The sequence below is a fragment of the Coregonus lavaretus genome (assembly GCF_964263955.1).
Source record: "Coregonus lavaretus genome assembly, chromosome: 8".
NCBI lineage: Eukaryota > Metazoa > Chordata > Actinopteri > Salmoniformes > Salmonidae > Coregonus > Coregonus lavaretus.
Window position 1 is genome coordinate 7,918,524 of NC_139995.1, and position 60,948 is coordinate 7,979,471.

Genomic DNA, 60,948 nt, shown 5'->3' on the forward strand with positions numbered 1-60,948 from the left:
TATTTTATTTATTTCACCTTTATTTAACCAGGTAAGCCAGTTGAGAACAAGTTCTCATTTACAACTGGCCAAGATAAAGCAAAGCAGTGCGATAAAAACAACAACACAGAGTTACATATGGGGTAAAAACATAAAGTCCAAAATACCACAGAAAATATATATACAGTGTGTGCAAATGTAGCAAGTTATGGAGGTAAGGCAATAAATAGGCCATAGTGCAAAATAATTACAATTGGTATTAACACTGGAATTATAGATGTGCAGAAGATGATGTGCAAATAGAGATACTGGGGTGCAAATGAGCAAAATAAATAACAATATGGGGATGAGGTAGTTGGGTGGGCTAATTTCAGAAGGGCTGTGTACAGGTGCAGTGATCGGTAAGGTGCTCTGACAACTGATGCTTAAAGTTAGTGAGGGAGATAAGAGTCTCCAGCTTCAGAGATTTTTGCAGTTCGTTCCAGTCATTGGCAGCAGAGAACTGGAAGGAATGGCGGCCAAAGGAGGTGTTGGCTTTGGGGATGACCAGTGATATACCTGCTAGAGCGCATACTACGGGTGGGTGTTGCTATGGTGACCAGTAAGCTAAGATAAGGCAGAGATTTGCCTAGCAGTGATTTATAGATGACCTGGAGCCAGTGGGTTTGGCAACGAATATGTAGTGAGAACCAGCCAACAAGAGCGTACAGGTCACAGTGGTGGGTAGTATATGGGGCTTTGGTGACAAAACGGATGACACTGTGATAGACTACATCCAATTTTCTGAGTAGAGTGTTGGAGGCTATTTTGTAAATGACATCGCCGAAGTCAAGGATCGGTAGGATAGTCAGTTTTACGAGGGCATGTTTGGCAGCATGAGTGAAGGAGGCTTTGTTGTGAAATAGGAAGCCGATTCTAGATTTAACTTTGGATTGGAGATGCTTAATGTGAGTCTGGAAGGAGAGTTTACAGTCTAACCAGACACCTAGGTATTTGTAGTTGTCCACATACTTTAGGTCAGACCCGTCGAGAGTAGTGATTCTAGTCGGGTGGGCGGGTGCCAGCAGCGTTCGATTGAAGAGCATGTATTTAGCTTTACTAGTGTTTAAGAGCAGTTGGAGGCTACGGAAGGAGTGTTGTATGGCATTGAAGCTCGTTTGGAGGTTTGTTAACACAGTGTCCAATGAAGGGCCAGATGTATACAAAATGGTGTCGTCTGCGTAGAGGTGGATCTGAGAGTCACCAGCAGCAAGAGCGACATCATTGATATACACAGAGAAAAGAGTCGGCCCAAGAATTGAACCCTGTGGCACCCCCATAGAGACTGCCATAGGTCCAGACAACAGGCCCTCCGATTTGACACATTGAACTCTATCTGAGAAGTAGTTGGTGAACCAGGCGAGGCAGTCATTTGAGAAACCAAGGCTATTTAGTCTGCCAATAAGAATGCGGTGGTTGACAGAGTCGAAAGCCTTGGCCAAGTCGATGAAGACGGCTGCACAGTACTGTCTAATTATCGATCGCGGTTATAATATCGTTTAGGACCTTGAGCATGGCTGAGGTGCACCCATGACCAGCTCAGAAACCGGATTGCATAGCAGAGAAGGTACGGTGGGATTCGAAATGGTCGGTGATCTGTTTGTTAACTTGGCTTTTTTTTAAAAAGGCAGGGCAGGATGGATATAGGTCTGTAACAGTTTGGATCTAGAGTGTCACCCCCTTTGAAGAGGGGGATGACCGCGGCAGCTTTCCAATCTCTGGGGATCTCAGACGTTACGAAAGAGAGGTTGAACAGGCTAGTAATAGGGGTTGCGACAATTTCGGCGGCTATTTTTAGAAAGAAAGGGTCCAGATTGTCTAGCCCAGATGATTTGTAGGGGTCCAGATTTTGCAGCTCTTTCAGAACATCAGCTGTCTGAATTTGTGTGAAGGAGAAGCGGGGGGAGCATGGGCAAGTTGCAGCGGAGGGTGCAGAGCTGGTGGCTGGGGTAGTGGTAGCCAGGTGGAAAGCATGGCCAGCCGTAGCAAAATGCTTGTTGAAATTCTCGATTATTGTAGATAGTGACAGTGTTTCCTAGCCTCAGTGCAGTGCAGTGGGCAGCTGGGAGGAGGTGCTCTTATTCTCCATGGACTTTACAGTGTCCCAAAACTTTTTGGAGTTAGTGCTACAGGATGCACATTACTGTTTGAAAAAGCTAGCCTTTGCTTTCCTAACTGCTTGTCTACAGTGAGGGGAAAAAAGTATTTGATCCCCTGTTGATTTTGTACACTTGCCCACTGACAAAGACATGATCAGTCTATAATGTTAATGGTAGGTTTATTTAAACAGTGAGAGACAGAATAACAACAACAAAATCCAGAAAAATGCATGTCAGAAATGTTAGAAATTGATTTGCATTTTAATGAGGGAAATAAGTATTTGACCCCTCTGCAAAACATGACTTAGTACTTGGTGTCAAAACCCTTGTTGGCAATCACAGAGGTCAGACGTTTCTTGTAGTTGGCCCACTCCTCTTTGCAGATATTCTCCAAGTCATTAAGGCTTCGTAAATGATATCATCGGTAGGACTGGTGGAGTTATGTCGCACATGCAGCTAACAAAAACATATGGAAATGTCTGCTCTACCCAAAATTACAACCAAATAATTGCAGCCTTACCGCAAAAGTGGAAGAGGAAAGTGGAAGGGGGAGAAAGTAAGGAACTTGTCTGTCGGCTTGCATTAAAGAACATACAGTGGGGAGAACAAGTATTTGATACACTGCCGATTTTGCAGGTTTTCCTACTTACAAAGCATGTAGAGGTCTGTAATTTTTAGCATAGGTACACTTCAACTGTGAGAGACGGAATCTAAAACAAAAATCCAGAAAATCACATTGTATGATTTTTAAGTAATTAATTTGCATTTTATTGCATGACATAAGTATTTGATCACCTACCAACCAGTAAGAATTCCGGCTCTCACAGACCTGTTAGTTTTTCTTTAAGAAGCCTTCCTGTTCTCCACTCATTACCTGTATTAACTGCACCTGTTTGAACTCGTTACCTGTATAAAAGACACCTGTCCACACACTCAATCAAACAGTCTCCAACCTCTCCACAATGGCCAAGACCAGAGAGCTATGTAAGGACATCAGGGATAAAATTGTAGACCTGCACAAGCCTGGGATGGGCTACAGACAATAGGCAAGCAGCTTGGTGAGAAGGCAACAACTGTTGGCGCAATTATTAGAAAATGGAAGAAGTTCAAGATGACGGTCAATCACCCTCGGTCTGGGGCTCCATGCAAGATCTCACCTCGTGGGGCATCAATGATCATGAGGAAGGTGAGGGATCAGCCCAGAACTACACGGCAGGACCTGGTCAATGACCTGAAGAGAGCTGGGACCACAGTCTCAAAGAAAACCATTAGTAACACACTACGCCGTCATGGATTAAAATCCTGCAGCGCACGCAAGGTCCCCCTGCTCAAGCCAGCGCATGTCCAGGCCCGTCTGAAGTTTGCCAATGACCATCTGGATGATCCAGAGGAGGAATTGGAGAAGGTCATGTGGTCTGATGAGACAAAAATAGAGCGTTTTGGTCTAAACTCCACTTGCCTTGTTTGGAGGAAGAAGAAGGATGAGTACAACCCCAAGAACACCATCCTAACCGTGAATCATGGAGGTGGAAACATCATTCTTTGGGGATGCTTTTCTGCAAAGTGGACAGGACGACTGCACCATATTGAGGGGAGGATGGATGGGGCCATGTATCGCGAGATCTTGGCCAACAACCTCCTTCCCTCAGTAAGAGCATTGAAGATGGGTCGTGGCTGGATCTTCCAGCATGACAACGACCCGAAACACACAGCCAGGGCAACTAAGGAGTGGCTCCGTAAGAAGCATCTCAAGGTCCTGGAGTGGCCTAGCCAGTCTCCAAACCTGAACCCAATAGAAAATCTTTGGAGGGAGCTGAAAGTCTGTATTGCCCAGCGACAGCCCCGAAACCTGAAGGATCTGGAGAAGTTCTGTATGGAGGAGTGGACCAAAATCCCTGCTGCAGTGTGTGCAAACCTGGTCAAGACCTACAGGAAACGTATGATTTCTGTAATTGCAAACAAAGGTTTCTGCTTTTCTGATGTATCAAATACTTATGTCATGCAATAAAGTGCAAATGAATTACTTAAAAATCATACAATGTGATTTTCTGGATTTTTGTGGATTTTCTGGATTCCGTCTCTCACAGTTGAAGTGTACCTATGATAAAAATTACAGACCTCTACATGCTTTGTAAGTAGGAAAACCTGCAAAATCGGCAGTGTATCAAATACTTGTTCTCCCCACTGTAATTGGTTAAGGAAAACTGTGATAAATAAAAAAGTATATCAGTTTCACTTAAGGACCAAAGGATTGACAGCCGTCCCATATAGATTGCAAAATAGTTGGGAAGAGATCTTTGACGTACCGATCCCATGGCATAGTGTTTATGAACTGACACGCAAAACGACACCGGATTCAAAAATTAGAATCTTTCAATTTAAATTATTATATAAAATTCTTGCTACCAATAGAATGTTATTTATATGGGGGATACAATCTTCCCAGCTCTGCAGGTTTTGCTGTGAAGAGACAGAATCATTAGATCATTTGTTTTGGTTCTGTCCATTTGTAGCTTGTTTTTGGACACAGGTCCAGGAATGGCTAAAGGATTGCAATATTTACCTGGAACTAACCTTGCAGATAGCATTACTGGGTGATCTGAAAAGTCATAGTCAATCAATCAATAATATAATAATACTTTTAGCAAAAATGTTTATTTTTAATTCACAATCTGTAGAAGCAATGAGAATAGAAAGGTTCAGAATTTTTGTAAAACATCACAGTACGGTTGAAATATATATGGCAAATAGAAATCCTATATGGATGGTGTTAAGAGATAGATGGGAGGTATTGAATAGAGTTGAAGGATGGGACTAATAACAAATAACAACAAATAATAACAAAGATAGCTAATAATGTAAGCATACTGTGTCCATAATAAGTATATAGGTTGTATGTTGGGAGCTTTTGGGAAGGAGCACAGTTAGAAAGATATAGCATATAGAAGCAAACCGGATGGACACAATGAAAATGATCGGAGAGGTTGAGAGTAGAAGAAGTTCAGGAGCAAAAAAAATTATATATATATATATATATATATAATAGAATGATTGTAAAATTAACTCTGTCCATAAGGTGTAGATAGTAAGTATAGACCGGAAGTAGAGGCCTGGGCATTGTTGTTCACTAATTTACTCCAAGTAGGGAAAGGATGGTGGGGTTGAAAAGTAATAAAGGGGAGTATATATATAAAAAATAAAAAAACATGGGGGATTGGAAGTGATGCAGACAATTACATTGATAGAAGATACAATCTATCTGCAATATTAAGCTGATCCATTCCCATAAAAAATAAAAGAATAATAAAAAATAAAAATAAAAAGAAGTCATTAAGGTTTCGAGGCTGACGTTTGGCAACTCGAACCTTCAGCTCTCTCCACAGATTTTCTATGGGATTAAGGTCTGGAGACTGGCTAGGCCACTCCAGGACCTTAATGTGCTTCTTCTTGAGCCACTCCTTTGTTGCCTTGGCCGTGTATTTTGGGTCATTGTCATGCTGGAATACCCATCCACGACCCATTTTCAATGCCCTGGCTGAGGGAAGGAGGTTCTCACATAAGATTTGACGGTACATGGCCCCGTCCATCGTCCCTTTGATGCGGTGAAGTTGTCCTGTCCCCTTAGCAGAAAAACACCCCCAAAGCATAATGTTTCCACCTCCATGTTTGACGGTGGGGATGGTGTTCTTGCGGTCATAGGCAGCATTCCTCCTCTTCAAAACACGGCGAGTTGAGTTGATGGCAAAGAGCTCGATTTTGGTCTCATCTGACCACAACACTTTCACCCAGTTCTCCTCTGAATCATTCAGATGTTCATTGGCAAACTTCAGACGGGCCTGTATATGTGCTTTCTTTAGCAGGGGGACCTTGTGGGCACTGCAGGATTTCAGTCCTTCACGGCGTAGTGTGTTACCAATTGCTTTCTTGGTGACTATGGTCCCAGCTGCCTTGAGATCATTGACAAGATCCTCCCGTGTAGTTCTGGGCTGATTCCTCACCGTTCTCATGATCATTGCAACTCCACGAGGTGAGATCTTGCATGGAGCCCCAGGCAGAGGGAGATTGACAGTTATTTTGTGTTTCTTCCATTTGCGATGATCTTGTAGCCTATTCCAGCCTTGTGTAGGTCTACAATCTTGTCCATGATATCCTTGGAGAGCTCTTTGGTCTTGGCCATGGTGGAGAGTTTGGAATCTGATTGATTGATTGCTTCTGTGGACAGGTGTCTTTTATACAGGTAACAAACTGAGATTAGGAGCACTCCCTTTAAGCGTGTGCTCCTAATCTCAGCTCGTTACCTGTATAAAACAGCTGGGAGCCAGAAATCTTTCTGATTGAGAGGGGGTCAAATACTTATTTCCCTCATTAAAATGCAAATCAATTTATAACATTTTTGACATGCGTTTTCTGGATATTGGTTTGCCAAACGTCAGCCTCGAAACCTTAATGACTTGGAGAAGATCTGCAAAGAGGAGTGGGACAAAATCCCTCCTGAGATGTGTGCAAACCTGGTGGCCAACTACAAGAAACGTCTGACCTCTGTGATTGCCAACAAGGGTTTTGCCACCAAGTACTAAATCATGTTTTGCAGAGGGGTCAAATACTTATTTCCCTCATTAAAATGCAAATCAATTTATAAAAACTTTTATATGCGTTTTTCTGGATTTTTTTGTTGTTATTCTGTCTCTCACTGTTCAAATAAACCTACCATTAACATTATAGACTGATCAGGTTTGTCAGTGGGCAAATGTACAAAATCAACAGGGGATCAAATACTTTTTCCCCTCAATGTATATACCTTGTACTATACAGGCATGCACCTGCCACTCACCAAATTCCTATTGTAAATAGGCATTCTAAAATGCCTCCCTTTGTGTGTGTGTGTTCTCTCTATGTCTGTATAAAGGTGGACCCAGCAGTCAGGCCAGGCTTCACGTACACAGTGAGGGAATAGGTAATCGAGGTCATACAGTGCCGACCCCAGACATCCCTGTAGAGTACAGACCTCCTCCTCCCAACGCCAATGAGGCCAGGCAGGAGGCACGGCTGGCCCAGAGGAATCCTGCTGGACCTGGGGTGGGAAAGAAGAATGTCTTGCTCCTCCAGAGTGCCCCCCAGATCCCTTCAAACACCGCCTTCAAAACCAGTCCTGCGGCTTCCGCCCCCACTACCCAGACCAAGGGGCTGTTCCAGGATGCAGACAGCCCCCCTCCTCCCTCTAACTACATACCCTACCTGAGGAGGTGTACCACATGGACCCCCTCGCCCCCATCTCCAGACCCCCCACACAACCCCAGACACAGCAACATACACACACAGGTCAGTTTCATCTGCTTTCATCATATATACATTTGTCATGTTATTGTCACGCCAAAGGCAAATTTACAATGTATAGTGCTAGTTTCATATTCTATGTATTGTATCAGATGCTGTCCGGTCCCACCAGAGGAACCCTCGATTTCCACCAAGAGCTGCTGAGGAACACAGCAGGCCATACTGAAGAGCTACGACAGCTGCTTTACACATAGTACTGTCGTGAATGAGCCTAGTCAATGTGACCCGATGACTCCTCCAGTCCCCAGACAGGACTCTGGAAACACTGAAGCTGTGGAACCAAAAGAGAAGTGCTACTGGTTTTCATTAACTAGTTAATGTACTTGTTGAATAAAGTGTTAAGAAGTAAAGTAACATAACAACTACAGGCTCAGGGGGTTCACCTTACGTGGCCCGTGGCCACCTTACGTGGCCCGTGGCCAGAGCTCGAGGGTAACTGTGTAAAAAGCACACAAAAGGAGTGCTGAGTATCTATAGTTTGTCCTTACTCAGACGAAGTGCCGAACCCCTGCTTTCAGCTAAGACTTAATTTCAAGAAATTATAGTTTTAGCTGAAACCCTATACCCGGGACTTAGCGAGTGTGACTCACCTGTGAGGGTGTTTTCCGGTCAACTAGAAAGGGACAGAGCAAGAGGGGTGACCCAGGTTGATAAAGTGGAGCTCAGGGCTCCACTGCTAACTAAGTTTAGGGTAGGAAGACATGGAGGCCCCCTCACTGGGAAAGAGGCTCATACCGTATGATAATCCAGGCCTACAACGCGTGGTGGGAGTTGACGCACCCTGTGTGGTCAAGAGAAGATCCACAGGCAAAGACTACCCACGCGTGAGTGGACCTAGTAGGACTGTCTGGGAGGTGGACCGTACTAGTCACCTTGACAACCCTCATACCCATTTTCTTCCCAATCCCCAGGTCCTCCTTCAGTGCCCTCTCACAGTAATTACTATCCGTTATTAGGCGCAAGTGTTTTATCCTATGCTTCTCTGCCTCCAACAGGCCTTCCAGTATCACTCCTACCTCGCCTGCCTGTGCTGAGCCAACGGTGGTACCTCTCCTTTGAGTCACCGTTTTCCCTTGACACTTTAATACGTAAGCCCAGTAGGCCCCTGTATCGGTTCCCTTTCAGGAGCCATCAGTGTACAGTTCCCACTATATTTCAGGCTCCTCTACCTTCTTAGCTTGCTTCTCCAGTCCATCACAAAACACAAACTGTAACTGTGGGTTCAACAGGATATTTTCCCATCGACACCATCGCACATTTGTGGCTCTGGTGCACTCTACTGTTTCCTTTTTCAATTCCCTATGTACCCTGCTTTGAGTGTGCACTATAAACGGCATGCCTTCCGCCAGCTCTACTATCCTCTTCCAGTAATGAGCCAGTACTGCCAATTCCTGTTCAGGTAGGACATATCTGTTCTACTGTCCCTAGGCTCCATGACCAGGGTGCTATTAACCCTCCTTTAGTTATCAATCTAGTTTCTGAACCCATTCCCTCCACATGGATCCATACCTCTAGATATTTTTCCTGGTCCCTAGGTTCGTGCTCTGTGTACGAGCGTATATGTTCAATAATTTCCCTTAACCTTAACTCATCAGCCTCAGTCCATACAAATGTCTTGTTTGACAACTTATTATACAATGGTTTTGCGATTTTCGCAAATCATTTTACGTGATCCCAGAAGTAGTTGCAGAGACCTAGGATGCTTTGTAGATCTGATACTTTTTGGAGCAGTCATTTAAAAAATGGTTTCCATTTACGGTTCCGATAAGACCGTCTGGGTGCTTACTTCTAACCCAAAGTAGTATACCACCGTCTTTGCAAACTGACACTTTTTGAGGTTCAACCTCAACCCAGTGCCTGAGAGAATATCTACAACCTGTTCCAGTGTGGCCAAATGCTCCTCCTCTGTGTCGTGAGCAATAAATACATTGTCTATATAGACTCTAGCATCCTCACCTTTTAGCAACCCTCCTACTATTTGTTGAAATACGTTTGGGGAATTTTTCTACCCCATCGGGCAAAAATTCCAAACCAGCGAACATCCTAGCCATGTGAACACTGTCCAAGATTACAAGGTGGCAGTCAGCAACACTGACCAAAATCTGTTAGCTAGGTCAATACAGCTCTTGTATTTCTTTATCGACAGTGTATTTAAAGTAGCCTGTGGGTTGATCAGGTTGGCCTGGTGTGTCTTCGTCTGTCAGTTCATAGCCTTATAATTAATTACAGCCCTTCATCCCCCATCCCGCTTTCGTACGGCTTGGATCGGACTGTTAGTAATTGGGCAAGATTCCTCTCGCAGCACCCCTTGTTCCAGTAGCTCTTCCACATTGACATTTATTTATTGTACAGCTTTGCTGTTCATGGGATACTGTCTCTCTGGGGGGGTGGATGCTTCCATAAATCTCATGTTCATATTTTTTCCCAAACCTTCCAGTCATTTTTTACTTGGCCTGTTTTTTACCCTTGTTTGGCCTGTCTGGCTCATTATCCATAACTTTTGTGCCCCTTCGGATGCTTCTATCTTCCTTAGTCTCGCTAAGTATTCGGCTGCATTTTCCCCTTTCTCCTTTATGGGCATGCATGTCTTTAAAAAATGTATTTCGCTCATGCTAGTTCCTCGTACCGCCCCGGCCAGCCCCATGTTTCCCTCTTCCCTCAGTCGTTGCTTTCTTCGGGTGAAAGTCCTCGCCTTGGTTCCCTACATAAGGGACTCAGACGGCATTTGCCGTATGATCGATGAGAAATGTCATATGGCAAATGGACGGCCCCTAACTAGACGTCCGCGGGTGCGCTAAAAACAGGCAGATGGCCACGGGTCGAGCGCCAAGGCCCGTTCTTCCGGGAAGTCACAAAAGAACGTTTCCAGGACACTTGGTTTCCGAGATATACTTATTTTCTTTGTTTTGATTATTTCTGCTGTACTGGACAATTCCACAGGGTGGTGACCATCTGTTTATGGCAAATGGACATTTCATCACCAAATGGACATGGCCGTTTCTCGTAAACGGAACAGACTTCAAAGACGAAACTTGGTGAGCAGAGGGGCGGCCAGATGTACTTTTAGCCTGGAAACAAGATGGCGTCGAGGCCACAGCGCTCTTTGACTTAATGCACATTTTCTGGGATTAAACGTTGAAAACGGTAATACAGCGCTAATTTGACCTCTGCACGTCAAAGTACATAAACCTACGGTGTAAGCTAAAATAGAACCAGCCATTTATCTATCGTAGTTTACGAGAAATCGTACAACGTTATTTTCGTGATACTAAAAAATATATGTTTTTGGTAGAAAAAAGTTATAGATCCAGTTGAAGTGTGTTAAGGCGAATCCGTTAAGGAAGGTTTCTGAGCTCTACGTGATTCTATGTGATTTTCTGTATGAAGTTTGTCCATCTTCAATAAGCTAGGTGCATTTTCATAATTCAAATGTACAGTGTCCATTTCCCATATGATATATTGCCAGTGCCAATATTTCATATTGCAATTGGACAGACTCACACAGCCCTGTGTACTTTAACTATTCTTTTGAGACCCACAGAACCACCCCATAAGCCCAGGACAGAGACGGCACCCATAGAGACAAGCTCTAGCCTGACAAGTGCTCACACTGCCCATCAGACCTCAGAGAAAAACTCACACACACAGCCAAGATGGAGTGACACAGTGTGTGGCTTACAGACGCAAGGAGCATGCAATAGATACCGGCATTCGAACCATCAAAGAACCGTCAGACCTAGAGCTCTGAAACATAATAAACCTGTTCTATAGCTTAAGTTGGTACTGTACAGTGAGTTATGTGGCTCTAGGAGGTTCTCCGGCCGAGAAACAGCTTTGTCCATTTGCAATATATTCAATTCATTTTTAACATCACGAAAATGACGACATTTAGAAAAGTCCCAGAATCACAAGACTAGGTGCATTGAAACCGCCTCGGCCCATAGAAACGTACCCTACAAGTTTCTGGCCGATAGCTCACTCAGGGACCCCGTAGCAACCCCCGAAAAAAGTAAATTTTCAGAACTAATGAAGGTCGCTGCACAGGCTCCGAATGACCTATCGAGCCGAAACTCGGGATTCGGGTTCACGTCAGCTAGGCCTACACATAATGTCAGAACTGGACCCGCAGCTTGAATGTAACTACGTGTTTTAAGGTTATTATGGTTTTAACAGAAGGCGCTATGAATTTAGGGCCGGCTCTGACATGTGTGATAGTTGGCTTCTAAACGAGTTGGGCAAAGTGAGTTTGGTGTCAGTATGTATCAGTTTGGTGTCAGTATGATATCTTATTGACTGATGGCTGACTTGATGGCTGACTGTCCAATTGCAGCATAATATATTGGCATTGTCCATATGTTATATTGATAATGGACAGCATCCATTACCAATATGTTTAAACAGGGAGTTACCATCACCAAATGGACAGGCTAAAATCATCACTGAACGGCAAACAAACGGCATCACTATAGTCTCTAGGCCGTACCGAGTTCAACGAGGTTCATGTAGTTTGACCCATCCAAGTTGTTCCCTTAGGATAACATTGGATTACAGGTTATGCTCTAACTCTGCTTCTGTACATGCAATTTGCAAAGTTTCTTTTGCCACGTGGTCAGGGTCACTGGTTCTCTACAGATATAAATATGAATAGAGTACATGGTCCCCTTCATATCCTAAACGGGAAGTATACATTTGCAATATATCATATGGCAAATGCCATTGTAACATATTGCAATTGGACAGCAATCAAGTCAGCCATCTCATTACTTACAATCATCATAAACAGTCAAAGGACAGCACATATGAATTGTATTTCTACAGTAGAATGTCATATTGACACTGGCAATATATCATATGCCAAATGGACACTGTCCATTTCCAATATGTTTAAACAGGGATTTACCATCACCAAATGGACAGGCTGAAATCAACACCAACGAGCAAGGGAGAGGAACCACTATCGTCTCTAGGCCGTTCCGAGTTCAACGAGGTTCCCCACTTGAACGTAGCTCGCTCGGTCTGACCGCAGCGACTGTGCAAATAAGTAGGCCCGGAATGAAGCCTGACTAGTAGTGATTTCAACATGACTTTGACATATTGCGGCCTCTAGGTCACACAGAGACACGCTGTTTTCGACTGGGTCATCGTGGGGAGGTTGGGGTGGACAAGCCACAGAGTTATTCTAGCTGCGTGCAGCGGTTCATTCAGTTTGACCCATCCGAGTTGTTCCCTTAGGATATCATTGGATTACAGATTACGCTCTAACTCTGCTTCTGTGCATGCAATTTGCAAAGTTCCTTTTGCCACGTGTTCAGGGTCACCGGTAGCTCTACAGATATCAGTATGAATAGAGTACATGGTCCCCTTCATATCCTAAATGGGAAGTATGAACTTGTAATATATCATAAGGCAAATGCCATTGTAACATATTGCAATTGGACAGCAAGTCAGCCATCTTATTGATTAAAATCAATGGACACTGTCCATTTCCAATATGTTTAAGCAGTGATTTTCCATCACCAAATGGACAGGCTGAACTCAACACCAACGAGTGAGGGAGAGGAACCACTATGTCTGTTTGACTCATACTGTATATTGCTAATGGACTTTTTGTCCATTGGCAATAAATTACTCTGCTAATTGGACAGTCCATTTCACATAATACATGCCAGTCTAAACATGTTATACTGCAATTGGACAGTGTCCATTGCCAATGTATATCAATAAGGACTTCCCATTACGAAATGGACATGCTGAAATTAACACCAAGAAATTCTGATTTCCCATGACTTCCTATGATCAAACATGACAAATAGACCTTCTCGGTTGATTCAGGATTTAACATACTGATCTATACCATTTGGTCATTATATAGGCCATTTGTACATGGTTCACTGACTTTTGGTTTTGGAACTGACTTCCTATGATCATATATGGCAAATGGACATAACATCCTGATTCAGTACTTTCAATACTTACATATGCCATTTTGACATTATATATGCCATTTGGACATGGTTCACTGACTTTTGGAATCAGAACCCGACTTCCTGTGATCATATATGGCAAATGGACATAACATCCTGATTTAGTACTTTCAATACTTACATATGCCATTTGGACATTTCATATGCCATTTGGACATGGTTCTGTGACTTTTGGGTTCGGAACCCAACTTCCTATGATCATATATGGCAAATGGACACAACATCCTGATTTAGTACTTTCAAAACTTACATATGCCATTTGGACATTTCATATGCCATTTGGACATGGTACTGTGACTTTTGGGTTCGGAACCCGACTTCCTATGATCATATATGGCAAATGGACATAACATCCTGCTTTAGTACTTTCAATACTAACATATGCCATTTGGAAATTATATTTGCCAATTGGACATGGTTCTGTGACTTTCGGATTCGGAACCCGACTTCCTATGAAATGGCGCAGTGGTCTAAGGCACTGCATCTCAGTGCTTGAGGCTTCACTACAGACCCCCTGGTTCGATTCCAGGCTGTATCACAACCGGCCGTGATTGGGAGTCCCATAGGGCGGCACAATTGGCCCAGCGTCATCCGGCTTTGGCCGGTTTAGGCCGTCATTGTAAATAATAATTTGTTCTTAACTGACTTGCTTAGTTAAATAAAGATAAAATAAAATAAAACGTGACAAGTGGACACTTTGCCCATTTGGAGTATAATATGTGACAAGTTGACATGTTGACCATTTGCAGTATAATTTGCCTGATTTGGACATAACATGGGCCTTATGGACAAACTCGCATAAAATAAAACAAATCTATATCCATACGGTTCTTTAGTCATGTATAATTGAGACAAAATCGCACTTTTGACTAAGTTTTTATAATTGGTCATTTCACCCTTGAGATTTGACTTGTGTCCATTTGCAACATACTGTCCAACGGTGGCCACTCTACCATAAAATGCCTGATTTGTGTAGTGCTGCAGATAGGTTGTCCTTCTGAATGGTTCTTCCATCTCCACAGAGGAACTCTGGGCTTTGTCAGAGTGACCATCGGTTCTTGGTCACCTCACTAACCAAGGCCCTTTTCCCCCGATTGCTCAGTTTGGCCAGGCGGCCGGCTTTAGGAAGAGTCTTGGTGGTTCCAAACTTCTTCCATTTAAGAATGATGGAGGCCACTGTTTTCTTGGGGACCTTCAATGCTGCAGACATTTTTTGGTACCCCTGCCCAGATCTGTGCCTCGACACAATCCTGTCTCGGGAGCTCTACGGACAATTCCTACGACCTCATGGCTTGGTTTTTGCTCTAACATGCACTGTCAACTGAGGGACCTTATATAGACAGGTGTGTGCCTTTCCAAATCATGTCCAATCAATTGAATTGACCACAGGTGGACTCCAATCAAGTTGTAGAAACATCTCAAGGATGATCAACGGAAAAAGGATGCACCTGAGCTCAATTTCGAGTCTAATAACAAAGGGTCTGAATACTTATGTAAATAAGGTATGTTTATTTTTGTATAAATTTGCAAAACAAAAACCTGTTTTCTCTATCGTTATGGGTTATTGTGTGTATATTGATGAGGAAAACATTTAATTAAATCAATTTTAGAATAAGGCTGTAACGTAACAAAATGTGGAAAAAGGGAAGGGGTCTGAATACTTTCCGAATGCACTATATGTGGAACTGATAGATGCACACCCACACTTTATGTTAATGTTTTTAAATGTATGCAGATTGTAAAGCATTTTGTCTGTAATGTCTTTTTAGTTACAGTGATTCCTCACCGTTCTCATGATCATTGCAACTCCACGAGGTGAGATCTTGCATGGAGCCCCAGGCCGAGGGAGATTGACAGTTATTTTGTGTTTCTTCCATTTGCGAATAATCGCACCAACTGTTGTCACCTTCTCACCAAGCTGCTTGGCGATGGTCTTGTAGCCCATTCCAGCCTTGTGTAGGTCTACAATCTTGTCCCTGACATCCTTGGAGAGCTCTTTGGTCTTGGCCATGGTGGAGAGTTTGGAATCTGATTGATTGATTGCTTCTGTGGACAGGTGTCTTTTATACAGGTAACAAGCTGAGATTAGGAGCAGTCCCTTTAAGAGTGTGCTCCTAATCTCAGCTCGTTACCTGTATAAAAGACACCTGGGAGCCAGAAATCTTTCTGATTGAGAGGGGGTCAAATACTTATTTCCCTCATTAAAATGCAAATCAATTCATAACATTTTTTAAATGCGTTTTTCTGGATTTTGTTGTTGTTATTCTGTCTCTCACTGTTCAAATAAACCTACCATTAAAATTATAGACTGATCATGTCTTTGTCAGTGGGCAAACGTACAAAATCAGCAGGGGATCAAATACTTTTTTCCCTCACTGTATATGTCGGACTCCAGTAAGACTAGCTGTCGCCATTGGCTCTATTCTTCAGATAGCATTGAGGAGTACACCACATCAGTCACTGGCTTCATCAATAAGTGCATCGATGATGTCGTCCCTACAGTGACCGTACGTACATACCCCAACCAGAAGCCATGGATTACAGGAAACATCCGCACTGAGCTAAAGGGTAGAGCTGCCGCTATCAAGGAGCGGGACTCTAACCCGGACGCTTTTAAGAAATCCCGCTATGCCTTCCGACGAACCATCAAACAGGCAAAGAGTCAATACAGGACTAAGATTGAATCGCACTACACCGGCTCTGACGCTCGTTGGATGTGGCAGGGCTTGAAAACTATTACAGACTACAAAGGGAAGCACAGCCGCGAGCTTCCCAGTGACACAAGCCTACCAGACGAGCTAAACCACTTCTATGCTCGCTTCGAGGCAAGCAACACAGGAGATTGAGGTTGTAACCTCATATAAATATCTTGGAATTCTAATTGTTGACGGCCTCTCTTTTAAATTGCATATTCAACAACTTACAAAAAAATTGAAGCTGAAATTGGGATTTTATTTTAGGAATAAGGCCTGTTTTTCTTTTGAAGCCAGAAGGAGGCTAGTATCAGCTACATTTATGCCTTTACTAGACTATGGGGATATTTTATATATGAATGCTTCCGCTCAGTGTTTGAGATCAATTGACACTCTTTATCATGGTACTCTGAGATTTATTTTAAACTGCAAAACCCTTACGCACCACTGTACTTTGTATACCAGGGTTGGCTGGCCTTCTTTAGTCACTCGTAGGCTCAGTCACTGGTATACTTTTATTTACAAAGCCATTTTGGGTTTACTACCTTTTTATTTGGGCATTTTTATTGTTCAGAAATGTGGTGGGTACTCTCTTCGTTCACTGGACTTTATCCTGCTAACTGTTCCAAATGTCCGAACTGAATTTGGTAAAAGGTCTTTTATGTACTCTGCGCCATCGTCTTGGAACACCTTACAAAATAATTTTAAACTGGAAGAACTTGTCCCGATTGGTGTTTTTAAATCTCTGATGAAGGATTTTGAGGCTGATTCCCTGACCTGTCAATGTTTTTAATTTGCTGTTTTTGATATTGTTATACTCTTGGGAATTCATGAATGGTTTTTACTAGATTACTTGTAGTTTTTCATGTTGTCTGTCTGTAATTTTTTGTAATGACTTGGTGCTGCCTATCTTGGCCAGGACGCTCTTGAAAAAGAGATTTTAAATCTCAATGAGCCCTTCCTGGTTAAATAAAGGTTAAATAAAAAATAAAAAAACACTGAAGCATGCATGAGAGCACCAGCTGTTCCGGATGACTATGTGATCACGCTCTCCGTAGCCGATGTGAGTAAGACTTTTAAGCAGGTCAACATTCACAAGGCCACAGGGCCAGACGGATTACCAGGACGTGTACTCCGAGCATGTGCTGACCAACTGGCAAGTGTCTTCACTGACATTTTCAACATGTCCCTGACTGAGTCTGTAATACCAACATGTTTCAAGCAGACCACCATAGTCCCCATGCCCAAGGACACTAAGATAACCTGCCTAAATGTCTACCGACCCGTAGCACTGACGTCTGTAGCCATGAAGTGCTTTGAAAGGCTGGTCATGGCTCACATCAACAGCATTATCCCAGAAACCCTAGACCCACTCCAATTTGCATACCGCCCCAACAGATCCACAGATGATGCAATCTCTATTGCACTCCACACCGCCCTTTCCCACCTGGACAAAAGGAACACCTACGTGAGAATTCTATTCATTAACTACAGCTCAACATTCAACACCATAGTGCCCTCAAAGCTCATCACTAAGCTAAGGATCCTGGGACTAAACACCTCCCTCTGCAACTGGATCCTGGACTTCCTGACGGGCCGCCCCCAGGTGGTAAGGGTAGGTAACAACACATCTACCACACTGATCCTCAACACGGGGGCCCCTCAGGGGTGCGCGCTCAGTCCCCTCCTGTACTCCCTGTTCACCCATGACTGCATGGCCAGGCACGACTCCAACACCATCATTAAGTTTGCCGACGACACAACAGTGGTAGGCCTGATCACCGACAACGATGAGACAGCCTATAGGGAAGAGGTCAGAGACCTGGCCGTGTGGTGCCAGGATAACAACCTCTCCCTCAACGTGACCAAGACAAAGGAGATGATTGTGGACTACAGGAAAAAAAAGAGGACTGAGCACGCCCCCATTCTCATCGACGGGGCTGTAGTGGAACAGGTTGAGAGCTTCAAGTTCCTTGGTGTCCACATCACCAACGAACTATCATGGTCCAAACACACCAAGACAGTCGTGAAGAGGGCACAACAAAGCCTATTCCCCCTCAGGAGACTGAAAAGATTTGGCATGGGTCCTCAGATCCTCAAAAAATTCTACAGCTGCACCATCGAGAGCATCCTGACTGGTTGCATCACCACCTGGTATGGCAACTGCTTGGCCTCCGACCGCAAGGCACTACAGAGGGTAGTGTGTACGGCCCAGTACATCACTGGGGCCAAGCTTCCTGCCATCCAGGACCTCTATACCAGGCGGTGTCAGAGGAAGGCCCTCAAAATTGTCAAAGACTCCAGCCACCCTAGTCATAGACTGTTCTCTCTGCTACCGCACGGCAAGCGGTACCGGAGTGCCAAGTCTAGGTCCAAAATACTTCTCAACAGCTTCTACCCCCAAGCCATAAAACTCCTGAACAGCTAATCATGGCTACCCGGACTATTTGCACTGCCCCCCCACCCCATCTTTTTACACTGCTGCTACTCTGTTAATTATTTATGCATAGTCACTTTAATTCTACCCACATGTACATATTACTTCAACTACCTCAACTAGCCGGTGCCCCCACACATTGACTATGCACCGTACCCCCCTGTATATATAGCCTCCCTACTGTTATTTTATTTTACTTCTGCTCTTTTTTTCTCAACACTTTTTTGTTGTTTTATTTTACTTTTTTATTAAAAATAAATGCACTGTTGGTTAAGGGCTGTAAGTAAGCATTTCACTGTAATGTCTGCACCTGTTGTATTCGGCGCATGTGGCCAATACAATTTGATTTGATTTAATGGGGATCCTAATAAATCAACAACAAAAAATCATCCAACCCCTCCAACCATTGACCTACCCTTTCGTTAGGGAGCACCTCGGACACCGGTCTCGGGTCATACCCTGACACTTCTGCCTCGGATAGCCCTTCTCCGATCGTCCATCTGCTCCCTGAATGTTTTCTGAGCGCCCCAACTCCTCGGCTTTACCAACCTAGGGGGACCTCCTTCCTTTAGGTCTCCTCTTTTCTTGGGTGCTGTGTAACCACCTGGCCTGGAGCGCCAGTAAAAAGTTTGGACACACCTACTCATTCAAGGGTTTTTCTTTATTTTGACTATTTTCTACATTGCCATAATATGGACTTGGTCTTTTACCAAGTAGGGCTATCTTCTGTATACCTTGTCACAACACAACTGATTGGCTCAAACGCATTAAGACAGAAATAAATTCCACAAATTGACTTTTAAGAAGGCACACCTGTTAATTGAAATGCATTCCAGGTGACTATCTCATGAAGCTGGTTGAGAGAATGCCAAGAGTGTGCAAAGCTGTCATCAAGGCAAAGGGCTGCTATTTGAAGAATCTCAAATATAAAATATATTTTGATTTGTTTAACACTTTTTTGGTTACTACATGATTCCATATGTGTTATTTCATAGTTTTGATGTCTTCACTATTATTCTACATTGTAGAAAATCGTAAAAATAAAGAAAACCCATTGAATGAGTAGGTGTGTCCAAACTTTTGACTGGTACTGTACATAGAAAATCTCAGTTGACCAACAGCCTATTGACCAAACAATCAACCAGTCGACTAAATGGGGTCAGAGCTAATATATATATACCTATTTTCATTTTCATTTTAATTTCTTTGCTTTCAGGCCCACAGAGAAGGGATGGTATGGGGAGGGTTTTCTCTGGTCGACGGGAGGGGTGGAATACATGTGTTGCTATGTGGGGTGGGAAGGGGTGGAATTCATGGTTTCCGGGTTGTGGGGAGTTGGGGGTGTAGGCCCACCTCTCTTTGTTTCTCTTTTCTTTACATACCAATTTTATTATTACAAAATCCTGTGTGATCAATATGAACATTTCTCTGTATGTCTAAAATAAAAAATAATTGTGGCAACCTACGGGTACATGTGGTATAAACTGTGTAAAGCGACATGAATATTGTACCTGTAACTCCCCCAACCCAAAAAATGACAAAGCAAATAAAAAACTGGTCCAAAAACTAAATTAAAGACAATTAACAAATTATTCAGTGGATTATGATAATTTCTGGTAAAAATGTGTAGGTTCAAAAACATAAGTTTGTACCCCCTATTTTAATTTGCTCCATGGCTCAGGCACCCAAAGTGGATGTCCAAAGTCTGTTTGGCTCACCTCAGTCACGACTCGTAAAGAGGAAGAACTTTTGCAGGTGTTTCAGATGAATAAATAATGCCATGCTGGTGGATAGCAACATTCAAATAAAACCCAGCCCAGAAAAGAAACGTTGTCTGAAAAGTATTTGCACATCATCTCATTATTGACTTAAATCATTGTCCAACATCGTGGGTATGCTCTGGACGTCGTCTTTCAGCTGAAAAAAAAAAAAAGATTTTCACTGTTGTGGTACTTTAAAATCTTCTGAGAAGTCACAGAGAGTGACTTCTCAGAAGAGGGCCATGTCAAAATGCTGAATTTGCTGAATGTATTGAATTAAGGGCACTTCTTATAATGTAACAGGCTTTTAAAATCCAATATTGGTGCACAATTTCTACTTAAAATATCAAAGGGACACAAAAGGGACTCATTTTGTGGAATGACTAATATTGTTGTCGTGTACCTTATGAACGTGAGCTGCGATTTCCATGATCTGCATGAGAACCATTCGTTTTTCCATCCGGTTCTCTCTTTCCAAGAAACTCTCAGGACTGTGTTCTACGTTCCCCAACCTCTGGAGGTACTCCTGGTAGCACAATGAGAGAAACGAGGTCTGTTTCATACAGTGACACTGCACATAAACATGCAATGAAAAGAGAGAGGTTGGTGTGTGTGACTGCATATGTGCACCCCATTCAATTACTCAAATGTAGTTATAAAGCCCTTTTTACATTAGTAGTTGTCCTAAAGTGCTTTACAATAACCCCAAATGTTTAGTACCTCGATATGGTGGGAGACCTCCCTCTCCCCCTTCCTGGGTGTGGATGTAGAATTGAGTTGTAGAATGTAGAATTGAGTTCTTCTGGACATCTTTTATAATCTCCACAACGTTACTGAACAGCTCAGGCTTCAGCAGGCTGATCAGACTACTGATGACTGCAGGCGGAGCTGGCCCTGAGCCTGGGACAGGCCCTCCCACCCCAATCATCTGAGTGAGAGGAGGTGGAGCCTCCATGGTGGCTGCTGAAACCGGAGGATCAACAATTATGACATCGTCTTTTGATTGAACCATTGCACTCGTTTGTGGCTTGAACTTTCCTTGTAGCCCTCGAGCATCTAAGTCAGTGTTCTTGGTTGTGGTTGTCCACTTATTTGCTTTTGACATAGGACTTGGCTTACATGTTCCCAGTTGCTCTCGACAGTCTGAGTCAGGGTTCTGTGTTGTTGTTTGTGTTGTTGTTGTTGTTGTCCACTAGTTGTCCAGTGCCAGTGGTTGGATGTGGAGGGGCGCTAGACTGGAGCTCAGCTGAGATATAGGTAGCCCTGTCTGGGGTGGGTTGTTGTAGAGGGGAGTGGTAACATTATTCTTATTATTACTATTAAACTGAGACACAGCTGAGGGAAACTGATAAACTGCTAAAGAGCTGTAAATGTTTGAACTAGCAAAGTTAAGGCCAGGGCCAGAAGGAGGGGCAAGAGAGTGGCGGTTGCGGACCGAATGAGACACAGGTAGAGAACTGTAAGAGTTTAAACTAGCAGGATCAGGGGCAGACAGGGAAGGAAGGAGGGTGAGGGCTTGGGACAGAGTGAGAAACAGGGCCACGAGAAGAAGGGTTCCCGTTGTATGTAGTTATATGAACGTAGTTAGCATGGTGGTGGTTATTGTTAGATAAGACCAGGGGAGGGTCAGTGGCCACCATGCTAGGAATCCATTGCTCCTGTGTGTCTATGACGGTGCCCATGCGGTCTCTCAGGGAGCTGACGTAGGCCTGCATAGGAGGGGACGAGTTGTAGAAGGAGACGTACTCAGAGAAGGGCAGGATGGGGGACTGGCCTGGAAGACTCTGGCTCGGGATCAGGAGGGAGCTGTAGTGGACACTCTCTCTGAGCAGGAGGATCTGCATCTCTGTAGAGAAGTCGCTGAACTGCTGGTCCAGGACACAGTCCACTCTGCTCAGCACGGGCCTCTGGACGGGAGGAGGATTTTGGACAGGAGTCTGCTCAGGAGAACTGAGGTCAGGAGAGGGTGGTGACACCTCTTCTGTCTGCTTTATAATGGTCTCCTTCTCCACCTTTTCTTCCTCCACCTCATCTTCCGTTTCCTCCTCCTCATCTACCACTTCAATCACATCGTCCATCTCCTCCAGCTCTTTTGCTTCCTCCTCTACTTCTCCTTCCTCCCCCTCCTCCTCTTGTCCAACATCCATTGTGCTTGGATCTTCAGCAACCACGCCAGATATAACGTTTCCTGTGCTGCCTTCAGCCTGTTCCTGCCCAGCCTCCACAGGGCTAAGGATAGTAGGGGTTGCTTCTCCAGCTGGCTTTGACTCAGGTAAGGGGCTGTGGCACTTCTCTAGTAGCCTGGCTCTCTCTGGAGCAACAGGGATTTGAAGGAAGCTCTGGTTTGTGCTCGTCTTCTTGTCTGTGCTCGTCTTATGGTTGTCGCATATTTCTGTGGGGTCACAGGGGTTTTCAGCTAATTGCGCATCATCCTCCATGGGACCGGGGCTAGAGCAGGGGCTTGGGTAGGGGCTGTGCTCTTCTGACTCCTCTAGGGGAGGACTGAAGCTATGCTGTGGGAGCTCCTCTAACAAAGGGTTGATGCTTCTTTCCCGTCGTTCCGGGACACAGGGGGGGTGGCTGCTGGTTGCCATGGGGATCTGGGGAACCAAGCGTGGGTCCTGAGGGATGTCCTTCTCTCTCTGGCAGTACTTCTTTGACTTCAGCCCTGCACAGGAGTAAAGGGTATTAGTAAATATCATAATAGTTTCACATATCAGCCAGATTTTCTCACAGAAATGTAAATATATATGCATATATATTTATTTCATAATATTTCACTGAACTAGTGCACACTACTGGGAAAGGGGTCAAACTGCAGCCTATGTGATATGTGATAGTCCATACCTGTGGGGATATACCATTGGGACATATTGCTTTAACTACGTGATACGTGCCTTGACCGGGAAAAACTCTTGCCCGGCCCGAGTTATACTGTATGTGCAGTGATGGTCCATACCTGTGATGGGGATGAGGACCCATGGTATCTGTTCTTCCCCCTGATATTGGGACTGTGATCTTCTGGGCGTTTCACCATTGGAACTGGGGCTGAAGCCCTCCAGACTGCTCATGCTGCCTGCTGTCTGCTCTCTCACACACACACACGCACACAGAGAGAGAGAGAGACAGGACAATACGAAGTTATGTACACATATTGCACTCACACTTTCACAGTCATTGAACTGGTTCTAGAATAGATCAATTAAGTGGAATGGCTTGAGCAGAGGAAATGTTTAGGAAACAAAGGTATCGACTTATTACCTCCAAGTAGTCAGCCTTGTCCTGCAGGCCCCTACAAGGTCGTTTCCTCAGGTCAATGTCCTGATTGGGTGGCAGGCCCAGCTTGATCATCCTATCAAACAGCAGAACTTTAGTCTGCTCCGTCCCCTCTCTTGACCCTCCTCCTCTCCCCTCAGAGCTCCCTTGTTTTGCTGCGTTACTCAGGCTGGTTAACATATTTAATAACTTGACAGCAGCCTCCGAGCGGTCTCTCCTCAGGTCCACGTCTCTCAGACCAACACTCGGCAGCATCACAGAGGACAGACAAGAAGGGCTCTGGCCCTCTTCAGCAGCTGCTGCTGGGAGGAAGAGAGAAAAGAAAAGAGAGATAAAAAATACATTTACTGCATTCATTTCCAAACACTTTGTGGATCTCTTTTGCTAGGTGAGCCAGCATCCATGAAACACATCTGAGGAACTGGATTTAACATCTGAAAGACTGGATTTCAAGTTCATTTAAACTCGTTTCCACTACTTATACCTAAGGCCAAAATTATGCCCCAACCCTCAGCAAGGCCTTCCATACCTGTTCTGCTGTCCCTTCCGCCCCTCTCGTGTGAGGCCTTCTTCAGGTAGTTCAGAGTCCTCTCTGCAGTCTCCCTTTCCAGCTTCCTCTTCAGTCCTCGGGGGTCCAACCCTCCTGCCCCCTGCTTTCGTCCTTCCTGCGCCAATCCCTTCTTCTGGACGTCCCCCTCTGCGTTCCTCCGACACAGTATCAGGTTAATCAGCTCCTTCACCTTCTGAGGGTTGGCGACAGTGGGAGATTGACAGGGAGAGTGGTTGACCTGGACCACCGGGGGCTGGGCAGCAGTGGCACCGTAAGTCTTTACCTCCGACCCTACCACTGGCTTGTCACCGCTGGCTCCACTACCCTCCCAGTCCATTACAGGGCTGTTGTCATCAGGCACAGTGCAGTAACTCTCTACCATCTCCTTGGCTCGGACCACAGGCATGGTGTAGAGGTTGGGGTTGTAGACGTAGGAGCGCAGGTAGCCCTCCATGTTGAGTTTGTGGTGTTTGGGAGCTGGGAACAGCTTCCCCCGGTCATCCAGCTTGGCGTCGTATTCAGTCATGGGGATGTGGCGGAGCTAGAGAGGAGATGATACAGTACTTTACTGTATTCTTGCATGGAAGTAAGCTACATGTCACACAAAAAGGTACACAGTAAAACACCACATAACATACAACACATCACAAAACATCAATAACATACACATATGGCTAGTCAAAATCTAGTGAAAAGTTTGACTAGTCAAAACACATACAATCACACATTTATACCTTTCCATTGTGGAGTCCACTGAGGTAGTCCCTGGCCTGGCGCTCGACCCCGGCCGAGAGGTCAGCGGGCGGGTTGCAGCGCACCTTGACCAGGGCGTGATGCAGGGCCGGGACAAAGCTGTTCAGCTGGGGCATGGCGGGGTCACGGGAGGACGTCTGCAAAGGCTCCTGAGTAGCTGGACACCTTGTACTGTATTTTGCCACATCCCTGGACTCTTGAAAAACGAATAGTGCTTTAAGGCACTTTTTCAACCCATCTCTTCTTTCTAAAAAAAAGAATAAAAAAAAAGGTTAGTAAATAATTAGTGAATGACTATGTTACACGTTAATACTATGTTATTACAGTTACTACACAGGCATAGAACAACTTCATGTAAAGTGTCACCACATTATACACTATGATTTGACTTACCAGTTGGAGTGGCCATCTGAACTGAAGAGAGGAGGAACAGGAACCCTTTGTCAGCCAACATGTGGACAAGAACCTGTACATAGAAGAGGTGTTAGAGCAGGGCTGGAGCAAAAGCCTGCATTCCCAGTAGGAGGAGTGTTGGTCTAATTAAGATGTGCTGGACCTGGACCTACCAGTCTCTGTGTCTCCAGGCCTTGAAGCAGTGCTGCCAGACTGTCTCCCGACTTGCTCTTATCCACCACCTCCAGCAGGCTGCAGTGTGTCCCACTCTTCAACACTACAATACAAACACACACCCACACACATTACGTACTCCTGAGTGGCGCAGTGGTCTAAGGCACTGCATCGCAGTGCTAACTGTGCCACTAGAGATCCTGGTTCGTATCCAGGCTCTGTCGCCGCCGGCCGCGACCGGGAGACTCATGGGCGGCGCACAATTGGCCCAGCGTCGTCCAGGGTAGGGGAGGGAATGGCCGGCAGGGATGTAGCTCAGTTGATAGAGCATGGCGTTTGCAACGCCGGGGTTGTGGGTTCGTTTCCCACGGGGGGCCAGTATAAAAAAAATATGTATTCACTAACTGTAAGTCGCTCAGGATAAGAGCGTCTGCTAAATGACTAAAATGTAAAATGTAAATGTAATTACAGAAGAGATGTTAGAAGCCCTGTGAGTATCAGTGAGTCTTCTTCAAATTGAAGAAAATGGCAGGAACAGCTGAGTATAGACACATGAAATTTAATTGGATTAATTGTTGGAGTAGAGAAACACGAGTTTGTATGACTCCGGGTCAAAATTCCACAAAGAACCAGCTAAAAAGAGGACCATTTGCATGTCAGGTAAAATAACAACCCAATGTTAATCTCCCAGGGCAAACTAGCTAGCAACAGCTAGCTAGCTAAATGTCCATGAATGTTTCATGTGTGTTTCGACCTGCCCAGAAATTAACATAATTTATTTTGATATTTTAACATGCGTGTCATGATTGCGTCTGGTGGAGATAGACAAAAATCAACATGTGCACACACGGCCAGTGTAGTCAGCAACTGAGAATGACAACAGGTACCTACAGTGAGGGAAAAAAAGTATTTGATCCCCTGCTGATTTTGTACGTTTGCTCACTGACAAAGAAATGATCAGTCTATCATTTTAATGGTAGGTTTATTTGAACAGTGAGACAGAATAACAACAAAAAAATCCAGAAAAACGCATGTCAAAAATGTTATCAATTGATTTGCATTTTAATGAGGGAAATAAGTATTTGACCCCTCTGCAAAACATGACTTAGTACTTGGTGGCAAAACCCTTGTTGGCAATCACAGAGGTCAGACGTTTCTTGTAGTTGGCCACCAGGTTTGCACACATCTCACGAGGGATTTTGTCCCACTCCTCTTTGCAGATCTTCTCCAAGTCATTAAGGTTTCGAGCCTGATGTTTGGCAACTCGAACCTTCAGCTCCCTCCACAGATTTTTTATGGGATTAAGGTCTGGAGACTGGCTAGGCCACTCCAGGACCTTAATGTGCTTCTTCTTGAGCCACTCCTTTGTTGCCTTGGGCGTGTGTTTTGGGTCATTGTCATGCTGGAATACCCATCCACGACCCATTTTCAATGCCCTGGCTGAGGGAAGGAGGTTCTCACCCAAGATTTGACGGTACATGGCCCCGTCCATCGTCCCTTTGATGCGGTGAAGTTGTCCTGTCCTCTTAGCAGAAAAACACCCCCAAAGCATAATGTTTCCACCTCCATCCATGTTTGACGGTGGGGATGGTGTTCTTGGGGTCATGGGCAGCATTCCTCCTCCTCCAAACACGGCGAGTTGAGTTGATGCAAAAGAGCTCGATTTTGGTCTCATCTGACCACAACACTTTCACCCAGTTCTCCTCTGAATCATTCAGATGTTCATTGGCAAACATCAGACGGGCCTGTATATGTGCTTTCCTGAGCAGAGGGACCTTGCGGGCTCTGCAGGATTTCAGTCCTTCACGGCGTAGTGTGTTACCAATTGTTTTCTTGGTGACTATGGTCCCAGCTGCCTTGAGATCATTGACAAGATCCTCCCGTGTAGTTCTGGGCTGATTCCTCACCGTTCTCATGATCATTGCAACTCCACGAGGTGAGATCTTGCATGGAGCCCCAGGCCGAGGGAGATTGACAGTTATTTTGTGTTTCTTCCATTTGCGAATAATCGCACCAACTGTTGTCACCTTCTCACCAAGCTGCTTGGCGATGGTCTTGTAGCCCATTCCAGCCTTGTGTAGGTCTACAATCTTGTCCCTGACATCCTTGGAGAGCTCTATGGTCTTGGCCATGGTGGAGAGTTTGGAATCTGATTGATTGATTGCTTCTGTGGACAGGTGTCTTTTATACAGGTAACAAGATGAGATTAGGAGCACTCCCTTTAAGAGTGTGCTCCTAATCTCAGCTTGTTACCTGTATAAAAGACACCTGGGAGCCAGAAATCTTTCTGATTGAGAGGGGGTCAAATACTTACTTCCCTCATTAAAATGCAAATCAATTTATAACATTTCTGACATGCATTTTTCTGGATTTTTTTGTTGTTATTCTGACTATCACTGTTCAAATAAACCTACCATTAAAATTATAGACTGATCATTTCTTTGTCAGTGGGCAAACGTACAAAATCAGCAGGGGATCAAATACGTTTTTCCCCTCACTGTATGTCGTACAACATAGGAGCATAGATCGCAGTGTGACTGCGCAGTCTTTTACTTTTCGCTGAGCATACAGTACTGTGTATATTTTTTATCTCGAGCAGTAGTGTAATGATCACTCTTGTAATGTGTACCTTGGTGGCTGTCTGCATACAGGTTCGAGGAGAACAGAGCTGAGGGGATCATCTGAGTTACCTGGTCCATACTCATCACCAAACCCAGCTCCAGCTTCTCTGGCCTAGAACGGACACACAAAGACAGAGGTTCATTTTCTAACATTGAATCCTCCTCATATGGATATTATTATACTGAACAAAAATATAAACGAAACATGTAAAGTGTTTCATGAGCTGAAATAAAAAAAATCCAAATGTTCCATATGCACAAAAAGCTTATTTCTCTCAAATGTTGTGCTCACTGTTAGTGAGCATTTCTCCTTCGCTAAAATAATCCATTCACCTGACAGGGATGGCATATCAAGAAGCTGATTAAACAGCATGATCATTACACAGTTGCCCCTTGTGCTGGGGACAAAAGGCCACTCTAAAATGTAGCATTTATTTCTGTAATAAAACACTATTGTGGGAAAAACTCATTCTGATTGGCTGGGCCTGGCTCTCCAGTGGGTGGGCCTGGCTGCCAAGTGGGTGGACCTATACCCTCCTAGGCCCACCCATGGCTGCACCCCTGCCCAGTCATGTGAAATCCATAGATTAGGGCCTAATGAATTTCTTTCAATTTACTGATTTCCTTATATGAACTGTAACTGTAAAATCTTTGAAATTGTATATTTTCGTATTTTTCATATCCAGATAGGAACTATTATTTTAACAGGTGACTTAAATTATACATTTCGATAAGATTGACAGACGTAGTAATAAAAAATATAAAACTGTTTTTTTGTATTATTATTATTATTTTAATTTTATTTTTTTAAATAGAAATACCGTATTTACATAAGTATTCAGACCATTTGCGATGAGACTTGAAATTACATTTACATTACATTTACGTCATTTAGCAGACGCTCTTATCCAGAGCGACTTACAAATTGGTGCATTCACCCTATAGCCAGTGGGATAACCACTTTACAATTTTTTTTTTTTTTTTTAGGGGGTGGGGGGGGGGGTAGAAGGATTATTTTATCCTATCCCAGGTATTCCTTAAAGAGGTGGGGTTTCAAATGTCTCCGGAAGGTGGTGAGTGACTCCGCTGTCCTGGCGTCGTGAGGGAGCTTGTTCCACCATTGGGGTGCCAGAGCAGCGAACAGTTTTGACTGGGCTGAGCGGGAACTATGCTTCCGCAGAGGAAGGGGAGCCAGCAGGCCAGAGGTGGATGAACGCAATGCCCTCGTTTGGGTGTAGGGACTGATCAGAGCCTGAAGGTACGGAGGTGCCGTTCCCCTCACAGCTCCATAGGCAAGCACCATGGTCTTGTAACAGATGCGAGCTTCAACTGGAAGCCAGTGGAGTGTGCGGAGGAGCGGGGTGACGTGAGAGAACTTGGGAAGGTTGAACACCAGACGGGCAGCGGCATTCTGGATGAGTTGTAGGGGTTTAATGGCACAGGCAGGGAGCCCAGCCAACAGCGAGTTGCAGTAATCCAGACGGGAGATGACAAGTGCCTGGATTAGGACCTGTGCCGCTTCCTGTGTAAGGCAGGGTCGTACTCTCCGAATGTTGTAGAGCATGAACCTGCAGGATCGGGTCACCGCCTTGATGTTAGCGGAGAACGACAGGGTGTTGTCCAGGGTCACGCCAAGGCTCTTCGCACTCTGGGAGGAGGACACAACGGAGTTGTCAACCGTGATGGCGAGATCATGGAACGGGCAGTCCTTCCCCGGGAGGAAGAGCAGCTCCGTCTTGCCAAGGTTCAGCTTGAGGTGGTGATCCGTCATCCATACTGATATGTCTGCCAGACATGCAGAGATGCGATTCGCCACCTGGTTATCAGAAGGGGGAAAGGAGAAGATTAGTTGTGTATCGTCAGCGTAGCAATGATAGGAGAGGCCATGTGAGGATATGACAGAGCCAAGTGACTTGGTGTATAGCGAGAATAGGAGAGGGCCTAGAACTGCGCCCTGGGGGACACCAGTGGTGAGAGCACGTGGTGCGTAGACAGCTTCTCGCCACGCCACTTGGTAGGAGCGACCGATCAGGTAGGACGCAATCCAAGAGTGAGCCGCGCCGGAGATGCCCAGCTCGGAGAGGGTGGAGAGGAGGATCTGATGGTTCACAGTATCAAAGGCAGCAGACAGGTCTAGAAGGACAAGAGCAGAGGAGAGAGAGTTAGCTTTAGCAGTGCGGAGAGCCTCCGTGACACAGAGAAGAGCAGTCTCAGTTGAATGACCAGTCCTGAAACCTGACTGGTTTGGGTCAAGAAGGTCATTCTGAGAGAGATAGCAAGAGAGTTGGCTAAAGACGGCACGCTCAATAGTTTTGGAAAGAAAAGAAAGAAGGGATACTGGTCTGTAGTTGTTGACATCAGAGGGATCAAGTGTTGTTTTTTTGAGAAGGGGTGCAACTCTCGCTCTCTTGAAGACGGAAGGGACATAGCCAGCGGTCAAGGATGAGTTGATCAGCGAGGTGAGGTAGGGGAGAAGGTCACCGGAGATGGTCTGGAGAAGAGAGGAGGGGATGGGGTCAAGCGGGCAGGTTGTTGGGCGGCCTGCAGTCACAAGTCGCGAGATTTTATCTGAGCTCAGGTGCATCCTTTTCCCATTGATCATTCTTGAAATGTTTCTACAACTTGATTGGAGTCCACCTGTGTTAAATTCAATTGATTGGACATGATTTTGAAAGTCACACACCTGTCTATACAGTGGGGGAAAAAAGTATTTAGTCAGCCACCAATTGTGCAAGTTCTCTCACTTAAAAAGATGAGAGAGGCCTGTAATTTTCATCATAGGTACACGTCAACTATGACAGACAAAATGAGAAAGAAAAATCCAGAAAATCACATTGTAGGATTTTTAATGAATTTATTTGCAAATTATGGTGGAAAATAAGTATTTGGTCAATAACAAAAGTTTCTCAATACTTTGTTATATACCCTTTGTTGGCAATGACACAGGTCAAACGTTTTCTGTAAGTTTTCACAAGGTTTTCACACACTGTTGCTGGTATTTTAGCCCATTCCTCCATGCAGATCTCCTCTAGAGCAGTGATGTTTTGGGGCTGTCGCTGGGCAACACAGACTTTCAACTCCCTCCAAAGATTTTCTATGGTGTTGAGATCTGGAGACTGGCTAGGCCACTCCAGGACCTTGAAATGCTTCTTTACGAAGCCACTCCTTCGTTGCCCGGGCGGTGTGTTTGGGATCATTGTCATGCTGAAAGACCCAGCCACGTTTCATCTTCAATGCCCTTGCTGATGGAAGGAGGTTTTCACTCAAAATCTCACGATACATGGCCCCATTCATTCTTTCCTTTACACGGATCAGTCGTCCTGGTCCCTTTGCAGAAAAACAGCCCCAAAGCATGATGTTTCCACCCCCATGCTTCACAGTAGGTATGGTGTTCTTTGGATGCAACTCAGTATTCTTTGTCCTCCAAACACGACGAGTTGAGTTTTTACCAAAAAGTTATATTTTGGTTTCATCTGAGCATATGACATTCTCCCAATCCTCTTCTGGATCATCCAAATGCACTCTAGCAAACTTCAGACGGGCCTGGACATGTACTGGCTTAAGCAGGGGGACACGTCTTGCACTGCAGGATTTGAGTCCCTGGCGGCGTAGTGTGTTACTGATGGTAGGCTTTGTTACTTTGGTCCCAGCTCTCTGCAGGTCATTCACTAGGTCCCCCTGTGTGGTTCTGGGATTTTTGCTCACCGTTCTTGTGATCATTTTGACCCCACGGGGTGAGATCTTGCGTGGAGCCCCAGATCGAGGGAGATTATCAGTGGTCTTGTATGTCTTCCATTTCCTAATAATTGATCCCACAGTTGATTTCTTCAAACCAAGCTGCTTACCTATTGCAGATTCAGTCTTCCCAGCCTGGTGCAGGTCTACAATTTTGTTTCTGGTGTCCTTTGACAGCTCTTTGGTCTTGGCCATAGTGGAGTTTGGAGTGTGACTGTTTGAGGTTGTGGACAGGTGTATTTTATACTGATAACAAGTTCAAACAGGTGCCATTAATACAGGTAACGAGTGGAGGACAGAGGAGCCTCTTAAAGAAGAAGAAGTTACAGGTCTGTGAGAGCCAGAAATCTTGCTTGTTTGTAGGTGACCAAATACTTATTTTCCACCATAATTTGCAAATAAATTCATTAAAAATCCTACAATGTGATTTTCTGGATTTTTTTCTTCTCAATTTGTCTGTCATAGTTGACGTGTACCTATGATGAAAATTACAGGCCTCTCTCATCTTTTTAAGTGGGAGAACTTGCACAATTGGTGGCTGACTAAATACTTTTTTCCCCCACTGTATATAGGGAGCTGGTCTCTGAATGGGGGTTGCCCACCGTGCCACTGCCATCTCCGCTACACGTCACCTCACTGGACAATAAACCCCTTGGATCAGGCACTATTACGCACGTAATAGTGCCTGATCCGTACACGTGAGTACGCAGATCTCTCCGATGTCTTCTCTTCATTAAAGGCTACGTGTCTCCCTCCTCACAGGCCCTGTGACTACGCCATTGACCTGCTGGAGGGACAACACCCCCCAAAGAGTCGCATTTACCCCCTTTCCATGACGGAGACTGAGGCCATGGAGAAGTATGTTGTGGAGACACTGAAACAGGGGTTCATCAGACGCTCTACCTCTCCTGCCTCCGCCAGCTTCTTTTTCGTGGCCAAAAAAGATGGAGGACTGAGACCATGCATTGACTACAGGGGGCTGAACGCAGTCACCACCAAGTACCGGTACCCCCTCCCTCTGGTTCCGTCGGCCATCGAGCAGCTACGAGGGGCCCGGTACTTTACCAAGTTGGACCCGAAGACTGCCTACAACCTGATCCGAATCCGGGAAGGGGACGAGTGGAAGATGGCATTCAGCAGTACCTCAGGCCACTATGAATACTGCGTCATTCCCTACGGCCTCGCCAACGCACCTTCTGTGTTCCAGTCCTTCGTCAATGACGTGTTCCGGGACATGCTGAGTAGACAGGTGGTGGTGTACATCGATGATATCCTGATCTACTCTGATCTACTCAGCTACGTTCGAGGAGTATGTCAGGGATGTCCGAGCTGTCCTACTCCTCCGGGAACACAGCCTGTTGGTGAAAGGGGAGAAATGCGAATTCCACCAACAGGCCATCTCCTTCCCGGGATACCGGATCAGTCCTCAGGGGGTGTTCATGGAAGGAGTGAAGACGGACGCTGTCAGGTCATGGCCAGTTCCCACCACCATCAAGGGCCTACAGAGCCTCCTGGGCTTCGCTAATTTCTACCAGCGTTTCATCAGGTCCTTCAGCTCCATAGCCGCCCCGCTCACCTCTCTCCTTAAGGGGGGGCCTCAGAAACGGGCCTGGAGCCCTGAGGCTGACGCTGCCTTCAAGAGGCTGAAAGAGAGATGATCCCTCTCGTCCTTTCATCCTGGAGGTGGACGCATCGGAGGAGGGCGTGGGTGCGGTCCTCTCCCAGCGGCACGGTAAGCCAGAGAAAATGTATCCCTGTGCCTTTTTCTCTAAAAAGCTTACCCCCACAGAGAGGAACTATGGAGTTGGAGACAGGGAGCTGTTGGCGGTGGTCCTCGCTCTGGAGGATTGGAGACACTGGCTGGAGGGCGGAGTCCATCCATTCCGGATTATTACTGACTATCGGAATTTGGAGCACATGAAACGGATCAACTCTCGTCAAGCCAGGTGGGCCTAATTTCTCACTCGCATCCAATTCATTCTGTCCTACCGCCCAGGATCCCAGAATGTGAAGGCAGACGCACTCTCCAGAATGCACCATACCAGAGAAAGGAAGGATCTGGGGGGTCCTATCCTGCCCTCGTCTCTCATCGTTGCACCTGTCGTTTGGGATGTGGACGAAGACATCCGCCTGGCGGCTCAGGAGGACCCAGCACCTGCTGTGTATGTTCCCACCAGTCCCGTGACCGCTTGCTGATCTGGGCGCACACTACCCTTACGGCAGGGCACTCTGGTATTACGCGCACCCTGCATTCTCTAGCCCAAAAATACTGGTGGCCCACCTTGGCTTCTGATGTCTCCCGCTATGTCAACTCCTGTTCCGTGTGTGCCCAAACAAAGAGACCTCGGAACGCCCCGGCAGGCAAACTAGTTCCTCTCCAAGTGCCTCAGCGACCTTGGTCACACCTGTCCATAGACTTTGTCACCGACCTTCCACGTTCTGACGGCTTCACCACAGTCATGGTGGTCGTAGATCGGTTCTCCAAATCATGCCGTTTTTTGCCACTAACTGATCTTCCTTCTGCTCTCCAGGTCCTGTTCCAACAGGTCTTCCGGCATTATGGACTTACGGAGGACATCGTCTCAGACCGTGGCCCCCAATTCACCTCCCGAGTGTGGAAGGCTTTCCTGGAGAAGATCGCGGCCACGGCCAGCCTCACTTCTGGGTATAGGCCTCAGTCGAATGGGCAGGTGGAGCGCATGAACCAGGAGCTGGGGAGGTTTCGTCGTTGCCACTGTCAGGACCGGAAGGGTGAGTGGGTGAAGTTTCTTCCCTGGGCAGAATATCCCTCGTTCACACCTCCACAGGGCTCACTCCCTTCCAGTGCGTCCTGGGGTACCAGCCGGCCCTGGCCCCTTGGACACCCAGCCAGAGCGATGCGCCCGCTGTCGACGAGTGGTTCCACAGGGCCGGACAGGTCTGGGACGCTGCCCATGTCCATCTCCAGAGGGCCATTTGTCGGCAGAAGGATCAAGTCAACCGCCACCGCAGTGAGGCCCCTGTATTCCAGCCTGGGGATCGTGTCTGGCTGTCCACAAAAAACCTCCCTCTCCACCTGCCCTGCAAGAAACTGAGCCCCTGGGTTGTGGGGCCGTTTAAGGTCCTCCGGCCGATAAATGAGGCATCATACCGGCTGCTCCTTCCCCCTCACTACCGTGTCTCACCCACTTTTCATGTGTCTCTCCTCAGGCCGGTGGTTCCTGGTCCTCTGGCGGATGCCATCCCCCGGGGTACGCCTCCTCCACCCCTGGACATTGACGGGAGTCTGGCGTATACACGTAGTCCTGTGTAGCTCAGTTGGTAGAGCATGGCGCTTGCAACGGCAGGGTTGTCGGTTCGATTCCCACGAGGGACCAGTATGAAATAATTTATGCACTCATTAACTGTAAGTCGCTCTGGATAAGAGCGTCTGCTAAATTACTAAAATGTAAAATGTATGCAGTGAGGGACCTGCTGGACTCCAGGTTCCGTGGGGGACGGCTCCATTACCTGGTGGACTGGGAGGGGTATGTTCCTGAGGAGAGGAACTGGGTTCCGGCTGGGGACGTTCTGGACCCCAACCTAATTCGGGACTTCCACCGTTGCCGCCATGACCGGCCCGCTCCTCGTCCTCGGGGTCGTCGTCCTGGCCGGTGACGTTCAGCCGCTGGAGCTGCGCGTCCATGGGGGGGGGGGGGGGGGGGATTAGTGGAACTCCGCAAATGTATCCTATATCTCTCACATTACAAATTGATTTGGAGGATATTACTTTTCAACATTCATTTATAGTAAACGCTACAACTACTATGGCGTTCATGAGAAGAGACCTTAAGTAAACTCAATGCAACCATTTTTTGTTCACCAGATGGCATCGAGGTATATGGAACAACATAGGCTATTTTATAAACAAAGGGCAGAAAGTAATTTTTATCTGAAAGGGTGCATAATAAATTACATGAATGTGTATGTTAAGTTGATATACGTTTGGATAATAACCTATGATATAACATTATATTGTGGTTCCATATATAAATGCCCATCATATAATGTCAAGGAGTGGTATGGAGAGCGTGAGGTTATTTTAGAGTGTAATGGAAAAGTAGGATGTTTTAAGGAGAGGCTTGACTTTGACGGGGTTTCCTGAAGGTTAGAGAACCGTTAAGGATCCAATGACAGGAAAGTCAGTGTCCTTGAAACTACGGTCTGTTTTTTAGGTTCCGCTGGGAGTTTATTTGAAGAAGTGGATTTGTGTTGAGTGAGGATAATTTTTTTTTTTAACAAAAGGATTGTTTGATGTGAGTACCTAGGAGTTTCTAAAGTTCTATATGGAGTATGTGAAGATGTGAAAATAGGATGAAGTTTGTGGGTAATCGATTAATAGAAAGGTAATTAGAGTAATATGTATGTATTAACTTGCTCACCCAAACGTAGACGTACGTCAGGGGTGGGAAATAATAAATAAAGGTTTTCTGAGTTTGTTCCGGTGATGGATCATTTGATAGAGATAAGGGTTAAGAAATGAACTGCCCATAAGGACTGGAATTTATAGACGTAACTTATAACATAGTACAAAGCCAATTTGGGGTTTCCATTAAACTAATTATCATTGCGGAGGTAAGGTGATGTAGTGAAGGAATTTCATTTTGTATCGGATGGTGTCAAGATCGTCATAAGAACCGGACCAAGGCGCAGCGTGATAGGCGTACATCTTTTAATGAGTACTTTAACAATAACAACAAAACGATACGTGAAGTCTAAAGGTTAAACACCAAAAACCTATACAGATCAAGATCCCACAACTAACTGTGCCAAACAGGCTGCCTAAGTATGGTTCCCAATCAGAGACAACGAGAATCAGCTGCCTCTGATTGGGAACCACCCTGGCCAACATAGATCCACACGATCTAGAACATAAACTTAGACAACTGAACATAGAAACTAACACCCTGGCTCAACCTTAAAGAGTCCCCAGAGCCAGGGCGTGACAGTACCCCCCCCCCCCCCCCCCCCCCCCCCCCCCCCCCCCCAAAGGCGCGGACTGCGACCGCGCCAACCAAACACCACAGGATCCGGCTCCGGGCGTGACCACCCCTCTCTCTCTCGCCCTCGTGGTCTGGCCCTGCTGACCGGAGCTGGACTGAACACCGGTGGAGCGGATTGCTCTGGCTCCGGCGTGGAGCAATTGACCGGTGCCGGACCAGGCACAGGTGGAACAGGCACGGACCGTGCCGGACTGACGACGCGCACCACTGGCTTGGTGCGGGGAGCGGGAACGGGCCGGACCGGGCTGACGACGCGCACCACTGGCTTGGTGCGGGGAGCGGGAACGGGCCGGACCGGGCTGGCGACGCGCACCATTGGCTTGGTGCGGGGAGCAGGAGGAACGGGCCGGGCCGGGCTGGCGACGCGCACCACAGGCTTGGTGCGGGGAGCAGGAACAGGCCGGACCGGGCTGGCGACGCGCACCACTGGCTTGGGGCGGGGAGCAGGAACAGGTTGGACCGGGCTGGCGACGCGCACCATTGGCTTGGTGCAGGGAGCAGGAACAGGCCGGACCGGGCTGACGACGCGCACCACTGGCTTGGTCCGGGGAGCAGGAACGGGCCGGACCGGGCTGACGACGCGCACCACTGGCTTGGTGCGGGGAGCAGGAACGGGCCGGGCTGGCGACGCGCACCACAGGCTTGGTGCGGGGAGCAGGAACAGGCCGGACCGGGCTGGCAAAGCGCACCACTGGCTTGGTGCGGGGAAGGAACAGGCCGGACCGGGCTGGCGACGCGCACCATTGGCTTGGTGCGGGGAGCAGGAGGAACGGGCCGGACCGGGCTGACGACGCGCACCACTGGCTTGGTGCGGGGAGCGGGAACGGGCCGGACCGGGCTGACGACGCGCACCACTGTCTTGGTGCGGGGAGCAGGAACGGGCCGGACCGGGCTGACGACGCGCACCACTGGCTTGGTGCGGGGAGCAGGAACGGGCCGGACCGGGCTGACGACGCGCACCACTGGCTTGGTGCGGGGAGCAGGAACGGGCCGGACCGGGCTGACGACGCGCACCACTGGCTTGGTCCGGGGAGCAGGAACGGGCCGGACCGGGCTGACGACGCGCACCACTGGCTTGGTGCGGGGAACAGGAACGGGCCGGGCTGGCGACGCGCACCACAGGCTTGGTGCGGGGAGCAGTAACAGGCCGGACCGGGCTGGCAAAGCGCACCACTGGCTTGGTGCGGGGAAGGAACAGGCCGGACCGGGCTGGCGACGCGCACCACTGTCTTGGTGCGGGGAGCAGGAACGGGCCGGACCGGGCTGACGACGCGCACCACTGGCTTGGTGCGGGGAGCAGGAACGGGCCGGGCTGGCGACGCGCACCACAGGCTTGGTGCGGGGAGCAGGAACAGGCCGGACCGGGCTGGCAAAGCGCACCACTGGCTTGGTGCGGGGAAGGAACAGGCCGGACCGGGCTGGCGACGCGCACCATTGGCTTGGTGCGGGGAGCAGGAGGAACGGGCCGGACCGGGCTGACGACGCGCACCACTGGCTTGGTGCGGGGAGCGGGAACGGGCCGGACCGGGCTGACGACGCGCACCACTGTCTTGGTGCGGGGAGCAGGAACGGGCCGGACCGGGCTGACGACGCGCACCACTGGCTTGGTGCGGGGAGCAGGAACGGGCCGGACCGGGCTGACGACGCGCACCACTGGCTTGGTCCGGGGAGCAGGAACGGGCCGGACCGGGCTGACGACGCGCACCACTGGCTTGGTGCGGGGAACAGGAACGGGCCGGGCTGGCGACGCGCACCACAGGCTTGGTGCGGGGAGCAGGAACAGGCCGGACCGGGCTGGCAAAGCGCACCACTGGCTTGGTGCGGGGAGGGAACAGGCCGGACCGGGCTGGCGACGCGCACCACTGTCTTGGTGCGGGGAGCAGGAACGGGCCGGACCGGGCTGACGACGCGCACCACTGGCTTGGTGCGGGGAGCAGGAACGGGCTGGACCGGGCTGACGACGCGCACCACTGGCTTGGTCCGGGGAGCAGGAACGGGCCGGACCGGGCTGACGACGCGCACCACTGGCTTGGTGCGGGGAGCAGGAACGGGCCGGGCTGGCGACGCGCACCACAGGCTTGGTGCGGGGAGAAGGAACAGGCCGGACCGGGCTGGCAAAGCGCACCACTGGCTTGGTGCGGGGAAGGAACAGGCCGGACCGGGCTGGCGACGCGCACCATTGGCTTGGTGCGGGGAGCAGGAGGAACGGGCTGGGCCGGGCTGGCGACGCGCACCACAGGCTTGGTGCGGGGAGCAGGAACAGGCCGGACCGGGCTGGCGACGCGCACCACTGGCTTGGTGCGGGAGCAGGAACAGGTTGGACCGGGCTGGCGACGCGCACCATTGGCTTGGTGCAGGGAGCAGGAACAGGCCGGACCGGGCTGGCGACGCGCACCACTGGCTTGGTGCGGGGAGCAGGAACAGGCCGGACCGGGCTGGCGACGTGCACCACAGGCTTGGTGTGAGGGACAGGAACAGGCCGGACCGTACTGGGAACACACACCACTGGCCTTGTGCGGGGATCAGGAACGGGCCGGACCGGACTGGTAACACACCTCAGTACCTCTCGCCGTGCCAATACACTCTCCTTCCCCCTCATGACCAATGGCCCCCGTAACCTGGTGGCCTCCTCTCCTAGTCCACAAACTCGCCCTGTAGCTGCCTCCAGCAGCCCCGTCGTCCATGCCGTGTGCCCCCCCCAAAAAAAATATTGGGGTTGCCTCTCGCCTGTCCGACGACGGCACGGTTGGCGCCGTACCTCCTCTCTCGCCAGGGCTTTAACTTTTGCACATGGCCCTTTGCCCGCGAACATGTCCTCCCACAACCACCATTCGCCCACCTGGGACATCGCCAACTTCTCCAGTTCCTTTCCTGGTGTTTGCTCCTGAACACGCTGCTTGGTCCTTCTTTGGTGGGATCTTCTGTCACGATCGTCGTAAGAACCGGACCAAGGCGCAGCGTGATAGGCGTACATCTTTTAATGAGTACTTTAACAATAACAACAAAACAACAAAACGATACGTGAAGTCTAAAGGTTAAACACCACAAACCTATACAGATCAAGATCCCACAATTAACTGTGCCAAACAGGCTGCCTAAGTATGGTTCCCAATCAGAGACAACGAGAATCAGCTGCCTCTGATTGGGAACCACCCTGGCCAACATAGATCCACACGATCTAGAACATAAACCTAGAAAACTAAACCTAGAAACTAACACCCTGGCTCAACCTTAAAGAGTCCCCAGAGCCAGGGCGTGACAGATGGTGAGAAGATAAGCCAGTATAATTGCGCTATTTGTGTGTCATTTCAATAGCATTGGGGCAATGGCATAGAGTAAACAAATCTGGGTTTCTGAGTGTAATTCTACTGTTGGTATGTGTTGCTTAGACAGATACTACAAAGTATTTATTTTTGGTGATGTAGAATGGAAGATTTATCAGCGTGCTGGGTTCAAATTGAAGGACTCACTTATTTAACAGGAATAGCGAGACGATTTCGAGGTAGTTATTTTCTTTGGGTTGCCTAATGGTTTGCTAGATAAACAATTGAGAATGGTGGCGTAATGTCAATCAATAAATTGGATATTAATACTATGTATATAAATTAAATATATGATTGTCAACTACAGCAAGTGTTTGGTTTGTTACTTGTAGCCTACTTAGAAAGGACAGTTACCCAGATCTGCTGACTTCTAGTAATGGCGGATTGGTATTATCTTCATTGATAAAGGGGATAATAATAGTATAGGGACGACACACAGAGAAGCGAGTGTCTTATCTTAATGGGAAGTGAAGCAAGGGGACAAAGAGAATAAAAAGAGTATTAACAAAACACCAGGGATTATGAAGCAGTGTTGGAAGGGAGCAGAGTATGAAAGATGGAGGAACTACAGAAATATTACTCACACAATATCGTAACAGATAAACTGAACCAATCATGAAGCTACAACAGCAATCTAGGATTGTGAAAGTTGTTAAGTTAGTTTTTAACCCTACGATAGAGGTAAAGGCAGAACGCTGTTTGAGAACGGTTTCTATTTGTTGTTTGGAGAGTTTCTAGGTGTTGATCAGTGGGTGTTAGCAACTGGGGTTCGCTGAACGTGAGACAGCTGTAAGTGTCATAATGGGTTAAGTTTGGTGTAACCGGATCACTGGTTGCTGTGGAAAAGGAGGAAGTCAAAGGGGGGTGAGTGTTACCGGTGTGAAATGGGTAGCTAGTTAGCGGCGTTAACTAGTAGCGTTTCGATAGGTGACATAACTTGCTCTGAGACCTTGAAGGAGTTTGCCTTGCTCTGCAAGGTCGCGCCATTTGTTGAATGACGAGTAATGGTGCTTCGAGGGTGACTGTTGTTAATGTGTGCAGAGGGTTACTGGTTCAAGCCATGTAGGGAAGGAAGCAAAACTGTTACATGGATGCTGTTGACCTAGATCACTCGGTGAATTGATACGATTTTACGGAAGAGATTGTCCTACCAACCCATGGCGAATAGGATAACATAGTAATTCAAGTTGCATCTCTGTGAATAGATGTTTTGTTTGTTTTGACTATAACGTTACAATAATTTGTCACCTGATAAAGTACTGTTAGATGGAAAGACAGCGGTAGAGGATAATAGAGATTGTAGAGGGTTTTCTGTGTTAAAAGGAAAGTAGGTTAATTGGGAGATGGGAAATGTTGCATTGGATTGTTTGAGTAGACTGGTATTAAAATAATTATTTATAGTTAAGGTCAATGAAAAGCTATTATTAAGTAGTAGTCGTTTGTGGATAGAATTGACTTATGCCATGATTTACTAAGCGGGTGAAAGAGTCGTGCTCGTTGTGCTATATCGGGATGTAAAGGACGCAGAGGGTAATGTGGAGCACATATCTAGATAGTTGAATAGGGAACGTTCTTTGACGATTTGTAATTATTATTATTAAATTCTATAGTTTGTTTAAACACCAGTGAATTATGCAGACAGTTAATTCATTCTAAAACCGATAATCTGTTTCTGGTACGTTGAACAATGGGAGGTCGTTTTTACTATTTGGCTGATGGAGAAGTAAAAATGTTTTGTAAGTTCTGAATTTATTAAACAATAGGGTTTTATTTTAAAACATCAATGCAACAAGTAAAGATGATTACATTACCGAAAAGGGGTTATAGGTTTGTAATAGTAGGTGTAGTCAGCTTAATGAAACATGGTATTGTCTGAGTTTTGAGTATAATTATTTGTTATAGGAGTGTGGAAGTACACTACAGTAGGTATGTTAAAGAAGACTTAGGCGATCACATCTCAAACAAATTGTTAATAAACGGTTGAAATCTAATATCATTGATTCTTTACGCGTAGTAATTGATTATATTTGTGAATGTCTCAAATATTACATATAGAGGGGTGACAGGAACAATCTAAGGGGTAAGTCATCCAGTAAAGATACCATGATGATTTGATATGGGATAAGATGAAGCCGATTTTGGGGGTTTGATAATCATTGTGAGACTTAAAAAGAATGAGGTATGAAGTAATCATTTAAAAATACTCATTGTAAACTCAAAGAACCTTGAGTGGTTTTCATCTTTTGAGAGATTTTATGTAATCTTCTTCTGGAGTAGTTATGAGGAATTAGATTGAAACAAACGATGATTGATGTGAGGTAGGATGGGGTATATCTGCATCATGTTTTGTGTGTAATTAATATTTTTGGATTGCTGATTATAATTAAATGTTAACGAAATGTGTACTTTCTCTTCCAGGAAAATGGGGATTTCCTTATCTCTCAGTGGGATGTTTCAAAAGTCTTTGGGCTAGGTGGAGCAGTTAGTCAAATTCGGCAGTCTTATAATTAGATCATAAGAGGGAGCTACTGAATTAAATAAGGCCTGGCCATTTTTGTTTGTTGTTTTTTTTTTTTTGATTTAGATTTTAGGGGGTTTTAACGGGTCAGAGATGATAAGTCTTAAAGGAACACACACATGGAACTTTCTGAAGTTTTTTCTTTTTATGAGTGAGTTTTGGGTAAACACGTGATTTCCTTTGAGAAGAAATGTAATAAGGACTTACTGTACACTGGGGATACACAACATTTATGAAATGTTTTGACTGTGGTTAATGATTAGTTTATACTATAGAATGGAACACTTCTTTGAAGGGTTTGAATGACCTCTGAACTCTGTCCTGACTTTCTAGTGTGAATTGATCACCCACACTGGAAAGCCAAGAGGCATGGGATGAGGAATTTAAGGTAATTTATTATACAGAGTTGAGGGTAATTTATAATACTGATAATTATGAAGAAGTTTATAATTTGGCAATAGTTATATATATGATGCGGACCATAATAAGGTCAGAGTGAAAGAGCTAGTACTGAATGAGGAAAACCTGGCGCTAGTCAAGTTTGATATTACTTGAATTACTTTATGGGATACAATTAAGTTGTCATTTGAATGTAATTTATTATTTTGGTTTAACAAACAATGTCGTTGTTTTGTTTTTGAAGTGGCGCAGTGGTCTATGCAGTGCTAGTTGTGCCACTAGAGATCCTGGTTCGAATCCAGGCTCTGTCGTAGCCGGCCGCGACCGGGAGACCCATGGGGCGGCGCACAATTGGCCCAGCGTCGTCCAGGATAGGGGAGGGAATGGCCAGCAGGGATGTAGCTCAGTTGGTAGAGCATGGCGTTTGCAACGTCAGGGTTGTGGGTTCGATTCCCACGGGGGGCCAGTATGAAAAATAAAAAAATAATGTATGCACTGTCACGATCGTCTACCAATGAGGAGGACCAAGGCGCAGCGTTGAATGTGAACATGATAAGACTTTATTAAATCAAGCACGAACAAAACAATAAACGACTCGTAACGTCCAACGGTAAACATATACCGACACGGAACAAAAACCCACAAACACAAAGTGAAAAACAGACAGTTAAATATGGCTCCCAATCAGAGACAACCAGCCAACCGCTGACACTCGTTGCCTCTGATTGGGAGTCACTAAGGCAAACATAGAAAACAACAAACCAGAACCCCCAACATAGAAACACACCACATAGAACAACGGACTGCGACCGCGCCTCAAAAAGAGCAAAACAGGGGAGGGCTGGGTGGGCATACCTCCTCTGCGGCGGTTCTGGCTCCGGGCTTGACCCCCACTCCTTCTCTAACCCCCCAAAGTACCCCTGGTCCGGTCTGGCCCTGCTGACCAGAGCTGAACTGAACACTGGTGGAGCGGATTGCTCTAGCTCCGGCGTGACGCAGCACCTGACCGGTGCCGGACCCGCCACCGGTGGAACAGGCACGGGCCGTGCTGGACTGACGACGCACACCATTGACTTGGTGCGGGGAGCAGGAACGGGCCGTGCCGGGCTGACGACGCGCACCACTGACTTGGTGCGGGGAGCAGGAACGGGCCGTGCCGGGCTGACGACGCGCACCACTGACTTGGTGCGGGGAGCAGGAATGGGCCGGACTGGGCTGGCGACGCGCACCACAGACTTGGTGCGGAGAGCAGGAACGGGCCGGACCGGGCTGGCGACGCGCACCACAGACTTGGTGCGGAGAGCAGGAACGGGCCGGACAGGGCTGACGAAACGCACCACAGACTTGGTGCGGGGAGCAGGAATGGGCCGGACTGGGCTGGCGACGCGCACCACAGACTTGGTGCGGAGAGCAGGAACAGGCCGGACCGTACTGGGAACACACACCACTGGCACTACGTGGGGATCAGGAACAGGCCGGACCGGACTGGCAACACTCGCCAGTACCTCTCGCCGTGCCTCTACATCTTCCACCCCCTCTTCGACCAGTGGCCCCCGTAACCTGGCGGCCTCCTCTGCCAATCCGCTGGGCCGCTCTGCCGCGGTCTCCTGCTGGCCCGTCGTCCACGGCGTTAGCCCCCCCCTAAAAATTTTCGGGGCGTCTCTCCTACCCGTGGACCAGGTCTCCATGTCCCTCGCCAGCCGTTCGCCCTTCTGCCACAATGTCAAGCCCTTCTCTTCCTCACTCGGCTTGACCCAGTCGAGGAGGCGAAGGAGATCTGTCAGGGATCTCCCTGGCGATGGCTCCTGGACACGCTGCTTGGTCACATCTTGGTGGGTTTTTCTGTCACGATCGTCTACCAATGAGGAGGACCAAGGCGCAGCGTTGAATGTGAACATGATAAGACTTTATTAAATCAAGCACGAACAAAACAATAAACGACTCGTAACGTCCAACGGTAAACATATACCGACACGGAACAAAAACCCACAAACACAAAGTGAAAAACAGACAGTTAAATATGGCTCCCAATCAGAGACAACCAGCCAACCGCTGACACTCGTTGCCTCTGATTGGGAGTCACTAAGGCAAACATAGAAAACAACAAAGCAGAACCCCCAACATAGAAACACACCACATAGAACAAACACACCCTGGCTCAACAACTAGAGTCCCATAGCCAGGGTGTGACATGCACTCACTAACTGTAAGTCGCTCTGGATAAGAGCGTCTGCTAAATGACTAAAATGTAAAATGAATCACGATGTGAGTCATGCGTCTAAAGGGGGGGAAGTACTGCTCACATTAGGTTTTTTTGTAAATATGAAAATTGTATTAAGAATATGAGCAGTAGACATTAATGTGTTAGGGGTTAGATTAAATATTTTAGGTGAAAATGTATTTGTGGTATAAGGCAGGATGTAGAGGAGGCCTGTCTATGAAACTAGTGACCTATAACAAGCTGCAAAAATGTGCACTTCCTAATATCAAAGCTTCTCCTGACTGAAAAGACGACAGGGTATAATAGCATACGGTGTCGCACCTAACAATGTTGCTAAGACTTTCTTCCCACGGGTGAAGGCTTCTTTGCCAAACCTAACAGGAGAATCTGGGCATTGTATGCGCCCTGGAGACTGGCGGTAAAGGATTACAGAAGTAAGAGATGGACAAAACCCAGGTAGGGAGGTCAGTACTAGGTGTTGCTGGCGCAGAAAGAGATCCCTGCATCTGTGTGTCCCACTGTAGGAGTGTTCCAACTCAGAGGAGGAAGATGGCACCGCCACGGCGGAGCATTGTTTTCTTTTGTGTCTGTGTCTGTCTTTCTTTGCAGCAGGGACTCTCAACTTCCCTACTAGTATGCTGCAAGAAGGACACACTTCACAGAGCGATGTTGATAAATAGAGAAGGACTCTGCATGATCCTAGACCATAGTGAAGGAAGAAGGTTCAGATCTAAAAGGACCATACATCGTCACCCAGTCTACACCAACAGATGTATGGATACAGGGGAGATCGACCTGGTATCATGTAAACCACTGCAACAGACTACTACGAGGAAACCGACGACTAGAGACTGACTGTCACGCCATTCATTTCCCTAACAGAAATTGGGAAGTATATTAGAAATTGGTATTAAGAATAATTGGTCGAACATAATCTTTTGTCATATAGTCAATGCTTATATGGATTTATTGGATTAGGAATGAACTCTATTAAACTGCTATGTGCTGTCTTCTATTGAGGTAAATACAGATGGTGTCTTGAATCATAGCAGGGATAATTTGGCCTAGAATGGTGTGAACCTAAATAAAAGAAACAACCTATGAACCGGCTGAAGATGAACATCAGAGGCGTTGAAGATGTTCCTGTACAGTACCACTTCTACCTGCAACCGGTCTACAACAGCCAATCGAAGCTATCAAAGGATTTCCTCTCATGTTTTTATCTTGCGGGAGTGGGACAGGAGTCCACCATTGAGTGAGAATGGAGAAAGATCTGTTCAAACACAACATCTCTGATGTTGTTGGTATAATGGTTCGCAAATGGACAAGACACAATGGGGTGTAGTGATGGTGGTGACTCGGATGAGACATTGAAGTTGGGACATTGTTTGATTGATAAGGACCAAGTGAATCAATAAGAATAGTCATTCTAAATTTGGTTGAGATAAGTAATTTGGTTTTGGTTATAATTGATAAGGTGACTGAGTGATTTAAGTCAATCATTAGTATATATATTAGTAACTAAAGATGTTTAAACTATTTTCAGCATGAAGGGTATTCCTTGTACTATTGCGAGATAACGGTCTTAAATAGATATTATGGTTAAAACAGCAATACGTTATGGTAATGTCTTAGGATACACTTATATGATTTATTTTGAGTAGAAACTTTTGAATCTTACTGTTTGAAACAGTTAATATGAGGATTGTGACTGATATCATGAAAATGTGGATTATTAAGTTACCGTATTCACATATTAGTCACTATATACATTTGAAGTATTGGGAGGTATTGATATGGATGTTTAGAGTGGTACATATCTCTGTTGCTAGGCAATAACTTAATTGGTTCCTATCATGGGGTTTTAGTGTGTTTGACATAGGAATGTTTATGCAATTTCCATCTGATCTGACCTTTGGTTGAATTCCTCAATCCTAAATGGTCCAAGGCTGTACTGATTTAACAGGGACTGAAACCACAGTGTTATCCTGTGTATCTCTCCTCAGGCATATTATCAGAGCAGCGTCAGGGTTGAACAGAGTTGAACATTAAACATTTTACCTATTCACAGTCTTGGATTTTCAAGCAATTGGGTGGGAAATGTCACTCATGGGACACTATGCAATTGATAATCGCATAGCATTGGAGGCTATTACAGTAGATAAAGGGGGAATGTATGCGATTATAGGGGGAAATGCATGTTGTACATTCTTGCCATCAGAATAGGTTATGGGAAATTAACTAAAGCTATGGGAAATATATTAGAGAAAGACAGGAGTGGAAATGTGGAAACAAGACTACCTCAGTCAATCAGATAGCGCATTTGTATGTTTTGTTTGTTTGGTTCAAGTAATGTTATATCTGTGGAATTTCACTTACAACATCACAATAATGAAAAGGGTGAATTGATATAACGACTTTTAATACAGGATTTATTAATGTATGTAAACTCATAAGCTGTATGTGAGGGACAGAGGAGGGAGAAGGACACGCCAGGTGTTATTGATGTCACGGGTGAGTGACAGAGGGTCGGTGTGCCAAGATAGATTGGGGGCCACTGTTGCTAATCTTAGAAGGAGTGCGTGAGGGCCTGGCTATGGTGCCACACGATACCATGTAGGGTGATACTATTGTAGTAGATGACTGGCACTCAATAATGGTTGTCAACTGTGGGATAGAAGTAGCTCGGAGAGCATTATATAAACTGAGAGATTTTCTATGGAAGTCATTCAGATGACAAGAGGCTACGCACGTACCGCTTGTCATAGAATCCAGTATTGTAAACATTAAATTATGACTGAATCAACTCCCCATATAAGTGGTCGACTACTCTCTTGCATCCTGAACTTCTCGATACCAGAAACTCATCATAACAGTAGTGTGTGTGTGTGTGTATATTATATATATATATATATATATATATATATATATATATATATATATATACACACAGAAATAAGACATCTCTTGCTTCTCTGAGTGTTTGTTTAATAGCCTACTGATTCCGTGAGCACCAAGCCTCATGCAACTGCAAAATGTCAGATGAAGCAATTTCACAGATTCGGCTGTTTTTAATAATAATAAATAAATAATATGCCATTTAGCAGACGCTTTTATCCAAAGCGACTTACAGTCATGCGTGCATACATTTTTTGTGTATGGGTGGTCCCGGGGATCGAACCCACTACCTTGGCGTTACAAGCGCCGTGCTCTACCAGCTGAGCTACAGAGGACCATAATCCATAATCTTTGCTATGCTTTAATAAAGGCTTTACATTTATTTTTTCGTTAGAACAGTGCTATTACTTATAATCTATTTAGTGTTGTTTACACTGTTCCAAACGGGCAGAAAAATTATATTGTAATCTTAAAGCACCTGTTTGTCACACATAATATGCACGCAGCACTCCTTTTTCTTGATCTCCTTCTTATTGTCATTATTACAATTATTATTATGATAATCATTACAGTAATATGTCATTATCATTAGTAGGCTTTGTATAGTAGCCTTGTATAACCACCACTGAGAGCTGTAGAGCGCGTCCTATTTAGTCTTAATACCGTAACTTACTTAGGCCTATATTTCAATATATAGGCTACTGTTTCAATATATAGGCTACTGTATCAATCAATCAATAATTCATTCGTTCATGTCATCGCACAGCATACGCGTCATTCATGCTTTGAAATGCGATCAAGTGTTTTAGTTTTAAAATTAAATAACAAAGGGAGCTTTGATTAATTAGCATAAACAATAAATAAACCGCAATTCACGAATGCATGCAACCGTTTTTAGTCTTTGCTGTAATAAAGGCTTTATATATTTTTGTATTTTATTCATTAGAACAAACTGGTACACTTAGTGTTGTTTACACTGTTCCAAATGGTCAGAAACAATAATAATATTGTAATCAAACAGCAACTGGTTGGCACACATAATTATCATGCAACACTTGCTCCTATACCCTCCCTTTTCTTGATCTCCAGTAGTTTCCACAACTAAGTCAAATGTCTTCCACAAATCTGACTTCCCCTTTCCCTCCTGAGCAACCAGTAAACATTCTCCCGTTTCGAATTTCTTTTTCACGTCCCCCGCATCCATTTTGCTGTCACGTGTTCAGAGTTTGTTATAACCAATTTACTGATGTGATTATGATATGCTATAGGTCAGGCCCTATTGATCACATGCATGCGAGGCTTACATGTTTCACGTAAAGAGAGCATGGGTTGAGGGAATAGGGAATGTTTTTCCTAAACAAGTTAGGAATTTAGTTAACAGCACTTTTCAGTCAGAAACAAGTAAGAACGGAAAGGCTGAAATGATGTTGCAGCTTCAGGACGGACATCCCAATAAACACTTGCTGTGCTGTGGTGCCTTCTCGCTGCAGTAGGGAGTAGAGCGAGACAACGTGTGCCAATCACACAATCCATTTTAGAATAAGGCTGTAATGTAACGAAATGTGGAAAAAGTCAAGGGGTCTGAATAACTTCCTAATTCACTGTAATACATCTGACAGTCAACTTTCTAGTTCCACACTAGGGCTGTCCCCCATACAGTGAGGGAAAAACGTATTTGATCCCCTGCTGATTTTGTACGTTTGCCCACTGACAAAGACATGATCAGTCTATAATTTTAATGGTAGGTTTATTTGAACAGTGAGAGACAGAATAACAACAACAAAATCCAGAAAAACACGTCAAAAATGTTATAAATTGATTTGCATTTTAATGAGGGAAATAAGTATTTGACCCCTCTGCAAAACATGACTTAGTACTTGGTGGCAAAACCCTTGTTGGCAATCACAGAGGTCAGACGTTTCTTGTAGTTGGCCACCAGGTTTGCACACATCTCAGGAGGGATTTTGTCCCACTCCTCTTTGCAGATCTTCTCCAAGTCATTAAGGTTTCGAGCCTGACGTTTGGCAACTCGAACCTTCAGCTCCCTCCACAGATTTTCTATGGGATTAAGGTCTGGAGACTGGCTAGGCCACTCTAGGACCTTAATGTGCTTCTTCTTGAGCCGGTCATTGTCATGCTGGAATACTCATCCACGACCCATTTGCAATGCCCTGGCTGAGGGAAGGAGGTTCTCACCCAAGATTTGATGGTACATGGCCCCGTCCATCGTCCCTTTGACGCGGTGAAGTTGTCCTGTCCCCTTAGCAGAAAAACACCCCCAAAGCATAACGTTTCCACCTCCATGTTTGACGGTGGGGATGGTGTTCTTGGGGTCATAGGTAGCATTCCTCCTCCTCCAAACACGGCGAGTTGAGTTGATGCCAAAGAGCTCGATTTTGGTCTCATCTGACCACAACACTTTCACCCAGTTCTCCTCTGAATCATTCAGATCTTCATTGGCAAACTTCAGACGGGCCTGTATATGTGCTTTCTTGAGCAGGGGGACCTTGCGGGCGCTGCAGGATTTCAGTCCTTCACAGCGTAGTGTGTTACCAATTGTTTTCTTGGTGACTATGGTCCCAGCTGCCTTGAGATCATTAACAAGATCCTCCCGTGTAGTTCTGGGCTGATTCCTCACCGTTCTCATGATCATTGCAACTCCACGAGGTGAGATCTTGCATGGAGCCCCAGGCCGAGGGAGATTTACAGTTATTTTGTGTTTCTTCCATTTGCGAATAATCGCACCAACTGTTGTCACCTTCTCACCAAGCTGCTTGGCGATGGTCTTGTAGCCCATTCCAGCCTTGTGTAGGTCTACAATCTTGTCCCTGACATCCTTGGAGAGCTCTTTGGTCTTGGCCATGGTGGAGAGTTTGGAATCTGATTGATTGATTGCTTCTGTGGACAGGTGTCTTTTATACAAGTAACAAGCTGAGATTAGGAGCACTCCCTTTAAGAGTGTGCTCCTAATCTCAGCTCATTACCCGTATAAAAGACACCTGGGAGCCAGAAATCTTTCTGATTGAGATGGGGTCAAATACTTATTTCCCTCATTAAAATGCAAATCAATTTATAAAATTTTTGACATGTGTTTTTCTGGATTGTTTTGCTGTTATTCTGTCTCTCACTGTTAAAATAAACCTACCATTAAAATTATAGATAATTTCTTTGTCAGTGGGCAAACGTACAAAATCAGCAGGGGATCAAATACTTTTTTCCCCTCACTGTATATAGACAGTGACACTACACATGCACTGAGCTTGTCTGATGCTTTAAGCACACTGTTTGATTCAAATAATGAAGACACACAAATGACTTAAGAAAGAGCCCGAAAGTCACACTGTGTTAAAAAGAATTACAGCGAGTGCCTGTGTGATTGGCACACGTTGTCTCTCTCTCCTCCCTACTGCAGCGAGAAGGCACCACAGCACAGCAAGTACAATGTAAACATATTTTTAATCTGTCTGTCTGCATATTTCAAGATATTGGCATATGGGAGTGTAGTGAGATCCCCAAAGGGGCTGGATGATTCTCTTCTCATCACTAATCTTTAAAAAAGGTATTTTAAAACTTGGAAATGAATTAATCCGCCATCATTAACACAATGGAAAAATCGAATGATTTATTATTGAAATAGCATGGGCAACCAAGAAAAACAAATTGGTACAATTTAAGGCCATGTGGCAAACAATAATGCAAGCACTAGGGATGGAGATTCTGAGTTGTTGTTTGTGTGCGTCTATAAGTTGTTTGTATGTGTATGTTTGCATTTGGTGTGGGAAAAAATAAAATAGAAAAACAATAATTAATTAAATACTATTAAAAAAATAGTGACTTCATTATCAAGCTGACATTGATATGTAAAAAGGTCACATGACTCACAGTTTGAAAGGCAGGAAGGGGGGAGAGAAGGAGCAGAAGGAGACCTGGGACACTGCTCTACCCTCATTCACCAGCTCTCCACTCCACACGGTGTATTTACTCCTGCCTGTAGACAAAGACAAGGGCATAACAGTCAAACACATCCATCAGTAGATAACATCAACACAATGACAGTACTTACCTGCGAAGTGGCTCTGAATGAGAGAATCAGCTCAATGACTAAAACATTAATTATTCATAGTAATAATATCGTAATCCTATTTCCACAAAGATCAACAAATTAGGACATTACCTTTACTTCCTGCAGATGTTTGGCTGTTTGACCTGTTAGAGAACCCAAACAAAATAATTTGTGGATTGGTTGACATTTCTACATCAACACTTATGCATAATTGACATAGACCTGTACCTTAGGGGAGCCATGGGCTTGGCTTGTAACAGAGCATCTTTGCCTTTGAACTGGAAAGAGACCACTGCATAGGGGCACACGTGCCTCGGCCGAGCCTTCAGCTCATCAAAGTCATACTCATAGAAGTATTGCTGTGGGGGGGAGGCCAGAATGAGACGTACAGTAAATACAAGAAACCTCTATGCCGCACTTGCATTTGAGTTAGATTTTCTCCTTCAATATTAACAAATATTGGTTTATTAATCGATTATAATCCAAATTAGAGACCTATCCTCTACATGCAACGTAGTTAGCACCAGTACCTGAGTAAGCTCATAGGCTCTATAGGAGGTGAGAGATGTGACTTTGCTGGCATTCTTGGATAAATGGCTGTCAAACTTGGGCGTGGGGTCCAAAAGGTTCTTAGACATGTTTTCATAGATGCTCTTTACTTTACCCTGTTGGAGAGAGAGATTTGCTTGTTTACTTTCATTCATATTTTTGACCACGTTATGAGAAAACATTTTTGCGAAAAGCAACGAGGTTTTCTTACCTTGATGACCTTGAATATGATGATCTCTCCCATGACTCCAGGATTAAAAGGATTGACCTGCAGTAAGTCTGAGTATTTAGACAAATAAACACCTGAAAGACAAAACGGAAACAATTCAGTCTTATTCCTCCTCATAACCTTTTTACTAGGGCTGGGAATTGCCAGGGACCTTGCAATACGATTTCACAACATTTAGGTGCCGATACGATATGTATTTCGATTCTCATGATTCTACATGTATTGCAATTCGATACTGCGATTTTATTGTGATTTGATGTTCCAAACATATTGCTCACGAGACAAGAGAGAGCATGAGAAAATGACTTTTGATCAGTTGTGGAAATAAAAGTACTGAAAACATGTTGGGTCACTATTTAAAAAGATTGAGAGCAAGCTATAGGATAAAAAATACCAGAGTTTTGGTGCAGGTACAGCCAACTAGCGCTAGCTAACGCTACCTTTTTTACAAATCAATACTTGGGAGTCAAAGTATCAATATAATAACATCCAAAATAATGTTGCGATACGTAACTGTATAAATCTTTCCCCCATCACTACTTTTTATTCTCCAGAAAAATATGTTTAAACTATAATCCTCACTTCTGTTTAGAAATCCCTATACACACATACAGACAATAACTACACAATAACGTCTGCCAACACTTCAACACTCAGGTTTAAATAGCCCAATATTGCTTGGATGATGACCTTACCCTTAGCTGGATTACCCAGAGCTGTGATCCAGCTGTGCCCCACAAGAAGGCCATTCTCACAGATCCATGGGAGCTATAACCAGGGGTGTAACAGTATTATTGCATGTAATATGTACATTCAATATACATATAAATGTGCGGATACTATAGCTCCTCACCTTGATGGTGTCAGCCATCAGGAAACAGTGGGTCTCCTCCAGCTCCTTCTCTGTCCTCCCATCCAGCTTCAGCTCCCTCCTTTTCTCTACAAACTGTCAATCAAACAATGATCAAAGATATTAAACATCAGCGCTGCAGATTCATGGTATTTTTGTATAACGAAAATGTCACCCTAAATCATTGCTTACATTCTTCTCCAGCAGTTCACTATGGACGATTCTTAGCTTGGTGTACGTGAACGTCCCGTTGGAGCTGGCTTCTCTGTAGCTGGAATACAGAATAGTCAAGATGTCCTCAAACTCCCTGGACTCTGAGGACACATACTGGAACAACGCTACAGGGACAGAGACAAGAGACAGTCAGGTTGGTCAATTCAGTTCTATCCCAAATCCCAATCTAAACATATTTGTCCCCTGTGACAAAATAATGTACAATCTATTCTATGCTCAGTTAGAATACTGACCCACACACAAAAACAAACTTGGTTCCATGTAAGCCATTGTGCAACACAAATAACACCCCCTCAGCGTTAGCAAGTCAATGCATGCTTTTTTTCTTATTTTTGTTCAGAAATGAAACTACAGATGCTAGGCTTATAAAAAGCCACATTGGCCAAAATAACCGGAAAATCTGGTTAGGTGCTACTTCTGATGAGACATTGTGCAGTCTATTTTCACAGAAGTGAGAAAACCACACCTCTGACTTGACTTCTGATACACTCTCAAAACAGTTTCAAATCATAACAGGAAGCCTGTGTCTCAATGTGGTAACATCTTCCACAACAATGTGTTACGTGCTGGGCTGCAGGCCTTTCACAAACTAAACCACATTATGAAAAGTAGTCTAATCTGTGTTGGTTGACAAGAGTATCACCTCCTCTACAACATTCATAGATCCATCAAGAACATTTTGGCAGCATAAACAACACACTGATTTAAGACATTGGGGCTCGAGAGAATTACACATCTGCATAAATTGTGTCCTGTAGAAGAGTTTGTCGGGAAGGTTATGCAACAACAATCATGGAGAGTGGTAGCTCCCTGAGTTGTCTATCGTTCTGGTGGTTGGCGTCGGAAAATAACCCTACCACAATATATAATATACAACATATACAAAATAGCTAACATTAGATAGTTAATCCAGAGATTCTTACCTTTGCCTCGATTCGGCAGTCTCGTCCAAATCATTATGGCATTTATAGTTCTTTATGATAGCCACATTAGCGTTTACTTTTTTTCACCTTGTCCTAGAGAGATTTAACGTTACACGTATCAACCTGCAGAAACAATGTGCAAGATGTAGGCTAGCCTACAGTACTGTGCTGATCTAGCAGCATATTGTCGTAGTAAATATATTATGTTATAGCTTGGTCTGACTAAAATCTTGTGCATAACCCATCTTGTGTTGGGCCTTGGGATTTAATACAATGCACAAAGACTTCTATCTTGTCGGCCTTATCAGCAGGTGGCTATGGACAACACCCACGCCATAGGTCTCTCAGCTCTCCCAAACTCACGAGTTATTGCTCTGAGGACATACACACACACACCCCCCCACACACACACACATACACACACACACACACACACACACACATCATCATCGTTAAACATACACACACATACACACACACACATACACACACATACACACACACACACATATACACACACATACACACACATACACACACATCATCATTGTTAAGCACACACACACAAAAAACCCCTTCTCTTAGGAACATCTGAAGACAGAGAACCCGACTCAGAGCCAATGCAATGGAGATGACCTCGACCAACTCATCAGGACCAATCGGAAGATCAGAACTACTAGAATCAACCTACTTTATTTTATTGTATAAAATGTCAGCACACAATGTTTTGGGCGCGCTCTCAGATATCTCCCTACGAGGTTGACGAACGGGTCCGTGCACGCTATTTTCAGATATATTTACCTCTGAATAAACTGCCTTATATTATACAATCATCCACCTTGTCCGAAAGTCTCTACTTGGTCTCCGTTCTCCAGTAAACTTGTGATTATCAACAATATGCACATTTCACACAATACATCTATTTATCTACTTACACATCTACTACACAATGCTCACCAGCACTCTACATCCCAATGGATATCTAGCTACCTACCTGGCCAAGTAAACCATGTTTCACTTCCAGGTGCAATAAAAGCAGGTGACCTAACTAAGCAAGCTTCCTCTAGCTATTAGTTAGCTGAACAGTGACCCTGGTCAAATTCAATGATCTGACAGCTGAAACACAGTTTGTTTACAAGTAACGTTAGTTTAGTTAACTTCCAGAAAAAATGGGTATCTTTGGCAGTAACGGTAGTATCAAAAACATCAGCTGGCTAGCTAGCATATACTGCTAATTTAGCAATTAATTTAGCAATTGAGAAAGTACCTATCTTTTTTTGGTTCTTTCTCGGTATCTGAAAGTTCAAGTGGTCCCCCGCTTTTGGAATATATTGCGTCGAAGTTCCACTTCTCGGTTTCGTCTCGGTACCACCAGCTTGCTCGGAAGAATGCCCGCCATGTTCACTTAGTGTACTTTCGGGGGGTAACGTTGTGTAATATTTCACTGAGCTGTATTTCGATGTAGGGATGTTGTCACCACTGTGGCTCTCCATTTTAGATAGAGGCTGAGTGTTGTTTTCCCATACACTCTGAAGGCAGACACTCAAAAAATCTGGCCTGCTCTTTCACTGATGTATTCGACGCACAGACTCTCCTCCATCCACAACGGGCCGATGCTGGATCAGACGATCAAGGTTTTATCCGAAGGGTTTTGGCGCCGTCTGCGGGTAGATTAAAGGTATGATTGCTAAATTTATATTGACATTTTAGTCATTTAGCAGACGGTCTTATCCATAGCGACTTAAATGTGTCCGCATGCTTCCCAGCCGAATCAGTTCCGTAGAGTTCGTGCATATATTATGATGACATTTGTGACGTTTGGGACCGGTGAGGGTTTTTTCGCCATTTCGGGGCCGAAGTCTACGCTAGGGATTCTTTAATAAATGGTTTGTTGTCATTCAAGGAGAGACGAGTTCGGTTCGGTTGGCGACTAGCCGAACCGAACGCGTGTGGGCGCATACTTCCTTAAAATACCTTCGCTTGAAATAGGAGAAAAAAGCTGCAATACTATTGTTTGTCCATTTTGAGACGCCGTAGCCAGTATGCTTCTTCGAAATAGTCAGAATTGATCTTAAATAACTCAAGAAATCTGTCATTCATTTTAACATTTTTGCCGGGAAGATTTAGTCGCGCATTTTTACATCTAACTAAGATTTTTGGTGCAGTATTTCTCAATAAAAAAATGTGCATGAAAACGAGTCGTCGCTCGTTATTCTTCTTCTGTGGCTTTTATATGGCGGTTGGCAACCAACTTTAACCAACTGGACTGGTGTGGACCAGACCAGTGTTGCCAACTCATTTTCAGGTGAAGTTGCTAGAGGCAGGTCGATTTGTTGCTAAAAGTTCCTAAATAACGTTGTGATGTCATTAAAAAAAATAAACGTTATTTAACCAGGTAAGCCAGTTGAGAACAAGTTCTCATTTTTAACTGCAACCTGGCCAAGATAAAGCAAAGCAGTGCGATTAAAACAACAACACAGAGTTACATATGGGGTAAACAAAACAGTCAAAAATACAACATAAAAAATATATATATATATATATATATATATATATATATATATACAGTGTGTGCGAATGTAGTCAATTATGGAGGTAAGGCAATAAATAGGCCATAGTGCAAAATAGTTACAATTTTCGTATTAACACTGGAATAATAGATGTGCAAATAGAGATACTGGGGTGCAAATTAGCAAAATAAATAACAATATGGGGATGAGGTAGTTGAGTGGGCTAATTACAGATGGGCTGTGTACAGGTGCAGTGATCGGTAAGCTGCTCTGACAACTGACGCCTAAAGTTAGTGAGGGAGATAAGAGTCCAGCTTCAGAGATTTTTGCAGTTCGTTCCAGTCATTGGCAGCAGAGAACTGGAAGGAATGGCGGCCAAAGGAGGTGTTGGCTTTGGGGATGACCAGTGAGATATACCTGCTGGAGCGCAGACTACGGGTGGGTGTTGCTATGGTGACCAGTGAGCTAAGATAAGACAGGGATTTGCCTAGCAGTGATTTATAGATGACCTGGAGCCAGTGGGTTTGGCGACGAATATGTAGTGAGGGCCAGCCAACAAGAGCGTACAGGTCACAATGGTGGGTAGTATATGGGGCTTTGGTGACAAAACGGATGGCACTGTGATAGAAATCTAAAAAATTAAAAGAAAGGAATTAAGAAATATAGAATTATTAGAATGAGCAATGTCAAAGTCCGGAATATAAATATCCGGAACAAAAATATAAACGCAACATGCAACAATTTCAAACATTTTACTGTGTTACAATTCACATAAGGAAATCAGAAATACATAAATTAGGCCCCAATCTATGGATTTTACATGACTGGGAATACAGATATGCATATGTTGGTCACAGATACCTTTAAAAAAAATGTGGGGTGTGGATCAGAAAACCAGTCAGTATCAGGTGTGACCACCATTTGCATCATGCGGCGTAGAGTTGATCAGGCAGTTGATTGTGGCCTGTGGAATGTTGTCCCACTCCTCTTCAATGGCTGTGCAAAGTTGCTGGATATTGACGGGCACTGGAACACGTCGATCCAGAGCATCCCAAAGATGCTCAGTGGGTGACATGTCTGGTGAGTGTGCAGGCCATGAAGAACTGGGACATTTTCAGCTTCCAGGAAATGTGTACAGATCATTGTGACATGCGACCGTGGCAGCTTATGGTAGATAAATGAACATTCAATTCTCTGGCAACAGCTCTGATGGACATTCCTGCAGTCAGCATGCCAATTGCACGCGCCTTCAAAGCTTGAGACATCTGTGGCATTGTGTTGTGTGACAAAACTGCACATTTTAGAGGGGCCTTTTATTTTCCCCAGCACAAGGTGCACCTGTGTAATTATCATGCTGTTTAATCAGCTTTTTGATATGCCACACCTGTCAGGTGGATGGATTATCTTGGCAAAGGAGAAATATTCACTAAAAGGAATGTAAACAAATTTGTGCACAAAGTTTGAGAGAAATAAGCCTGTTGTGCGTATGGAATATTTCTGGTATCTTTCATTTCAGCTCATGAAACATGGGACCAACACTTTACATGTTGCGTTTATATTTTTGTTCAGTGTACACTACCGGTCAAAAGTTTTAGAACACCTACTCATTCAAGGGTTTTTCTTTATTTGTACTATTTTCTACATTGTAGAATAATAGTGAAGACATCAAAACTATGAAATAACACATACTGGCCCCCCGTGGGAATAACCCAACCCTGATCTGTACTTCTCCACAACTTTGTCCCTGACCTGTTTGGAGAGCTCCTTGGTCTTCATGGTGCCGCTTGCTTGGTGGTGCCCCTTGCTTAGTGGTGTTGCAGACTCTGGGGCCTTTCAGAACAGGTGTATATATACTGAGATCATGTGACAGATCATGTGACACTTAGATTGCACACAGGTGGACTTTATTTACATTTACATTTACATTTTAGTCATTTAGCAGACGCTCTTATCCAGAGCGACTTACAGTTAGCGCATACATTATTTTTATCGAACCCACAACCCTGGCATTGCAAACGCCATGCTCTACCAACTGAGCTACATCCCTGCCGGCCATTCCCTCCCCTACCCTGGACAACGCTGGGCCAATTGTGCGCCGCCCCATGGGTCTCCCGGTCGCGGCCGGCTACGACAGAGCCTGGATTCGAACTTATAACCTTAATAGATCAATCATAATCTTTGTGTTTATTTTATTGTGTGTTTCTTAATGTAATAATAAATCCTGCCTTTAAAGAAGTGTGGTTTTCTCTTGCTTTGACAAATGCTGGCTCTAATACAATTAAATACCTTACGTATCCTTTAAGATTGTTATTAGACTTGATGAACGGAGGCTAAACTACTAATCAGAGTTTCAAATTAATTGTATCTTTGAATAAAAACTATTACTGGTGCCCTTATACGTTATTCATTTGAAATAGTAGGCAGATTCATTAATGAAGTTACCAATTATCAACAATTATTAGACCACTAAAGTTCCTACACAGTCATGGGTGAACAGGGAGTACAGGAGGGGGCTGAGCATACACCCTTGTGGGCCCCTGTGTTGAGGATCAGCATAGCGGAGGTGTTTTTGCCTACCTTTACCACCTGGGGTCTGCCTGTCAGGAAGTCCAGGACCCAGTTGCACAGGGCGGGGTTCAGGCCCAGGATCCTGAGCTTAGTGATGCGCTTGGAGGGCACTATGGTGTTGGAGGCTGAGCTGTAGTCAATGAACAGCATTCTTACATAGTCATTCCTCTTGTCCAGATGGGATAGGGCAGTGTGCAGTGCGATGGCGTCATCCGTGGATCTGTTGGGGCGGTATGCAAATATTAGTGGGTCTAGGGTGTCAGGTAAGGTGGTGGTGATATGATCCTTAACTAGCCTCTGAAAGCACTTCAAGATGACAGAAGTGAGTGCTACAGGGCGATAGTAATTTAGTTCAGTTACCTTTGCTTTCCTGGATACAGGAACAATGGTGGACATCTTGAAGCAAGTGGGGACAACAGACTGGGATAGGGAGAGATTGAATATGTTCATAAACACTCCAGCCAGCTGGTCTGCGGCTAGAGATGCCATCTGGGCCGGCAGCCTTGCGGGGGTTAACACGTTTAAATATCTTACTGACTTTGGCCACGGAGAATCCCCTGTAGCTCAGTTGGTAGAGCATGGCGCTTGCAACGCCAGGGTTGTGGGTTCGTTTCGAAGGCGTTTAGCTTGTCCAGGAGCAAGGCATCGGTGTCCGCGACGTGGCTGGTTTTCCCTTTATAATCTGTGATTGTCTGGAGTCCCTGCCACATAAGGCTGATGTGTGAGTCAATGAATTTAGTCTCCACTTTGTCTCTGTGCTGTCGTTTTGCCTATTTGATTGCCTTACGGAGGGCATAGCTGGACTGTTTGTACTC

General features: G+C 45.4%; 1 protein-coding gene across 1 annotated transcript; it reads right to left on the reverse strand.

Moving 5' to 3' along the window:
- Positions 1-18,727: 18,727 nt before the first annotated feature.
- LOC311134125 (protein TASOR-like) lies at positions 18,728-56,405 on the reverse strand. Its single transcript, XM_084167710.1, has 20 exons — positions 56,323-56,405; positions 55,056-55,148; positions 54,091-54,236; positions 53,902-53,994; positions 53,744-53,816; positions 53,031-53,122; positions 52,801-52,935; positions 52,499-52,629; positions 52,382-52,413; positions 52,090-52,195; positions 28,101-28,204; positions 25,471-25,574; positions 25,298-25,370; positions 24,886-25,151; positions 24,131-24,692; positions 23,587-23,903; positions 23,285-23,408; positions 21,046-22,993; positions 20,729-20,851; positions 18,728-20,482 (listed from the first exon to the last, which is right to left on the reverse strand). The coding sequence occupies exons 2-18, from the start codon at positions 55,087-55,089 to the stop codon at positions 21,807-21,809; spliced, it is 3,579 nt and encodes a 1,192-aa protein (XP_084023836.1). The 5' UTR covers positions 55,090-55,148; positions 56,323-56,405; the 3' UTR covers positions 18,728-20,482; positions 20,729-20,851; positions 21,046-21,806.
- Between the last annotated feature and the right edge of the window lie 4,543 nt (positions 56,406-60,948).

Excerpts from the sequence above, each read along its gene's own strand:
- LOC311134125 (XM_084167710.1), bottom strand. The coding sequence starts at position 55,089 with ATGATTTGGACGAGACTGCCGAATCGAGGCAAAG. Across the intron at positions 53,123-53,743 it reads TCTGGGTAATCCAGCTAAGG|GTGTTTATTTGTCTAAATAC; the intron begins GTAAGGTCATCA and ends TTTGTCTTTCAG. Across the intron at positions 23,904-24,130 it reads CGGAAGGGACAGCAGAACAG|CAGCAGCTGCTGAAGAGGGC; the intron begins GTATGGAAGGCC and ends TCTTCCTCCCAG.